We start from the raw sequence: 67534 nt of genomic DNA on the forward strand, positions 1-67534 counted from the left end.
CAATATCTAGTATAGCGAAGATTAAAAAACTATAACTATTTGTGAATACAAGTGAAAACCAATTACATTTTTTTATCGATTCACCTTGAAAATTGTTATTCTGTGCTATTAATATCGAGCTCATCGATTGAGGGAAGCTATCGAGCAAAGTGTTCATATATGCTTATTGGATTTATCGATAGTGTCATCGAAATAAAAGACACCTATTTACGTTTAGAAAAGTGCATTCCTTTGGTAAAGAAAATCTAGGTATTCAATAATAATGATTTAAAACATAAATAATTTGAAAAATCAAAACAATTTGGGTGTAGTGCAAATATAATTGCAAAATCAAAGTGTATGAGTGCTTGTTGGCGTCGTTCATGTTAACGTTTTCAATGTAATCATTTCTACGCGTGCGCCAAAGTTATCATACATACCCATATATGTATATGTATGCATGTAAGCTTGTATATGCCAGTTTCTGTAAACACATGTGTATGTATGTGTATGTATACAGTTTATACAATCAAATGAAAGTGAGCAAAAATCGTAATTAATTCTACAGAGTGTATGGAGAATATATTATCTCCTTATTGTCGACTGTCCTATGTTGCTGTCAATGTGCATTGATATTATGGTATTTTCATACACGTCGTCGTCGTCATCGCGTTCGACGTTGTAAAATCCAAGATACGTTAAATGTAATTGTATTTTTTTTTGTGGCCATCTCTTGTGCAAAATCGTATTTACAGGTCAAGTACAAGGCCCAAAAAAAAAACTGAATCAGAAACTTAAAACAGACAGATATGCGCAGTGAAATGTCTTAACAAAATTAACGTGTCCTCCAAAAGAAAAAAAACACAAAAATAATGAATATAACTAAATCAATGAAAATCAATAAAGTTTAATTACGACTGTGCAAGGATTTCAATCGAGTTGCCAACTTTACGTCATGCTCTCCACGTCTTCGACATCGTTGCCAACTGGAAGAAAGCCCGTTATTATTGACTCGCGAGAGTCGCGAGAGGACATTATTCATAATGAAAATATGATCGTTTCGTCGACAACAACAACAGCAATAGTTCCCATTCCGAGCAAGCAGCAAAATCAAATACTTTGTCACAAGCAACAACAACAGCAGCAACAGCAACGCAGCAACAAATTATCCAGCACTTTGTCAGATTCGTTAATTATTGATGCATCATCATCATCGTCATCCGATATGAGCAACGCATCAACAGCCGCAGCAGCAACAACAACAACAACACGCTCGTTGCTTACTCACCACAGCCACAATCATCATCATCATCATCACCACCCTTCATCCTTGACAACTTGCATTAAAAGTCCACCCATTATAGCGACCGTCCATCACCAACAACAACAGCAACAGCAGCAGCAGCAACAACAGCGACAACAACAACAACAATATGGACTGCAAATTGCATCTGAGAACAGTTCGAAGAACAACAAAGAGTGGAGAGAGCGACAACAAAATACGTCACTTGCATTAGAGACTCCAACATCATCGCTTTGCTGCAGCACTGCCATGAAAGCCAGTGGAAATCCATTGATTTTACAAAAGATGACACGAACTATACCATCAGATAAAGTAAGTGTTATATGGTTATATTTGACACTTCCATTTAAAAAAAAAAGATGCAGAAACATTTAATTGCAACTGCAAGAATATGGAAATTGCGAATTTAATTCTCTCTCAATTTTTGTAACTTAAAGTGCGTGGGATATCCTTTGGGATTATTGCATCATTTTTGGGCATAAAATAGTTTCAGTTAAACGCACAACAGCTGTTTAATGGCAATGCCAATTGGGAATTTTCTTTGTATACATACATGAGTAGTTTCAGTTGCACGGACAACAGCTGTTGACGTTGCATCATTTATCGAGTCAGCAGAAACAAAGTACGATCATTGTGATTGTGAAATGTTTGTGCGCATACGTTCGAAGTATAAATAAACACAAATATATTTTTATTTGTAATTGCAAATTGCGGATAATTGCATCATTTGTAATGTTAAGCTTTTATAACTATCGACGATAAACTGGATAATGACATTAACAAAATAAGGCAATGATCTTTAATTGAATTCAAGGGATTCTTGAATAACTTTAGGATCACTTTTTCAACCTCGACTGACCACTTCAACAATGCGTCAAGTCTTAAGGTTTGACTGTTGCTAAACTTCAAGTTAAATAATCTGCTGTCTGAATAACGCAAAAAATTAATATGTACTTTAATCCATTCCTAGACACTGCATGTAATTTCAAGCTTATGTATGCTACACAACCAAGTGATCTGGATCATTGGATATTACACAAATGCAGCGTATAATATAAAAAATATAATATTTTGCACAATCCTCCAATTGTAAACAAGGCATAAACAGCTGAGGATGCTTAAAATTGATTTTAAAAAAATGTATGATATCATTAATGATCAATTGAGTGTCACGAGCATTAAGAATTTCTAATTGTTTTATCTGAGCAGAAAGTATATTCGTGTGGCGCCTATCGCCGTAACTATAACCCGAGAAATCGGTCCTTAATAACAAGTTGCAAAGAGATAAGCAAGTTTTTTAAGAGTCAATTTACATAAGCTGATGTGACCTTCAAGGGGTAGCTATGTTAATTGAAAAACAATTTAATGATTGTCCGAAGTACATAAATTGCTCGATTAATTTATATAATAAGGCACATTAAAGTTAAAGTAGAGTACATTAAAAGTATCAGTATCAGTATTTCAGAATTTATCAAAGACACAAACCTCGTAGCTGAGTCTAGGTTTCAACCCTTGCTCTATCAATAGAGTGTGATCTATCCTTAAATCTGATTATTGTTTCTTTCGTGGGAACTACTCGCTTTTAAGAATTTTTAAATACTTACTTCACCAAAAATTTGACAATAAATAAAATGTCACATTTTATGCATTGTAATTCGCAGGATAACTGCGAGTCTGTCTAATAGATTATTCACTACTTGCTTATTAGTTCAGTGGAGACAGGAACACATTGCCTTTGAAAGAATATTTATTCAGAAGAAATCAACTATTTTTGCAATGAAATGATCCTTATCGTAATGTGAAAATCGGGTAAAGTTTACAAAATATTTTGAAATTATATAAAGAAAAATGATCCGGATATCATAAGATGAGAACAAACAATACGTATACAATTTTATGAAATACATGAATCTCAAACTATTTAAAACGTAAGGAAATATTTAAATTTCCCATGTAGGTTTTTGGATTCAATATATATAAGGTATATTTCTAATTACACCCATAAGCCATAAAAAAAACTATTATGTATTTATATAAGAATCGCGCATAGAATATAAGAATCTCCCAGTGAACTAAGTATTATTTTCTGTTCTGTTTTTGCAGATTAACTTACGTTTAATCCTTGTCAGCGGAAAAACAAAAGAATTCTTATTTAATCCATCTGATTCCGCTGGTGATATTGCACAAACTGTTTTTGAGAATTGGCCCACAGGTAAGAAAATGATTCCTCATTTTATTGAATACTTTACATATATAGCTTTGAAGCTTTTTTATAGAGATTTTTACAATTATTATTTCGGTTGTAAGGAATTTTATATATCAACGAACAAATTTTCGGATTTAGTAGAAAGTTACAAATGAAACAACCAATATTATAACGATGGATTTATGTATATATTAATATGATGTTATCTATTACAATAATTAGATTTTATATGATTTTGTTTTGATTTATTGGTCAATTCACAAAAATATATATTTAAGGTCAAGTGTGACATACTTTCTAGACTACTTCAATTGCTTTTAAAATGCATTCCAATGAATTTAGACCAATTTTATAAAAGACAAACAAGTGAGAATATAAATGAAAAATTTTTTTTACGGATTTTACATTTGTATCTTATTTAATTTCAGATTGGTCACAAGAAGCCGTAACTAAAGCCGAAATCTTGCGTCTAATATATCAAGGTCGCTTTTTACATTGCAATGTCACATTGGGAGCATTAGGACTTCCGTTGGGAAAAACTACTGTTATGCATTTAGTGCCCCGTGATAATTTACCGGAACCTAATTCGCAAGGTAAGTGAAATATAATTCAATTAAAAAAGATTTTAATAATATGGTATAATTTCTCGTTCGGAAGCTAAATTTGCATGAATGCATGATTGCAAATGGAATCGTGTACTTATTTTTCTTTAGGACTGTCTTTTCAATTCATCATCATTGCAGGGATAGTTTTCTCTGTCGTCTTGCAGGGGCGTATCGATTTTGCCGTTGGCTATTATGAAGACACTTTTCCTAACCTCTCGTGTCGCAATCGACTCGATCATTATACTATTTGCATTAATAATAAAGCACAATAATGAATGGATGGGAAATAAATTGCTTTAATATTGGTTATTATTTGCAGACAATATAACAAATAGAGAAAGACTCATTAAATGGCAACTGCAACTCTGAATAGAGACAGTCTGCAAATTTGTATATACGCTACCAATAGAGTAAAAGTATATTACAACTTTGTGCTAACAAGAAATGTACATATGTATGTAACAGACAGTATATATAACCATAAAGTATATACGTTCATATATGAAAACCTACATATATCTGGTTGCAATAAAAATTGTAGAAGTTATTTTAGAAATAGTTTGGTATGGGAAAAACACCTACTTCCTACGGATATCAGTTGCTTTAGCTGACAATTTGGTATATTTTGTACTCTATTGCATATTTTAAATGTAGTACTATATCAATATACCAAATGATTTCTGTACTTCAGTATTTTTGCGGTATGTTAATATGGCACAGTCGACTGTAGCATTCACACTTATTTTATTTCGATTATTTTTGCCACGCCCGATTTACACAGATTCTTGAAAATTTAGTTGCGACTATATACAAATGTTTGCAGTTATTTAAGAAAAAATTGTATATGGCAAAACAAAAAACAGCTGCTGCAGTCGGGTTTTAGTTTCTTTGGTGAGTATATTGGTATATTTTTAACGAAAGTATATCAATATACTAAAAAAAAAGACTTCAGTACATTTTAGTATTTGTTTGAGTTTATTTTTATTTTTTATTAATTTTTATGCGCTCTGTACAAATTGCATCAATATTGACCAGATTTCGCAGTCACTAATTAGCATTAATTAATTTATTTTTTTTGTATTTTTCAGATCAAAGACAGAAGAGTAAAGGTGGATCTGGACGTTGCTGTTCTACTTCTTGCTGTATTTTGTAACTAAATTGTCTCATAGTTATATGTGTATATCTTAAGTTTTAAAGAAAATATATACAACATAATAATTTTTTGCAGGTAGCATCATTTGTTTTAAATTTAAATATACCAAATTTTTTTAATATTACATAAGTATGCTTGACTGCATTAAATATTGTACCATATACTCTTAATTGTATGTTATTAGAGGTCTAAAATAGAAATGTATAATTATTTGAAATTGTTTAGATTTTAGATTAAAAAATATAGAAAAATACAAAGTAAATATAATAAAAGTGTAAATTGTACATTCTGTTTATGATTAACACTTATGTAATACATCGAAAAGTTATTGATCAGCGTCCTCTTTTTTTTGCGATCCTATTCTCTATCGATCAACGGTCGTTAAACACAAAATTTCAGCATGATAGCATCAATATTAATTCAATATTGTTAGAACACTCGTGAATAGTCGCTGGATGAACTATAATTTCACTTGCTGGACATGAATTTCACTTGCCCGATAGTATGAAACTTCTTCAAAGTTGCCAATCTCTTAGGAAATTAACCCACACTGGACTCGTTAACCATATTTAGTCAATTTTTTGTTCACTGCTGCGAATTGCCTTAACTTTGGATCCCGAATTTTTTTTTTCATATTTAATTCTGAATTTTATTTCAGGAAAAGAGCGATTTATTGCTACTGTATATCATATTGATAGTAAACGATAATTTGTGGCGAAAAGCTAATAATAATATGAGAATATAGAAAAAATATACGCGACTTGTAGGCTTTCATGGATTCATGTTACACGATCAAGTTATAAAAACTATCTTATTAAATTCAGTCTCCTAGCTCTTACTGTTTGGACTGGAAGTTGTTTGTTAGTCTGAACAGAGAGCTATATACATATATGGAAAAGTGTTGCCATCGGGTAATTAAAAAGAGACAGATAGGGGTGAAAAAAAAAACCGAAAAAAAAAAGTTTTTTTTTTTTAAAAGGACTGGTAAACATGTTTTAGAACAATATCACGCTTCTTTTTATACCCGCTACCCATAGGGTAGAAGGGTATTATAACTTTGTGCCGACAGGAAATATATGTAACAGGTAGTAGGAGGCATCTCCGACCCTATAAAGTATATATATTCTTGATCAGCGTCAACAGTCGAGACGATCTAGCCATGTCCGTCTGTGTGTCTGTCCGTCTATTCGTAGGAAACACTGGATCTCAGAGACTATATGAGATAGAGCTATAATTTTTTTTCGACAGCATTTGTTATGTTTGCACGCAGATCAAGTTTGTTTCAAATTTTGGCCACGCCCACTTCCGCCCCCGCAAATCAAAAAAGTCGAATGACAAGCGTAATTTTAAAGCTATAGCTAGTGCGAATTTTGGTATATACAATAATAACAACAGTAGTTATGATTCCTAAAAATTTGGTTGCGATCAGATAAAAATTGTGGAAGTTATTAAAGAAATACTTTTGTATGGGCGAAAACGCCTACTTACTTGGGGTCTTAGTTGCTCTGGTTGACAATGTGTTATATTGTGCCGTCTATGGTATATTTTGAATGTGGTACTATATCGATATACCAAACATACCATTCGGTATATTTTTAGTATTTTGTATTTACGGTATATTTTGAAAATAATAATGCCATATTTTGCTTTTATTCCAGTCGAGTGTGCTCGACTGTAACTTTCTTACTTGTTTATTTATATGCTTACAACAATTTTAATGCGTCACTTATATATCTTTAATAAGTTGATTCATTTGAATATAATTCAATTCCGATATGCCGAATATGCTGTTGCACAATTCTCTTAAATGATCAATTGATGCAAGGCTGCGTACTGTACAACGAAATGTCAGCTTTTTCTTTTCTGCATCGATTTTTTTATATTGGTAGAGAGTTTAATTTGTTTGCTTGTGCAAACAGGACGCGTTGTATTGTCACGTGATAAATTTTAGTAGTCGCAGTACAATCGTTCTCCGTCTTTTTTGATCGCGATTGTGACAACTGTTGTCCGGAAATTTTAGATACGACTCGGATTTTGTTTGTGTTGCTTTCCGCATCTTAATTTTAATAAGTAACTGCGAAAATGAGTTATACTCCAAGTAGATTATATACAGCCAGTATTTTGATAAACTTTAAGAGATGGTATGATGATTTGGGAAGCTATTCATCGTTTTAGAATATGTAGGGTATAACAACACCAAAAAGATGGCAAAGTTCCGGGCAATAAAAGTTCAATATTTTGTTCGGCTAGAACAAAATAAAAAAAGCACAGATTTGTTTGGAAAATTTGTATACGGAATAGAATATATATATATATATATATATATACATACATATTTTATATTTATAATGATCGCATGCAGAATTTCTTGCATTGCGAAGGTTAAACCGTCAAAACCATAAAATCTTTGGTATCTCCGGAAATACTAAGATGTCATTTTAGCGTCTGGTTAAGAATGTTTTATTTTACTCACGGCTGAAAATGTTTTATTTTCAACTAATAGAGTAAGATACTGCCAACCACTTTAGAGATAGCGGTTTAGTTATATTATCTTAGCCGTGTAAATATTTGTATGGACTCTGCACTTTTGTGTTTTTTGATAGATATTCAACTGTGAAGTTACTGTCCGTAACTGCTTTTAAGACGATTTTTGCAAGCCTTCCTCTTTGAAGCAATTTTGATGTTTATTTTGTTTTGATCCTGCAAATCCTTGAGTGCTTATCGCTAGTGCTGGTATGCGTTTAGAAATTCGATTATATACTGAATCTATTTTCAGCATGATCTAGTTGAGAACTCCATAAGTATAGTTTACATCAGGCGCATGAAAAAAATGAAGTTGCTTGTGGCGCCATCTAGGTGTTGTTGTCGCAATTTTTTAATTTCTGTATCCTGAAAGTATGCTATAAATATTCTTTTTATTTCCATTCACTACTCCATTGTATTGACGTTTGTTTTAATTTCCATTTACCACTCCTGTGTTGTTAAGGTGCTTATTAAGTTATACAGGCTCTTAATAAATGATTAAATAAATAAACTCACTACTTCATTATGTTAACATGGAAATGTAATTTATCCACTTGACAGCTTACAAGCAATCGTCTCTAAATTTCTCGCAGCCGTACATATCAACAAATTTAATTTTTGTTGGTATAATTATTGTTGTGGATTTTTTTTGCTGACTTCTTCAGAACTTCCAAATAAGTAGGCGACCAGGCGCACATAAACAGTGTTGCCAAAGTTTGTTGAGAAAAAAAGCTGTTTTTGACGGGAAGAACGATGAAAAAAGCTGAACAATTAGGAAAAAAGCTATAAAAAAGCTGATTTTTCAATTCATTGGATTCTCTATATTTTTCTGATAGTCACAGGGTACGAAATCGGTTATATTGAAACATATGTATAGAATTTGTACAGCAGCTGCTCTAATATTCACAATATTTGGAGAATTTCATTAAAACTATCCTCATTCTCCTCATTTTTATTGTCATATGTTCATCCACTTCCTATCATTTTAAGGAATTTATTAGGAAGGTTATACTATATCTATAGCAGCATTTGTCAAGTCTGCGCAAGCCATAACTGTAAATGCATGATTTAGAATAAAATGTATTTCCATTTTAAATAGAAAACAACGAGTAGAAAAACGAATAGCGCTGTCGTCTTCAAAGTATTTAACTTTTGCTTTTTGGTCAAAACATGGTTGCGCAAATCAGAGAGTTATACATTTGCAGTAACTGTCTTCCGTGTCGTCCGATATTTTTGTTTAAAGTCTTTTGACTTTTTTTAATACAATCAAAACACACTGATCTTAAGATCAATTCACTTTCGCCTTAAGTGACGCTACGATAAGTATTGGCGCGTTCTTAACAACACTGTACAATCGATTTGACACTAAAAATGTTGGCAAGCATCGACAGAACAGCTACAGCAAATATTGTCCCATAATTTTGGGCAAATAGAAAAAAAATCTAAAAAAAAAGCATTTAATTAAAAAAAAAAGCCAGAATTCCCGCTGCCCGCTGTTTGCAATTTTTTTAAGTAAATGGTATTTGAAAAAAGCCAGTTTTGACGGGAAAAAAGCGACTCTGGCAACACTGCACATAAATGATGACATACAATAAGTCACCTTGTTTAGTGGCGCCATCTATAGTTTGCTATTCCGAGAAGTGTTTAAATTGATACATCCTAAAAAGTATAAAACTATACAACGAACTTGAACCTGCCAAAGACTAGGCAAGTTTTCTGTAACGATCCAGCATCACTACATAAATATCGATCAATTTGGAAAAGGCAAACCGACAATAAAATTGCGAATTTTAGATAATTTTTGTTTTGAGAAATTTGCAATCAATATTTTTGTTTTTTCCTGAGAATTCTTGACACATAAATGCACAAATGTTAAGGTCATATAGGGATCGAACTAAAAAATTGTTCATCAGAAGGAATATGTTATTCAAATAAATATAAAATTTAAACGATCTGTTAAATTTGGAATGATTAATGTTCAATTCCATCAGATTCTTATCTGGTCTGATGAATCCCAGATGTCTATAGGATAGTTTCTCACATTCTTGTTCAAGATTGTACTCAATTGCAAATAAATATATTCAGTATTCAAGCATACGGGAACGATATCTGTTTCTTATACTTTTTGTTTATTTTTATATTTCAAATTTGTTCACAATAATTAGTATAATAAGTCGATAAATAACATTTCATTTTACTTGCCTTTACTACTATATTTTCGTTTTTTTTTAATAGGTCTTTTAGACATAAACAAACCTTTCAACTAGCTATATATGTATCTGTTTAGTTTGAAATTGTGAAGCGTTTATGCATCTACCATATATATATGTATATATATACGTATGTATGTATAAATATATATAAATACATAAATACACTGAGTTAAAGACAAACAGATAAATATTCTTATATATGTACGTATTATTTTTTTGTATAAATACATGCAAAATGTGCTTTAGTACACAGTACAATAAATAAGTTACTCTTGTATGGATAAGTGTTATTATTTTGTTTGTTTGCTACTTCTTCAGAAACTTGTTGACCACTAATTTTAAAAATTTCGGCTTTGTTCATAAGTACCCAAGCGTAGCGTATGTCTTTACAAAGGTTCCGTCACTTGTGTCAACGTTTCTGTGGATGGATGAGACGAAAAGTTAGTACACGAATTCATCATAGATTTTCGCAGGGCTGCAAACCAATTCGAAACCGAATTAAACAAATCCTGAACCAGACTTTCCTTCAGAAAATATATGTATACAATAATTTTTCGATGGTGTAACCGATATTTTCTTTAAATTCGAATAACCTTCAATGTTCACTGATTGTCTATAAAGTGTAGTTCTTTGATTATTTTCTATAAATAAGTAGTTTTGTTTATGGATCTATGTCGCTTTACTGAAGTAAACTTTGAAACATTTGTATTTAAGTATATAAAGTAATTCCAAGAAGTAAAGCAGCATTCGGAATCTTTAGCTTAAGGATTGCAGCCCTGACTTTCAAAATATACGTACTCATCTTCCCAAGGACATATAGTATTGTGCTCGACCTCGACATCCGTGACTGTTTCTGCTGTGCCGCTAGCCTTCTCATTCTTCTTGTCCTTTTCATCCTTTTTACCAGCTTCCAAATTGCGCTTTTTGCGACGCCGTCGGACTTCTTCGCTACTCAAGACTCCCGACACTGGGACTGCGACTGGAACTGGCACCGGGACCGGGACCGTCACTGGGACTGCCACTGGCACTGGCACTGGTATTTGGACGACAAGATCGTCGTCAAAGTGCTCATCATCAACTGTGTCGATATCTAGGACAGCGAGTGGCGCCATTGAAGGCACTGGTGTAGATGCGGGTGGTATATAGCCAAGATGCCTGTCCGTATCACCGATGTCGTAAACAATATCCTTTCTGGCATCTCCAAAATGCATTCCTTCCTGATATTCTTCGGTGGTGGGCGATAGCTCTCCTTCAGCACTTTCCTGTACAAACACCTCCAAATCGGATGTTACATCCGATTCGGCGATTTCCATCTCAATCAGTTCCTTAAATTGTTTATCTTGTTGTGGATCGCATTGGATATCTTTACTGTTACTGCTGCTCAGACACGGATTATTGGCGTGTTGAGCCTGTTGTTCCTGCACTTTATTATCGGCAAGTTCAAGCTGTAGTTCATTATTGTTGTAAATTATCGGCTCAATTAGCTCAATTTGCACTTCTTTGATGACAGTCTGGGAGTCAAAGTCGAACTTCTGGTCCGCCGCCTCATTGCTGCTGATGCTGCTGAGGACACTTCCAGTTGGATCGTCTGTTTCAACTTTTGCATTTGCGGACGTTGAGTCCTGACTTTTAAGAGTCCTTTGTACATAAGGTGTGCATATTTTGGGCGATGGGGTTAACTTGGTGTTAGACGGCGGTGTTGGTGTTGTTGTTGCTGTTGCTATTGGTGTTGCGGTTGCAGTTGCGGTTGGTGTTGGTGTTGGCACTGGTGTGGTCAATGCTGGCAACTCGGAAACAGCTAAATCGCTGCTACGCTGTGACATTGACAATTTGTTGAGTTCCCCCATAAGCTCCACTTTTTCACCACTGCTAGTTGGCAGATCTTTTGTAGTTGTTGTGGTTGTAGCTGCAGTTGCAGTTGCAGTTGTAGTTGTAATGCTGCTCTGACTCTCACTGGAAACACATTGATTTCGGACCTCTACTGGTGGGAAGCTGTCATTAACATTGGGCGAGGTTGCAGACGACAAGCAACTGGTACGTGCGAATTCAGGTTCCCTGAAGCTATGGACAAAAGTACAAATATCTTCTATAGAATTTGTATGGCAAAATAGTGTTCAACAATAATAGGCGCCTATCGAATGTGATGTGGTACCAAAAGATGTTTTACAAGATAATTAATCGGACACTGCAAACTATAAAAAGAAGTTACAACAACCTCTCCGCAAGGAAGTAGAAAGTATACAATGTCAGTATCAATCGGACGATGCAGTTTGTAATGGAGATTCAATTAAAATGCTAAAGACTATACCTGGGCATTAAGGAAACGGAGGCACGTCGTTGCTCGACCAAATTGGGCAGCAAACGTTTGCTGTCCGCCTCGCCACTGTCTACGGTGTTTTGATGCCGTATGCCTATATTACGTTGTATGCGATCGCCTAACTCGCACAATTCCGGAAATGTGCTGAAAGAGTCGAAACCGTCATTAGTGTTAAGTATACTTGATAATTGAGATCAATTGCTTACCCAGTTAAAGGTTTCGGATCGCTTCTGTCATTGAGTTTATCTGGCTTCGAAGTTGACAGCCAAGCTGAAGTGGAAGCTGCATCAAATGGAGATGTAGTCACCATTGAACTGGATGTTTGAGTTTTCTGCTCGCATGGACTAACAGACAGCTTAACAGGTGCTGCTGGCGGAACTGGAACTGGCGACAAATTATCCCAAGGGCAGACACTACAAGTTGCAGCTGGCAAATTCTCCTCGGTGACCTCCAGCTGAATGACCTTCGTGTTAGGTGTTTCTCTGTGAAGTCCAAAAGTAGCAAATGTGTTAAAGTTCAATTGACGGTTGTTTAATCAGCTAAAATCTACAAAAGGAGTACTGATTAAGGAATACAGAGCTCAACCCTTTCTATCTTGTTAACCGATTTTATACGACACAAACGGTTGACAATCTGGTATATTTCATACTCTATAGTATATTTTGATTATAATAGTATATCGGTATACTAAATGTAGCCCTCAGTATATTTTAGTATTTTTGAGGTATATTAATTTGGTTTCTCTTCGACTGAAGCATTCTTACATGTTCTTATTGACTCTGAAACCCCGTACTCAAATCGTCCAAATTCTATTTTGCTTTCTTAACATGCTTATTAGTTAGTGCTAAGTTAACTTTTTTGTTGATAATGTGTATTATCACTATTACCAGATTTCCCATTGAGTATTTAAACTTGATGTAACTTTACCCCAACGAATTGTGATTTCAAAGATGAGCACTTTTATTACCTGTATGGAATCTCGCAAAGATTGTTTTGCGAATGGGAGTGTGGCACTTTCGAGCCGGAGTCCTTGTCAACCCCAATGACAGCGAGCTCGTGTGCCGATCCAGTGAGACTCCGATCACTGCCTCGACGTCGAGCCAAGTTTCCTGGAGGTGGTGTGGGTATAATTGAGACTTTGGACGCATCCCCCAAATGCGGCTGACTGGAAAGGGCAGCAGTCATCTTTTTCTTGGCGCCACCAACGCCGCCAAAGTTAAAGAAGCGCTTTTTGTGCGACGGCTGAATGCCACTGTCTACAAGACGTTTGTAGTGCTCCGAGCGTACAAATCGCGGGTAGCAATCTTTTTTCAACAGCAGCATGTAGATGTGCTCGGAAGCGGAATCGAATGTGAAGCGAGATGGATTTTTGAGACCGCGTAAAACGCTCTCCATTGTCTTGCCATCGATATTAATTTCACAGGGAGCTCCAGGCTTGAGAAACTCTCTGCAAATGTGAAATTTCAATTTGATATTTGCATTAGAAATTGATGTTTCCATTAACAACAAAAAAGCGGAGCAACTTACTCGAATATCTCGTTAACCTTATGCGCTACTTGCGACTGCGCAGATCGGCGGAGACAATTCACAGCAATCCAGAATCGGATGTTCTCATGCGAATACTCCTTCTCGAGAAACACGGTGAATTCATGCAAGCCCGTTGGATCGGAGACAAGCTCATCTATGGAAATGGCCCAGCGTTTGACACGCTTCTCTGTGGGTATATCAACAAAAGTGCTGTTCAATTGCCAAAATGCAATATCCTCGGTGACCCAAGGATTCGAGGGCAGAGCTGGCTGCAGAAAGAAATCGTATTCGCTAAACGTTTCCGAATACGCGACTAGAGATTCGCATGCTTGCGACATTTTCATGCGCGTGCGATTCAACGATTTCTCCAGATAGTCGACTTCGCGTTGTAGATCATCAACAACAGTCTTCTTTTTGTTTGACTTAAGACCCTGGCGATCCCGCGATGGAACCGGACACGGCTCAAGCGGCGTAAATTGACCAGGTGGTGGACGGTGAACGCGCCAATAAGCACGCTCTTGCGAATCACCAACGATTTTGTCACCCTTCTTGCGATCCTTGGCCAAGCGCACCTGCTCCTCGGCCTGCATGGAAATGAAGTCCCACTTGCCCTTTAGATTCTTGTGCAGCGATGCCAAGGCTTCCGCCTCGTAATCCTCAAGGGCGTGCCTCTGCTTGTTGCGTAGTGACCTTTTTGCCAAATAAATCGCGTATTCAACATTGTCGGGTGCCTTGTGCTGCCAGGGCCAATAGTAAGGTGTTTGGAAGCGGTAAAGCGATGAGTCGTCTTTGACGGTCAGCATCTTGGAGTCGTTGACAGGAAAAAAGTAGCCATGAAGGCATAATTGATTAGCAATGTTTAACGCCTCCGACTCCTCAATCTGAAGGCGATCCATGAGCCACTCAATTAGATCGTAACCTGTAATACCAAAAAAAAAAAATATTTTCTCTTTTCATTTTGGTTATATACAAAAAGGGAAATTTAGGAAAAAGTTTCATGGTACATCATTTTGTGGTTCTGGGAAAGGTTCCTTTGAAATATATATAAATTTGAACTATTATAGTCTAATATTCAAATATATATTGATGCTACATAAATTTAAAATTTTAATTTGCATATTTCCACCCATAGCCTTTTAAGTCTGTTAATCTCGGATTCTGACTGCTTAAAACCAAATAGAATATTTTTAAATCACAATCAATCCAATATTGAGTCTGATCTCAGAGACTCAGCGCCAAACTGCTGCTACAGAGATCAAAACCATTTTGTACTATTCTCCAAACATCATATGAATCTTTTATATATGTACTACGTATTACATACCCATAAATGCATATGGTATGGATGTGAGGAATATCTTCTGTTGTCGAACTGGAACTCCATGTTCTTGATCCTGCATCTCACGCACCAGCATTTCCATCTGAAAAGATCAAAATCGTGTGCAATGTAAAATATTTGCTTAAATTTACCTTTAAAATATATTTATTTGAGTGTGGGATCTAAGTGAGTAGTTCTGATCAATATTGCTGATAATGTAATATAAGTTGCACGCAAATGTATTCAAGGAACTTGTTTTGTTAATCATCACAAATCGAAAAACAAACTTGCGATCAATTATTCGGATTTGAACAAATAAAATAACGCATCGATCGATTCCAAATTTTAAAGTTTTTTTTATACCCGCTACCCATAGGGTAGAAGGGTATTATAACTTTGTGCCGGCAGGAAATGTATGTAACAGGTAGAAGGAGGCATCTCCGACCCTATAAAGTATATATATTCTTGATCAGCGTCAACAGCCGAGACGATATAGCCATGTCCGTCTGTCCGATATCGATAGCTTTAAAATTACGCTTGTTATTAAATTTTTTTTGATTTTCGGGGGCGGAAGAGGGCGTGGCAAAAATTTTAAACAAACTTGATCTGCGTGCAAACATAACAAATGCTGTCAAAAATTATAGCTCTATCTCTTATAGTCTCTGAGATCTAGGTGTTCATACGGACAGACGGACAGACAGACAGACGGACAGACGGACAGACGGACATGGCTATATCGTCTCGGCTGTTGACGCTGATCAAGAATATATATACTTTATAGGGTCGGAGATGCCTCCTTCTACCTGTTACATACATTTCCTGCCGGCACAAAGTTATAATACCCTTCTACCCTATGGGTAGCGGGTATAAATATACGTTAGAGTACAAAATATACCAAGTTGTCAGTCAAAGCAACTAAGTCCCGTAGCTAGCAGGAGTTTTTTCCCATACAAACTATTTCTTAAATAACATATATAATTTTTATCTGATTTGATCCAAATTATTTAAGAATCATAAATACTGTAGTTGTTATTATAAGTACCAAAAATCGACTTTAGCTTTAAAATTACGCATGTATTTCTTGATCTGCATGTAAACATCACAAGTGGTGCCTAAAAAAAGATATCTCTGTCTCTTATAGTCTCTGAGATCTAACATAGTTGCTCATACGGACGGCGAAAGGACAGTCAGACGAATGGACATGGCTACATCGTCTTGGCTGTTGACGCTGATCAAGAACATATATGTATTTTATAGGATCGGAGATAACTTATTTTGCCTGTTACATACATTGCCTGCAGTCACAAAATTATAATACACTTCTATCCTATAAAAATCGGTACCTTGCCAGAGTATATGTAAAATTGAAGGTTTCAGTGAAGTTGAATAGATAAATATTACTTGTATTGTTACATAAGCTCACTCATTGAATGTTCACTTGTGACGCCAACTTGATTAAACTTCACGATCACCAACAGGGTTGATATTTTAATGTTTTCTATATAAGGTATAAAGGTACACTCACCTTGTCGAATGACATCGGACGGGAGAGCTTCTCAATTGTTTGGGGCTGCGGTAGTTGGGTTGCACAAAACGGCGAATTGCTGCCGATTGAGCCAGAGCCACAGGTCGAGCCATGGTGTTGATGAGAAGCCGCTGTTGTTGAGCCCGCTGGCTGATGTTGCTGATGATGCGGATGCTGATGTGGATGCTGATGTGGATGCTGATGTGGATGCTGATGCGGATGCTGATGTGGGTGCTGATGTGGATGGTGATGACCTACTGCACTGCCACTGAATGCAGTTGCCGCCTGAGTCGTGGCAGATATGGCAGTTGCCGTGGATGCCAAATCGGGAATGCTGCTGGCACAATGAATATTACTACTACTGCTGTTGCCGCTGCCAATTGCTGTTGCTGCTGCTGTTGTTGTAGTTGTTGTTGTTGTTGTGGACGTTATTCGATTGTTGTTGGCTTGTGTGTGCGCGGGCAACTCTTGCGTCTGTCCTTGTCCCTGTGGCAACGCAACCAGCGGCTGCAAACTCAATGAAGTTGGCTTCACATGTTGCTGCGGATTTTGAATCTGTGGCTCTTTCGATATAGTTGAGGAAGTTGTGACGACAATGTGTGGCGATGTTGACTCATTGCACAGAACTAACTGTCGATCTCTAGATGGCGGCAAGCCGGGCAAGCCAGGCGGTTCCATGGCCCTCTTTTCGAATAATGGATAAACCGCCGTTATTCAGACGGTTAAGCACCTCCGTTGTTGTTGTTGTTATTATTAATGCTGTTGCTTCTTTTTTCGCAGGGTGTTTTTGATTTTCTCTTGGGATCTTGAATTTTACGTATTCGAATTGCTTAAGTGACTGCAACGTATCTTTGGGCTATTTTCTTGTCGGTTTCAGCAATATGTTTAAATTGGTTTTGAATACTTAATATGTTTACAATATTTGAAGACTTCCTGTTGCCGTTACCCGAATTCCAAGGTGTTGTAGTATGTAAAAATGTTTGCTGTAAATTGCAGAAGAAATCAGCTTTATTAGAAAAGTTTTCTATTGTTTTTTTGTGTAATTATTATAAATCGAATCTGTCTGCTACAAAAATCTTTCATTTCAGCCTATTTGCACTGATTACCATTGCATTGAATCATGATTTCAATCAACTTGAACCAATCCATTAGGCTACCAAATTGAAGATCATACATGGGTTATCAAAAAATGTACCGTTCCTGGGAATGTACCATTTGCAATGTACCATAAAGCTTTCTAGCTTGACACAAATGTATTAAACGGTACATTACACATTGTACTGTATTTTTCAATAATACTGAAAAACTGTTCTAATAACTGAAGATATAGCTTATAGATTTTAATTTTCTTACTATAAAAAGTATCTCGTAAATCATTTTTAACTTTATCAACGGATCACATTAAAGGTTTTTGGAAACATTTTTGTAATAATTGTGTTTTTTTTTTCTTATAATTTGTTTGAAAATTTTTACTGCTTTATCACTATTAACTTATAAACGATATTCCGGAACTGTTACTGATTTGTTAATGATATATTATTATTATACTTACATAGTTTCATTGTTGATGATTTTCTAGAATTGTTCTACGACAAGCGTAGAATCCTTATAATTAACAAAATATTGCGTTATCCATATAGGGAATTGAGAGGACCTTGAGTGATCATAAATGTGATTGGAGTTCGGAATGTTTCGGGTATACCACTGCAAATAAACACAAATAAGTAAAATAACTATTGAATCACAATAATCACAATAAGGGCTATGACTATTCTTAGATTTTGTACCCCATAAACAGACTTACATAGGAAGATCTACTGATTTTTATTAATGATATTCAAATCTATCACAAAGGTTGATGAATTGTGGAAATTTGAATAATAATTGCGGATTGGACTATTGTTTTTTAATGCCTAAGAAACACTATATAGTGTTAATTATGGAGGTCTTATAATCAAGAAGAGAATCTTTGGTTATCCGAATAAAAAATTTGCTCGAAGTAATTTGATCATCCTTCAATTTCATTAATTCGGTTGATTGTGCTCCATTCATTAAATTCAAATGATTAAAATTTAGCTAATCAAAAAATGATTTTAAAAGCCTATCTGTGGTCAAAATAATCACAAGGAACGAACATAAATATCTAAACATCATAATATTCATATATTATGAAACTGATCTCAGCAGATCTGAATAGAAGTTAGCAGCAGTCGATTGATAAGAGTATGAAAACAATAACTCTTGCGTTTATAAGATCCTAATAAATGTTCTTTCGTTTAATATCCGATCCGAAACTATATTTAAATATTATTTATAATATAGTTTTGAATGTGTTCACCGGAAATAAACACTACCTAGAAAAAAGCAGTATCTTTTTTTAATCTTCGGATAAATTCTACTCCAAACTTGACTTGACTAAAATGTATAATCTCTCAAAATAAATCCGAAGCAACTCTTTAATAAAAATAAAAATAAAAATAAAGTGCAAACATAAAAACCAAATAATGTTTCACTTTCATATCCATGGAATCATAATAATGCATCTCTTACATAATAAACAAACCGAGTTAAATTACATAATTTAGAAACACAAATTGTACCGCTTGGAATAGAAGGTGATCTACAAATGTACGAAGAAGAACACACAAGCTTTGGTACAAAATGCTATAGGTACCGATGTGTGGAGCAGTATCGCCGACAGCTGCGTAGCTTGGAACGACCTTGTACCCTCGTCGTATCTATTCGCTTATAGATGTATGCACACACACAAACATAGGCATGGAGGTATGTATACATACGTATACGTATTAATGCACACACACACACACACACACATACTAATGAGGGATAATACGTGCGTGTTTAGGGCATCTCGAAGCTGGTAAATCGTTGTCGAGTACTCTCGACAGACCGTTTTTGTATTTCTCATCCTATTCATTATTTTTCTATGTATGTACATACAAACATGCATACGTATGTATGCACAACAACTGCACAAATGTTTACGATAGTGTAAACATACATTTTTACGTATGCATCACAAAAAAAAAAATTACAGCTGAACTTATGTAAATGCACATATCTTGGGATCCAGGCTCACATATTGTTTTGCACATATAATTCACATAATATGTATATAGATATGTATATTTGAAATACATACAGACATCCTTAAGAGCATAGAGAAGTCAATATACAAATGTACGTAGGCTTGAAGTATTGAATGACGACCTTGTCGTTACAAATGAACAACAATTAATTACAATAACAATATGAACTTGAAAAAGCAAAGAATGCTTTGTGCGCTTAATGTAAATAAACATGCACATACATTTGCCTGTGTGTGTGTGACCATATGCATGTAAATATATATGTGTATACACATACATTTGCATGAGTATGTGTGTGCAGAATGAACCACATAATACAGATACATACATATATGTATGTACATATGCACATTCATAGATACGTTTAGTTAAGATAAATAACTTGAACAATGTTCGTTCATAAAAACATATGCGCATTTATGTACATACATCGACATACACTATTTGCGTATACATACATACATATGTATGTCAAAATATATGACAGAAAGGCGGCGCAACAAAGCTACATACATACACAACACCCATAGATATCGTGTTATTTATGAAAGACGATTGAAATTGCAAAAACGGTATAGAAGCATAAAATATGTACTTTTATTTTTGTTTGTGTGTGTGTGTGTATATTAGCACCTAACAATAATACAGCACTGTCACATGCATCACACACTCACATAGGCACTCACACTTGCACGCACACAGACACATTCGCAGACATTTTTCATTACCTTGCAACCTGCTTCGATTCCATAATACTGCCCTCTGTATTGGGCTACAAACTTTTTCTATTTTTTCGTTTTTCCGATTTTCGTTTCAATTTTTTCTTTGATTTTTTTCGCACACAATATTGTTGTAAGTAACAAATAAATCACATACAAAAAACAGACAAATATTCGCTCTTATTATTATTGTTAAGCAATATGTATTACATTTACATGTATGTATGTTTTATAGACGATCCAATTGGATATATAACTAAAATATATTTTTCCTATTGGAATTCTTGGAGCGCTTCTTTTGCAGTCGAGAGAAATTGTGATATAATTTTTGTGTAATTGTACGATTTGGTTTTTGCTTCTCCTGTCGACTTTCGACGACGACGACGACGACGACGCACGTCAAGAGACACAAAGGACACTCGCACGATTAGAGGACATCCGACGCACTCGGCACTCTGAGCCTGTGTCCGCCCGCCTGTGGCTAACAAAAATGTGGAAAATGAATTTTTTCGGTGCTCTGTGGCGCGCGCTGCTTTTGCTGCGCAGCGCAATTACAAGGAGTGCAAGATTAAAAAGAGAGAGATATACATTCATGCCTACATACGTATGTATGTACAGACATACTTACATACACGTATACAACGTGTACAGTATAAAATGAAAGTAAGAGAATAATTGAGAGGAAAATCAAGTGTACGCCGAACATTTTTGGTACATTTCGGTACATTTTTTGTGGTACACACAATGATACACCAGACTGTCTAATAAGAATACAGCGTTGAGTGCGACCAGCTGTTTTTATGCTCGTTAGATGAATGAATTCTCATATTGTTATTGTTGGTTGTTTGGTCGGTTGGTATTTTGCAGGGGATCTTGCGTCACACACACAAAAGGACTTTTGGGTTCCTTTAGAAATATCATATGTGCCCATTCAATATTACAAAAAAATTTGATAAAGGACTATTGTCCGTTTTCATAGCTTCCAGAATTTAAATATATATTCAACAAAATTCATGGAATTTTATTTAAAGATTATTCCTTTAAATTTATTTGTTCATTTGTTTGTTACAAAACCATAATTTGAAATTTTATTTAGCAGTTAAATTTCTTGTAAAGAAAAAACATTTAGATATGAAAATATATTTTTTGCAGCAACATAAATAAATTATACAATATTTTCTTATCGAAGAAAAATAAATTTATGGTCAATTGAGACAATTTGTTTCATAAAAAAATAACTTCCCGAAGCTGTTTTACTTGCCACAGTGTAACCATAATCAATATTTAAAAAATGTACATTTCAACACAATTGGAATATACCAAAAAAGCCGAAAAGTCCGATTAAGAATCGATAGCAATCACACGCTCTCACAGCTGGTAGAATTAGCTACTCAGAGATATGAGAGTTTATTGTGATTACAAAAAAAGATTTGCAATATGTTCAAACAAGCGTTTCAGCAATATAAAAAGAAAAATCCCCCGCCCGACCTACAAGATGTGATTGACGTTGACTTGTACGAAGAAAATACAATTACATCTCACAGTTGGCATAATGTAAGTACATAAATACAATACAGAGTATGTTCTAAACATGTGGGAAGCAAACTGATGAGTTGCATATGCACATGTATGTGTGTGTGTGTGTTCGCACACATATGTACATACATATGTAGTTGGTGAAACCTGTGCATATCTCTGAATCTGCATTCATTCAAAGTGAGGCAAGACTGCGGCAGGCTGTTGGACTGCAGCCGGAGCATTTGTGGCGATGTTACCAACTGTCAAATCATCCTGGACTACTGCTCATTCGGAATCCGTTTACATTGAGCGGTCAACGCTATTGGATTGCACGCGGTCTTCGAGACTATTCACAACCGCCATACGTCTCTAACTTGGATGCCATAAAGTTTTCACCTGCTGCTCTATCCAACTGGTGGCAAGAGCTGCAAAACTGCAGCAACAATGGTGATGTTAAGCTGGCCAGCCGCCTTAAGGTTGCAATGCGATGGACAACGTTAGGATATCATCACAATTGGGACACCAAAGTCTACGATGAAGCAATGCACTCAACGTTTCCTTCAGATTTGGAAAGTTTATGCGAAGCATTTTGTGTGACACTTGGATACACCAACTTTGTGCCACAAGCTGCCATCGTCAATTATTATCCCATCGGCACTTGTTTATCAGGACACACAGATCATTCGGAGCTCAATCATTCGGCACCATTGTTCTCATATAGGTACATAAATAATAATGAATTAGTTTGCAAAATATTCTATTTCTTTCCGTTATATATTTACAGTTTCGGACAATCTGCGATATTCCTTATAGGTGGCACGACATTAAATGAGAAACCTTCGGCGATATATCTTCGTAGCGGCGATGTACTAGTGATGTCGGAAGCATCCCGCCTTTGTTATCATGCTGTTCCACGTGTTATGACAACTGATCAGGAGCCATGGAATATTGTCGAATCAAAAGCTAATACCTCTAAAGAAAACGATGACGTTGGGAACATGGATACAAATCTTAATAATGCATTGGACTCAAAATTATTCGAAAAAGTGAAGGATGAATTATTTTGGCAACCGTTTAATGAGTTCATTCGCGAATCGCGCATTAACATGAATGTACGTCAAGTGTTGCCAATGGGAATGCATCAAATCCCGACCTGATTTTATTGACTGTCATTGGTAATTGACTTGTATGTACATATATTTAAAACTTTATGTGTGTGTTTTACGTTGTAAGAACAAAGACGTTGTAATTTATTGTACATTTAAATTAACTGAATATTATCATAATATGTTGATAATTTCTATTCATGAGGATACATTTAACAACCCATACAATTTTTGTGATAAAAGTAATTTCCTACAATAAATGAAAAGAATGTACCTCAAATGTGAATGACTGATAATCTGGAACTAACTTTTTTTTTTAACTATGATCATCATGAGTTTTTTATCTTTATAGGTGGAAACAGAGTAATATTTCTACATTTCACTTTAAAACCTATAGTAAAATTTAAAATTCAACGAAATACGTGTAAATTAGTTAAAAATATAAAATTGTAGAGGAAAATAACGAGCTATATACCTTAATACGACAATAATTAAATTGGGAGGTCTGTAAGATCAACACTTTGGTACCTTTTCTGAGTCTTTAGTTCCTGAATATTTTTTCAACTGAGAAGCCTGAATTCTTTTAATTGGATAACGAATTTTCCTCAAAAATTTGCAAAATATATTTATGTCCAGTGAATAATCTATTTTTGTTCTAACTGACTGAACTATTTAAGCACAACCTATGTAAGTGGTAATAGCTAAAAGGCTCAATTTTAAGACTTATCTTTCCTTAGGTAGTATTTTTACGTATAATATTGGCAAAGGCCTAAAGGGTAGAATGATAGATTATCAGAGTGTGGGGTTTAAGTCTGACAAGCAAAACCCCTATCGAAGCTTAAATTGCAAATAAAGTATAATGTTCGCTGGTAATCGCGTTATCGACTTGGGTTCGAGTATGGTCGACAGACGTCGTGACACATTTAAGAGAAATAATTTACAATAAAGGTGTAGTTTGGCAATGCATTTTTACTTATACAGGCATGCTCCGGTTTTCACTTTTGGTTTTCGTTTTCGTTTTGGGACCAAAACCGAGATTTTCGTTTTTAGGTGCTCCGGTTTTCACACGTTTTTGGTCATCGTTTTGCTATCGGAACGTTTCATTTTTTACTGCTAAAACAGCTGACTTGTGTTTTGATTAAAAGTAAACAACGCGAAAAAATGTCCAATTTCGTGCGTGGATTGAACTCGTTTTCAAAATGAAAACGAAAACCGAAAATGTTATAAAACACTAATTATAAAAAAATTAAATAAATAGAATAAAAACAAGTGCTTAACAACGAATATATCGGCATTATATTCTCCAAATTTTAACACAGAACAATACAAATAAAAAATAAGTATAATAAAATATCGATATTCGTAATTTTAAATATTGTGTACGATATTTATTTTAAACGTTTCGCGTTGTTATTCTTGCTATTATGCTTGTTTGATATCATTTTCCTAAGTCACCTAAATATAACGAACATGAAACATCATTTAAGTCTTTTCAATTGTCAATCGATAACTGAATAAACAATTCCCAATTTTTTGTTCCATTTCCACGTTTCGGATTGATTAGATGCTATCTTGCTCTATGATATCGTTTTGGTTCCGTTTCATGAAACTCGTGGTTCGATAACAAACTGTAATCGACGCCGTCGAGTAAATTCAATGCTTTTGTGACAGAATTAATTAAATTGTTTATTACTTGCAAGTGGACTATTAAAAGGCGTAATCGAATAAATAACTGTCAAATGTTAACAAAACTACGAGTTCGGTTCTAGTATGAAAATAACTAAAGTTACGTCGTAGCCGGATAAATTGAAATCACGGATGTGGATAAACGCAATATTTACAATAAACTACAAGCTATTTAAAAAATCTACAGTTGGCGGAGACGTCAGTTAAGGCGTATCGATATTGTGATTGAAATTATACATATATGCAGATATTAATATTGATGTGTTGGATTGTGATTATTTAGGATTGCAAGAAAACACAATAGTACACAAGTCGTTTATTTTCTATTTTTTTTTTTTAATGCTTAATGTTATCTTCGGTTGCAAGTACAACTGACCTCAGCCGATCTGAAAGTGATGCAACGCATCCATTATTGTCTGGAGATCAGCGACATCCGGTCAATGTGATACAGTGCCTCAGCTGTAAAGAACGAATACCCAGTAGCACATTCAGTGATATCTGCGAACATTATTTACACCATCCGCATCCGCCTCCGCATGCCAGTGCTATAAAGTGTTTGTACTGTCGCGGACACGTTCATTTTTACACTAGAAACTGCGGCGACAGCACGTTGCGCACTGAAATCTTTCATTTCTGCTCACCACGAAAGTCGTAAGCAGACACTCCCACAGCATGGCAGACAGTGTGTGTAACGCCAATCTTGGCGATGAGAATTTGGAATTTCTTTCGGAGGACTCCGAAGCATCTGAATATAGCGATCATGAAAATGATGGCCACGAAGTAGCTGCTGCTACAGCCGATCATTTAAAAAATAAAGAAGCAAAATTGGAGGCAGATTTTGCTGCCGATGATGACGATACTCACGGTGATGGAGATGGGGATGGCGATGGCGATGATGATGATGATGATGACGATAATGATGGACAATTGGCGAGGGGTAAAACAATTCACCTTCAGCTGCAGACACAGACATCAAAGATTGCGACGACTGGACATCCAAACTATGGTTTTGGCAAGCGTTGGTCGAAGTCCGAAGATGTTTTGCTCAAATCGTTGGTGGAGAAACACGGTGAAAGCTGGGACATTATTGGCACACACTTTAAGGATCGGCTTGAGCAACAAGTCCAGCAGCGTTGGGCCAAAGTCCTTAATCCGGAGCTCATCAAAGGCCCGTGGACCCGCGATGAGGATGAGAAAGTTATTGAATTGGTGCGACGTTTTGGGCCCAAGAAGTGGACACTAATTGCGCGATATTTGAATGGTCGCATTGGCAAACAGTGCCGGGAACGTTGGCACAATCACCTTAATCCCAATATCAAGAAGACCGCTTGGACCGAGGAGGAGGATAAGATCATTTACAATGCTCACATCAAGCTGGGAAATCAGTGGGCAAAGATTGCAAAACTTTTGCCAGGACGCACAGATAATGCGATTAAAAATCATTGGAACTCAACAATGCGTCGCAAATATGATGCTGAGCGACGATCGGTGAATACGCTAACAACGGGCGATTTGAAAAGCTCTCGCACGCATCTCATCACTTTGATCAAATCCGGTGGCATAGGCGGCATTGGTGCCAAGCCACCACAACAGCAGCAGCAACAACAACAGGCTGGCCATGGCAAGATAAACGAATTGAATGGTGATTCGAATATGGCCACAAGTGACTCTTGCAATGAGGAGAATATTGCCAAGAAGGATGTCAAAGCAAACAATGCAACAGCAGCTGGCGGGGCCGGGGCCGGAGCCGATGGACTTGGCAAACTAGTATCGATATCAGCTTCGGCGCAATCGCTTTTGCAATACACGGATCTAAAGCTGGGCCACAGACCAACACCCAATATCTTGAAGCGATCCCGCAAGCAAAATGCTGCTGTCGACAATGGACAGGCAACGACACAACATCCGTATGTTGAACTCAAGAGCGAATATAAAAACAAGCTGCCCGAATCGCCAGTTATAACGCCAATCAAATCATTACCCTTTTCGCCGAGTCAATTCCTTAGGTCACCCTGTCTGACCACATTCGAGGATATGAACTTGCGAGCTAGCACGCCCGTGACTAAAGTCTATAATCGCGTTGGCATGGAAATTAAGAAGGAATTGGAATCATCATCAATTGAAACACCACATAAAAGTGAGTACAGTCATAATGATAATCTATAAAACGATTAAATATCCAATTGAATTAATGCTTTTAAAGGCAGACAGATTGTAGAATAGCTTAAGAATCATATTCTTTAAAATTCTATATATCTTATTCACTGTACACTCTTAAAAATGTATCCCTCTTGCTTTCCCTCTGCAGGTATTGTTGGGCTGCGGACGCCAACTCCGTTTAAGAATGCTCTCGCTGCCATTGGTAAACGCGAGAAGCGTGATGGACGCTCCTATATTCCCTCAAGCCCGTCGAGTCTGGTTGAGGATTTGGCCGAAATTATCAACGAGGAGCAGATGAATGATTCAGACCTTAACAACAGTAGCAAAGGTGTCGGCGAAAACACTGAACGCGACGATCGCTCGGATCTTGAGTGTTCCAATTCACTTGCATACAGAAGCGTACATTCCCCAGCGCCAAAGCGTACGAGAAAATCATTGCTTCCTAGTTGGGGCTATAACATACAATATGGAAAGAAAACGTTACCATTCGAAACCGAAACACCAAGTAAATTTTTATCATCGGAGCAATCGCCTGCACATTTTTCGCCAAGCAACATTATGAAAGATTCACTATGCGGCGGTCAGGATCTGCTTTTCGATGAGGGCAAAAAAGAGAATCGGCCATATTATCATCGGCTTCGTGGCTCAACGAGCGATCATCTGTTAGATCCAAAATGGGCTCGTGTTGCTTGCGGAAAAACCAAAGATCAAATTTTCATGGAACAGCAGGCGCATGCATGTCTCGCCTTAATGCCGCGATCGTTAAATTTTGAGAAGCAAAAATGAGTTCTTAATCAATGTAGATCATGTAAAAAGAAACTATTAAATCGATCTTTCCCAACTACATCGAAAATTCATTTAATTGCTATTACACTTTACTTAAATTTTCGCTCTTTAACAGGGATGGGCACAAGATTGTTAATATTTTTTTTTCAAATGTAGTTAACTTTTGAATGAGAATTAATAAAAGCGGTAGAATGACAACAAATAAACGTATAAACACCACGAGAGCAAGATGCATTTTCATAAAGGTTTTTTTTTATCATATTTATGATAGTAATTAATATACATATTTTTGGTAGAATATGCATTAGGTCATCCATATATTTCTAAGCGATTACTCTTAGGATTTCGTTTGAAATGGCAAATATAAGAAAGTCAATTTACTTATTTTTTATACTCTCTCTCTTTTACCCAGTGATAACTTGTATCCATTAGACCAAAGTCATTCGTAAACAACAATCTCTATAAATTTGTTAAGGCTACCATTTGTTCACATTTTACCATAACTGTTTGCAATAAATTGTATAAAAGCCAAAAAACCAAAATTATTCCCAGATTTGATATAATAATGCGAATATTGGGGAAACTAATTGAAAACTCTGAACCATTAATGTATAAATGCGCAAAACAACAAATAAAAATTGTGTGACCTGAAACAAGTTTTTAAATGTTTTTTAATTTCGCCATTAAAATTTGAAAATTCAAGTAAGGAACCGGACTACAAATTGTAGTCCCAAACTGGTAAATTACAAGAACAAGCTGGATTTGTTATACCATAAAATAAATATGTAAAGAATATTCCGATAGGAATAAGATTGTGGTTTTGTGGGAATGCTGGCTCAATATTTTATCGTTTTATGTTATATTAATAAAACTAAGCATTTATTTTGATTGACATTATCAATTGTATAATTTTATCAAGAATTATTTCTTAATTTAAATTAGTTTGTTTTATAAATGAGTTACTTATATACAAATACAAGATAATGTTAATAAAATTGTGTTATGACAGCTTGTTGACAGGTAACACCAGTAGATGTAAGCAAACAAAATCCAAATCCAACAGTTATACCGATATTGAGTAGTTTGTTTCAGTATACACCTGGTATGAATTCTCTGCAAAAATAAATTAATAGAATTAGGTTTTTATAAACTCTGATGCTTACTCATATACTTATTCTATTGTGAATAGGGAAGATGTATATAAAGTAATCAATACCTGTAGAGTACGTGGTCGATTTTGGTAGATTAACGACATCTCGCCGAAACGTTGATAAATTCTGCGTAAACCTAAAGCAAAATAGAAGGAAACATTCACATAAATTACTTGTAACTTTATAAACTAAAACTCTTTAAAATATTAATGATTTGCTACTTTCAAATTTGTATGCCTTTGTGTTTACCAAAAGTGTTTTTTAAAGTTTTGCAATCTCTTGATCTATCTCACATTTTCAACAATTTAATTTACTTAATTATTGTAATACAAACAATGTGGTTTTATCCTTACTTTTCCTTATTTTTACTTGACACATTACGCTCTATGCCAAGCATTAGGTCCTCAAACCACTGAGCCATTGTTTGCTGTTTCTCTACTGGCTGTGTTCGTATTATTGTTTCTTTTAATGATCTAGATAAAAAAAAAGTTACTTTTCATTTGTATTTTTGTTGTTGCTCCATTTTAAAGGATAATTACCGGTAATAGTCTTCATAAAGCAGAATAAGTACTAAAAGTGGACGAGACATGGACCATTGGTTTCTACCATCTTCAGCGAGTACATTGTTTAACAAAGATGACATCATACTTTGTAACAACTCCGAGTTCAATTCAACCACCTAAAAATATTGAAGTAGAAAGTTTAGTTAGTGAGAATATTCATATTAACAAAATGTCTAACATATAATAAGATAATTCTTGGATAATTCACATTATTTAAATGAAGAAATTTCCGACTTGAAATTTCAGAAAGCGAGAACTCACTTTCCTTACATTCAAACCAGTTTGTTCTATGTTGGGTACACTGTACTTTGTTTATAATTGTAGTGTGATTTGTCTGATTGGTTTCCAATCCAAGTACAGGCACCAAATAGAAAGAGAAGGACAACACACAACAAAGTAAAATGCTCATAAAGGGAATCGTTTGAAGATTGAAAGTTGACTTTTTTAAAGTCAAAAAAGTACCTTATGAGAGATATTTTATAAATAATTGTGTAGTGTCACATACTTACCTTAAGAAACTGTGAATTCTCACGTGTCAATCTACGTAGCTTCTTATTGGGGAATGTTGAAACTAGAAAAATAAAGGTTATAATATGTTTTAAAAACAAAATATCGGAATAAATTACTTTTCAATTGCAGTTGCTTGAAGATATACGAAACGATGCTATCCAAAATGGTGCAGCAGCTGATGTAAATTGCTGAATCTAAAATTTAATAAAAATTGGAACATTAGTTTCAAGCATTGAAAGGGGGGCAAACAAATAAATGAAAATACCCACCTAAGGCAGCAAGTCCCTTCGTCAAACTTTCAAGAATGTAAACAAACGCACGAGGTTCAAAAGCAGCAAGATATGTGACATGATCTTGAGATAGGCAGTTCAATAAATTGTAATATGCTGACGCCAGTTTTGGGTATTCCTGTTGATTGTAAATGTGTATTTAAGATATTTGAGGATGTGGTTACTTTGTGGTTACCAGTTTAACTTACCAACAAATCGCTTTGGCGAATAGATAGAATTAGCTGAGCGATGATGTCAAGAACATTGTGTAATGTGTCGTCTCCATATAATTTAAATACCCCACAGTTAACATAATTACCCCCAAGTGCATTTTTTAATATTAGAAAGCATATGGATATCCCTTTCAGTTTCATCGGATATAGTTGATCGTTTGACACTTCAAGGTGCAGAATACGATTGCCGTAAATACAGATCAGTTTTGATGCCTCTCGAAACAATAAAATGCCCATCGGGCTAGACACATTGCCAGCCAAACGTTGAGTGCGACAATGCACCAATTCGGCAAACAGCTTTAACACAGGTGTTGTGATGGCAGGTTCATGCGCCCAAAGCTCAACAGCACGAAGAAGTATTGGTAAATAATCAGTGTAGTAACTGCAATTAGTGTACCATAAATAAGAAATCAAGTAGGATTGAGTATCGCGGACGAATCGACGAGTACTTACAGCCACTCAAATAGCATGGTGTATTGAATGCGAGCATTAAGAGGTAATGCCAGACCACGTAAATCTCGCGATAGACCAATAATCGCCTTCTTCACTTCATCATTGGGAAAGCATTTGGTGTCCATCAACACATTACCAAGTGATTCAAATTGATCTGAGAGCAAACTGTATAAAATATATATGTATAATTTAAACTTAGCTCATGCGACTTACTTGTGAGTGGTGTTAAGAAGTTGTAGAAACGCTCTTCGTCTTCGCCCAAGTCAAACATTAATAAGCGACTGAGCGAAGTGTAAAACATTGTGCGACAACGCATTTCGTTCAATGACGAACTCGTACCAAGGAAGGGAAAATGTTCGCTTGTGTGATGTGTTAACATGAATTGGACTTCTTCTAAACGTGCCAATTTACGCACTGAATTAAAGTGCACCGAAAGGTCCGACAATAACATTAATGTTTTTGTTATTATTTGCTCAGAGCGACCCCAGAATTTTAGATTAGTTATACTGAAAAGATATAAATATAAAAAAGACGTGACTTACAGAAAGAAAAGTTATGGAGAAAAGGTCGACTTAAATTTCCTTAATGCCTTCGAACATTTAATGCTTGAAGTTCTGTACTGATTACAGATAACACTTACATTTTACGATTGATGAAACTGAGTAACATTTGTTCATCATTCAATCCAAATACTTCGCTTAGCCGCTTATACACAGTTGCTTTCTGGGCTTGGTCACTGCTGTGCATCTTCCGAACCTGATCTAAGAAACTTAGAATTGCCAACTCTAGTTTCTCACAGCCGGTCTGCGGTAGACGGGAGTCAGTTAAACTCATTAATTGCAATACACGAATCACAAGCTCGGCATCCATATTGTCATGTTCGTCGCTGGTTGTTACCGAAAGTCTGCCAACAATGGCCGAGCCAATTATATAGACCAACCACGTTAACTGCAGCTCATGTACAGTGATATCTGTGGGGTTGGCATTTGGCATCTGTATTAGATTTTCGTATTCTCGTGCTTTTTGATCAAAGTGCTGCACTAGAAAATTACACGTCTTATTGTACTCGCAACGTTCAATAACCGACAACTGCTCGAGTTGTTGCTGCACCATGCAAAGATCATCCAATGGATCCTCCATATTATCACGAACAATTAAAGGCACAGCATCCAGGCGAGACTCAATGTACGCCTTAACCACTTCCGGAGTGTATGTGCCAAGTAAATGCGGATCCGGCGATTTAACATATGGCACTGACGCAACCATACGCTGCCAAAGCGTAAGCAAATAGTGGACACTGTTTGGAGCAAAGAGCCACATCTGAGGAAGCAAATAAATCAGTACTTATTACAAATTCGATAAAAAATTAAAAAGAAGTACAAACTTACATGTAACGACTGTACTGTGAATTTTGCAATCAGCTCTATGGCTTCGGGATAACAAGGAACAGCAATAAGTTCACCCAATTGATAGTTGGACTTGAGACGGGCAAGCAGACGACAGAACTCATGATAATTATCAGGATCACTAAGTCCCTGTAAAAGATACATTTAAAATGTGATTAGATAACTAAGAAGTCAAGTGGTGTTTTATCTGGAAATGTTATTCATTCATTCTTTGAGCAGCATTCATAATAAACATTTTTTTTTTCATCTATTTTTTTCAATGGCAAAACAAATTGATACTTACATGTAAATTGGTGAGTATATTTTTGACACCCTCAACCAAATGGGTCAAAAATTTTGTTCGCTCCGAGTTACTAAATAGAGATCTTCGAACCGATGTCATTTGCACTAAGCACGATAGTGAGTAACTCGCTAAACCATTCGGTAATATTTGATATAAATCGAAGAACAATTTTAATGTGTTGGAATCAAGAAAAGCCGGACGCCATGCTGTCGGTATCTGTGGGTAAAAAGAATTAAATTAACCATTCATCGTTTTACCATTTATCATATTAATCACAAACCTGCACATTGTTCATATCATCAGCTGATTCATCTGTAGAGCTGCCAATAAAGTCAAAGCTCAAGCAATTCTTTGTAAGACGTAACACTTGTGATATTAAACTGAATAGATTAATAAAAAAAGAAAAATCAACCGTTAGACCGTTGTTTTACATAAACGAAATTAATTATTATTAAAACTTATTTTATTTAAAACATTAATTGTAATGTTCACAAAATGCAAACTTCAAGAGGCAGAAAGAGCCAAGTTAAGAAAAATTTGATTCTTTCATTCTGCAAACGAAAACATTGACATACGAACTTTACGTTGCAATTTTATATTCACATTCACTCTTTTACACTTATAGTTCGATCTTTGAGAAGTTTATAGAATCAATATAAAAAGCCAATATGCTGATTTCGTGGTTGTAGCTGTAATTATTAAGAAGTCAAGTAGAAATACCAAAATTCTAAAATAAGCTCGTGCAGAATAGTCCCGTGTCTCTTATGGCTTATTACTCTTGAAATATCATGGGTGATATGCAATGTCGCATTTTTTAATATAGACAAATCGAAAATATGGATGGATAAGTTAAATGTTAACTTACGCTTGTTGTGATTCGTCCATAAAATTCAAGTTCTTGCTATTGTCGCGTGCTGTATCCAACAGTGAGCAGGAGAGTAGGAAAGTGTCGAACAGCTGTTGATCTCGATAGGATGTGGCAATCTTTCGATTTTTGGAAAATGATAGATGTGCATCCAACTCGACAATTGAATTCATTTCGGACACCAGCTGTGAGAGAATCTGTACACCAATTGTACAATGCTCAACGGATCCCTTAACGAATCAGATAAATAACTATTAAATACGAAATACACATATCGTATATGCATTGCATACCTGTAAGAACCTTTTGACATCTTCAAGCAGGTTCTGAAAGATCAATTCCCCTTTGTATGAATCGAACCAACCATACTTTGTGATCTTCGCTAGCAGCGTGACGAGTGCTTGAACCACAAAGTGCTGCAAGTTTGGTCTGGTTGCCAAGTAGTTAAGAGCATAGCTGCGAATATCAATGCGCTGTGTCAAAGTGATACCCTGTATTAGTTTAGTTAGGGTTGATGCAGCAAGCAGTTGGGCGTAGCTTGAATCAGCTCGATCCAACAGCAGCTGGCACTTTGGTAAGGCATCCTGGCTATTCACAAAGGATACGAGACTTTTCTCAGCATCAGCTCGAATGGTGGCGTCTGTGGCTTCATACAGTTGCTTGCACAATATTTCCAATTGTTGGATATCCTATAAAAATGTATATATTAATAATTATTATGATATTTGCAGATATTCTATTCAATAAAATAAATAGATGTGCATGTTTACGACATTCAAATTTCATAACACACAATGGGGAAGACCTAGGACCTAGGACCTAGGCTGCAATTTGTAGTTATCTTGTAGCTTTACGCTTGTGTTTGCACTTAATTGTAATTTAGACAATAATTTAAGAATTGCGGCTACAGTTTTATGGTTTACTACATTGCAATGAAATCTTCCGATGCAAACATTTCTATTAGCCGGTCAGTTTGCTTCATGTACACTTTTCCTAACACATTTACTATAGTTTGAAAAACAATCACTAGAAGCCTTCTAGACTGTTCGACAGAGCGAGTCTTCACTGTATTGTCAAATACCTTTAACCTATACAAGAGCTAACCTTTAATTGCAATATAGTACGACAAAAATAATAAAGCACTTAACCAGCGGTACATTATGGAAATCAGCATTTAGTTAATGATAAGTTGGCTGAAGTAAATCACAATTTCGCAAGAACTACACGCAATTCTGCAAAATGAATAATGTTAGACCAATCACGAGTCGCAATGCAATTTACAATCATTTTCATTTCTATTTGCCTGCACTGACGTGTGCATTGAATTGCTTTTGTTGTATAAATATTTAATGCACTTATAACAGACCGCTTCAATATAAATGTTCCATTTATCTATATTAAAATTATTAATCAAATCTACTAAATAACAAATCGTACAAAAATACGAATATGTCGGAAAACATACCATAATGCTGTTTTGATGACAAAGTACAAGCAATGTCTTTATTGTATTTCGTTAGACCATTAACGATTGCGCTCAAAGAGCTGTGGTTTCTGTAAATTAGCACAGTTTTCCAGAAAAAAGAACTATTCCAATTTTTTTGTAAAGAAAACGATGTCAAATTTCTATAACTGCAATAACAAAGCAATTTATGCAGCGAATAGAGATGTAAGATGCATCGATATATTTAGGTGAGTCTACAATATTGTTATCGATTTCTAAATGTTTCTTTGATTGAGACGAACGTTTAAATCATCGAATGCTTAGATTAAACTTATTATTTTTAAAATAATTTATATATTTGGATGAAGTATGCCTTAGTAGAATTTTTATTTATTTTATATTATGTTAATCATCGTCTGCTTCATTAAATTTAAAACTATTGCAAACAATGCTTAAACATTTCATAAATAGTTTTCCCAATTTGGCAATCCTAATCCTTAAATTAGAAAATAAATCTATAAATTTAAATAAGATGTTTTAATATCAACTTAATTTTAACATGATATAAATCAACATTGAACCTTCAAAACAGTCCTTGATAATTTACATGTGTTTTTCCAATCATAGCCCAAAAGAGTTAATAATTGTTTATGGTGATTTTTATATTTTTTTTATTTTTGTATTTTTATGTATTTTGGAATTACTCAACCTGTTCAACCCACTTGCATATGTTTTGTAGTATTCCGTGTCAGCATTTGCTTGACGCGGATATGTTATCGAGTGAAAATACAACGCTATTTCCTCCCTTAACTTGTTTATAATATCGATAGTATCGATAGATCTATTTTACCTCAACTACTTTTGTTTCAGAATTGTAACGTGGTCAGATCTAAGTAAATAACAACTGCGGTATGTCTACTGGGCTAATAACAGAGTTAAACAAGCTGAATAGTTTGGTATGTTCATATTAAAAAAATTAGAATTTTCTTCACTATTTACAAACTAATCCGTTCAATAGGAACGTGTAGCGAAAGAATTGCACACGAAAGTCCAATACTCGACACGAAAAGAATTGTCGCCATATGTAGAGGGTGATGACACCGTGGTTAAGCTGTTGAATGAGAATGCGAAACTTAAGCATCGTCTTGCCATAATTAATCAAGTATGTAATTCGTCTTATCTATATATCTGACCAATGACTTTTATATCTGTTGATTAATATTATGTTACAACAGGCAATAGCCGATGAGAAGAAGAATATGTCGCCGGAAACTGATTCGGATAATACTCTCTTGATAATGGATCATTTGGAGAAGATCTTTTCGGCAGCAATTGCAGAAGCTTATCCTCTATACAGTAAAACCCAAGTTATTATTGCAGCTGTGAATAATGTGTCCGCCAAATTCGGTGATTACCAATGCAATAATGCCATGGGATTAGCGAAGAAAATGAAAGAAGCCGGCATTAGCATAACACCGCGTGATATTGCCACTGAGATCAAGAGATGTTGCCCGGCTTCACCATTAATTGATAAAATCGAAGTTGCTGGTGCTGGCTTCGTGAACGTTTTCCTCAGCAAGTAAGTTTACTTCTTGTTCCTCCACGTTTAATTAGTTGTGCATACAAATCAGTTGATATGTATATATTTCTTTTTTCTTTGTAGGCAACATGCTGTAAGTGCCTTGACCACTATGTTGCGTGATGGCATTAGTCCACCGAATGTGCCCAAGAAACGCATTCTCGTTGACTTTTCATCGCCAAACATTGCCAAGCAAATGCATGTTGGTCACTTGCGATCAACGATCATTGGCGAATCGATTTGCCGCCTTCTTGAGTTTTTGCAACATGATGTGCTTCGCATTAATCACCTGGGCGATTGGGGTACACAGTTCGGCATGCTCATTGCCCATTTGGAAGATCGGTTTCCCAACTTCATTAATGAGAGTCCACCAATTGGAGATTTACAAGCATTTTATAAAGAGTCCAAAAAGCGGTAAGTATTGAATGTTAGTAAAATTAATGTAATGACCCGAAGGTTTCATCATTAAGATTATATTATGTTGTCTTGGCTTATGTCTTCTTAAATTATTATTATGAAAAAATAGTGAAAGCCTCGTTCGCAGACTAATTTTAAATTGTGTAACAATTGTAGGAAAACTCTTATTTGTGTAAAGCTAAAATATTTGGTTTATTGTCTTTTTTACTTACAGATTTGATGATGATGAGCACTTCAAAAAGCGGGCTTACCAGCACGTTGTCACTCTCCAAGCAGGTGATCCAAAATCAATAAAGGCCTGGCAACTCATATGTGACGTTTCGCGACAGGAGTTCCAAAAGATTTACAATCGACTAGACGTCACGATTGAGGAACGTGGCGAATCATTTTATCAATCGCGCATGTTGTCTGTTGTCGAGTTTTTGCGAAGCAAGAATCTCTTGGAGCACGACGATGGCCGTGAAATTATGTGGCCAAATGTTAATAAAACTGGCATACCGCTAACAATAGTGAAATCGGATGGAGGATTCACATATGATACATCAGATATGGCTGCAATTAGACACCGCATAGAAGAAGAATGTGTTAACTGGATCATCTATGTTGTGGATTCTGGACAAAGCACGCACTTTAATTCCATATTTGAAGCTGCTCAGCGTTGCGGCATTGCTAATCCGAACGAACATCGTATCGATCATGTGCAATTTGGCGTCGTGTTGGGTGAAGATGGCAAAAAATTCAAGACTCGCTCTGGCGATACCGTTAAATTGTCTGATTTGCTCGACGAGGGAATGAAATGTTCTTTGAAACAGTTGCAGGACAGAGGTCGTGATCAAATACTAACACCACAGGAGTTGAGCGATGCTCAAGAATCAGTGGCATATGGTTGTATCAAATACGCTGATCTTTGTCACAATCGTATTAGTGATTATGTGTTTTCATTTGAGAAAATGCTGGATGATCGAGGAAATACTGCCGTATATTTACTGTACACATACTCTCGTATTTGTTCAATTGCTCGCAGCTCTGGCGAAGATTTCAGTAATCCTGCAAAGATATTGGACGCATTTAACATTGTATTGGATCATGAAAAGGAGTGGAAGCTTGCGAAAACATTGCTCAAATTCTTTGACATCATTATCAAATGTTCCAGTGGCTTGTATCTTCACTTCCTCTGCGAATTTTGTTATGAAGTCTGCACTGCTTTCACCGAATTCTATGACAGTTGCTACTGCATTGAAAAAGACAAGACAGGCAAAATTGTTAAAGTTAATCACAGCCGCATTTTACTATGCGAAGCAACCGCCGCTGTTCTGCGACAATGTTTTAAAATTTTAGGCTTGAAGCCAGTTGCTAAAATTTAATCACAACTTCAAAAGAATGAAATTGTCAAACCAGTAATTGAAAATAATAAATATATAAATTGCATATTATAAATTCAATTTTTATAATATAAAAAATAGTGTGTTCATTTATTTATATAACTATTGTGAAAAATATTTCAAAGGTCGAATTCGATTTTTCTTAAAATGTATTATTACTTATTTATTTACGTGTTTAATCACTATACAAAATAATATAATAACTAAAATAGGGGAGTGCTAGCTACTTAGGCCATCGACATGACAATTAACTTATATGATGTTGATGTCTAAGAATTTGATTAGTAGTTTTACATTATTGTGAGAAAGTAAGGTAAGAACAGAAGTAGGTTGCATCTGGACAAATAGCTTAACACATTAGATTCAAATTTTTGTTTCTATTTTCGACAAAAATTTAATCCTTAATGGGTTGTGCTGGTTTGAATTGATTGGTTTGAAATACAATTACATAACAGCTGACTGGACCGAATTTCAACAAATTACAAGTTTCTTGTAATTTTAAATTAAAACTAAAATAAAAACCGGTATTAAAAAAACATTTAACTAATGATATTTGAATTGGCGCTCAAATAAAACACGATAGCAATCGATGAAAGTTACAAAAAGTTGTCATACTTAAAAAAAATGGTTTAAAGCCCGCGAACGTTCCACCTGTAAGTTCAACTTCATATTCTTATATGATCAATCCATTATTAATAATAAAAATTACACGTTTTTATGTAAGTGCAAGTAATAAAGTATTTTAATTTCGGAAAACAACTATGCGATATAATAATGTTTGGCTTCGGCAAAACGATCTTTTGATATTGTATAGTAGACAATTATGTATATCTTTGATATAAATTCAATATCGAAAATTAAAAATTGTCTCCAAAACTAAAAATCAAACATATGAACATACGTGAGTTGCACAATAAAATATATCGATGCTTGTAATAATATCGATTCTGAAAAACATGTAAAGATATCGATATTAATGAGCGTATGTTAATCCACCTCTACTCCGTGTGTTTGCTGCATCGTAGAATAAATATTAAATACGAAGTTACACAAAATAAAGATTTTTATAGTATATAAAAAGCAATTGCTTCAATATTCCATTACAAGATCGTAAAGGTACTTGAATACATTTGACATTTAAGTGAAACACTGATTACTAAACTGATTTTTTTTTTTGTTTTTGTGTTTTGTATAAAAGCAACAACAGTGTGAGCAAAAACAAACAACTATTAATGGCAACAACGTGCATGAAAGTATGAAAATAAAGTATAAACGCCTGCGCTTCAGTTCTCTTATCTATTGAACGAGACTATACAGCGAGGAGTGACACATTGAACGAGGTACAATTCGTAAAGTCATCAAGCAAGCAACACCACAACAAAACAATCAAAAGCATTTTGGCTGCGGCGGTTGCAGCTGCAAAAACTGTTACGCAGAGCCACCGCAGCCCACCCAACCCCCACAACAAAAAACAACAACAAACACATCAGCATTTATTAGCTGGTGTAATCACATTGATATCAAATCACTCGATGCACCAGCAGCAGGTATGTAATCATAAATCGTACAAAGTAAATTCTCACAACGTGCTTATACACAAACACAAATACATGCACATGTGCATACATACTTACATATATACGTAAGTGTTCAGGGGCATGCATAAATACAATGCGCATCTCTTTAGTATGGTTGGTGTCGAACTATCTACTTTGTGTACAACTAAGGACTATAGTTTTGGTACTGCGTGTTTACCACACATGGTAAATGCGGTAAATGAGGGGCAATCTAAATCGTGGCTAGTGGATTGGCGTGGAACTAGGGCACATAGAACATATAGAAAAATGCACTAAATCCTTGCATTGAATTGACCATAATTGCGTATTTGTATGTAACAGATGTAACACGTTTTATTGTGTTTTCTGCAATAAATGACGATGAGAAAAGCGCCAACCACAATGCCAAGCGATAAGACTTTAGTTAGAGTAGTCATATTCCTTTGGATAGAAGGGTATTATGTACTTGTGCCAAATGCAACTGTTGCTTGATTTTATACCAATAATAATGGGTTACAAGTCACTTATTCGAAGCAATATTAATCGTCAGCTGCAACTTACATACATATGTACATATTTTCATCTTTCACTTTAAGATCGTTAGCATAAAATTTTCCAGATTTTTGGCTTTCCAAGAATTTAGTTATTTGTGTGTATCTCAGGAATATGGCGGTTGGGTTAAACCATCCGATTTATGAGTATTCAGGTACGTTATACTAGTTTGAACAAAACGTATATGGACATGTACATGTGACGTATGTACATATACATATATATACATACATACATATTCGTCATTAGCTTCAACAGTTTAGATGTTGTTCATGTGTAAGCACAGGTAGATCTTAAAGACTACATATGTACATATGTATGTGCATATAAAAGATTTGAGCTAACCCAGTGCTGTCAAAATTTCGTAAGCAAAAACATTGACAATAAAAGAAAAAATATCGTATTCTCTTTAAGAACGTTTAATATATCTTCAAAGACGACATCGGTAGTAGATTTTTCGTTTCCCGATTTTTTTATATGTTCATACAGTATACAATTTTTGATAAATTCTATATTAGGCAATTTTATGGCATTTATGCTTAATGCAAAACAAGTTTGTGATTCGGTCCTTTCTGTTCAATGTGATACTGAAGGATTCGACTGTTGGAAAACACGAGTTAGACAGAGATAGCGTTATTTTCAGACGAGTTAGAGTGTATGATATATTTTTACTTTGATTTTTTATTTTTGTTTAATTTCGAAAAATGGTCTTATATTGGTTAGAATGAAAAAGTTGTGTACTGTAGAAACCCGTGATTTGCATTTCTCAGTTTGATATATTTTCTGTAGATAATACCATTGATGTATAGTGTGTGATACATGAGAGCCTTATCGATAATGGTGATACTGATATTTGTAAACAGATATATCCTATTTATTCTTAATTCCGTTTTTCTCTTATCTTCAGAATTGCCGCATATCGCTGATCAGTTCACGCCAGGACGCCATCAGGAAAGTCGAAGCAGAGTTATATTTATGGAACAGTAAGATTCATTTGGGTACGATCTTAAGTTAATCATATAAATTGTAATTACGTAGCTATAGAAGTAAACAGCCACAAGGTAGCTTAAAAAGGGAAATTATAATCAAATTCAAAGTATTCACTTACGCTTAAACCACTTCGACCAATTTGAGACACTATAATATATAAAATAAGCACATAATACCGAAAAATCAAATTCAATCTAAGCCGTATTTATAAAGTCTAGTAAAAAACAGCGTGTAAAAATGAATGCAAGGTCTCAGGTATTCGACCTCACAATGGAGGGTCGGCAGGTTGACGAGGCGGTTGCAAGCATTTTTCATACAGTGCTTTTCCATCGCTGCTTAGGCAAATATATGTATACGGGTGATGCTCAATACTCAATTGGCACTGTGGGATATTCGGATGTGGACTGTGACTTTATCGACTTCACCTACGTATGTTGCACATCCGATAGCTTGACGCAGCGGGTGAAGCGTGCCATTAATTTGTTTAGCGAAAAGCTACGCTCAAACGAAAGCTGCGGGTCGGGCCAAATAAGTTTGGAGTTCTTTCAAAAAAAGAAAAATCGCTGGTTATTTCCACAAGAGTCGATTCCCTGGGAGGTTTGGACTGTTCATTTGGACTTAATTAAGCATGAGAACGAAGATGAGCGTCAGCTTTGTCGCGAAAATGTTTCCGACATGCTCACTGAGAAGGTTATCTACATAACGGAACTAATGAATCGACACGACTATGTGCCAAAGACACCCAGTCAAAGTGAGCTGGATCTGATCTTTGACACTTCGTTTCCCGACGTCCAGCCATATTTGTTTAAATTTGATTATTCCACGACGGGTTCGACAGTTCCGTCAATGGGAAATGCTATGAAGAAAATTATCAAAGAAACGCTTGCAATGTGACTGACTGGGCAGAGCGACTTGGGTGTTTACTCAACTGGGCCACCATAACATCTATGTACTCTTTATAAACATTTCTGTTCTCGTAAAAAATTTAACTTGCTTCTGATATAAGGGATTTGAAGGCTGGTCGATACGCTGTACCTTTTAAAAAATGGACGTAAAAGGGGGGCAAACTAAGAAACATATTTAGCCCAATTAAGTATATTCGTATAAATTCTTTTTTGATCGAAAGATTTGCGTCCATATAATAGAATAAGAGTGTGAACCACGATTCAGCTTAGTACAAAATCGTGTAATATGGTCGACAAACAATATACTATATATTACACATTTACACGTGAAAAGATTAATTCGGAAATACAAATCTTGTGAAATTTATACTTTTTTTTTGGTCAATGAAAAAACTATTTTATGTTAAAAATATAAGAACAAAAACTAAAAAAAACAACAAAAAAAAACAAGGCAAAAATTATTATATTACATTGATCTGTATCTATAATCGCGTTAATTTAACCCTGCCGGTCTGTCCGTATGCTGATCTCACCTGCAAGGGATACAAAAACACATTTTAATTATAACGATCACGAATTTCTGGCCACTATGAAATAATTGAAACCCGAACAATTGTATTGATCAGTGGCGAGCGTCGTCAAAAGCGCGTTCGCCAATGTGTGTATGTTTATATAAATGAGTAGACCTGGGAACAGAATATCTTCTAGTCGGGAATTCATAGCTTAAGCCTTGGAGTCTTGCATGAGAGAAAATTGAAGGTAGGAAGGGAATGGAAGGAAGGAGGAGATAAGCATAAATATTCAAATTATTGTGATTGTTCTTGCAGTGGTATGAAGATTTGGTTAATTACAGCTGATCTAAATATGTAGTGCATCAAGTATAATACAATTATTTATTTGTATGTCTACACTGTAACTGTATATTATGTAATTAAATGTAAATTTGAATTTAAATATTGTTGTAATGCTTGAAATAAGCGAAGAAATAAATTTTAACAATTGAAAACTATGAGCATTAATTTTTTCTTTAATTAGGCTAAAAAAAAACATGGAGTTGGTAAGATAAAATCAAATGTTATATTAATTCTGAAGACCATGAAGCTTCAGGGAGAGAATTAAGGAACACTTTTTCCTAAACGATGACTGTCTTCTCATCTCAACAACGCAGTTTTAGCCGCGTAAAGTAAATTAGAGTGGCTGGCTTGAATATTATCTATTAAGAGAATACATAGGTGTGGAGGCGAGTCGATAGGCGAGCTACATGCCAGTAGTTAGTGGAGGCAAGTCGATAGGTTTAGATCTATTGGCATCGACCGTTGACGTCGTCAGTAGTTCAATTTTTGTTTTGTTAGTTTCAACTTTAGAAGATGATGCCAATTAAGACACAATAGATTGTAAAGTATATTATAAATTACTTTATTGTATTATTAAAAAAATAGCTGAGGTTATTCATTATAACCTGTTTAACATCAATAAGAAAAAAAAATGTATTTAGTAATCTAAAAACTGTGTTTGTTGCGGGACGCTAAAAGCTGATATAATCCTTAAAAATAGTATAACGTTTAATGTTAATGCCTAATGGTTGGATCGTTACCCTATTATCTAACGTTTTTAAATTAAAAAGATTATTTGGTTTTATGCAAACCGTTGTCTTAAGCAGCTGATTTGTCCAGCGTCAGTTTCGGCTCTATTGAAGATACGTTTGTAGGTGGAGTAGTTAACTCTTGAATCCTTTCTAAATCGGCGATGGGGTTGTTCTCGGACAACTTATTGTCATGGATCTTGTCGATGATAGATTGAATATCCATTGTGGGCGAAAGCGTAGTATATTCTGATTCTGATTCAGCTTGAACTGTCACTGGAGTGTTGCTTTCGGTTTCGCTTTTGACAACGTCAATTTCAGATGTCTGTTTTTCTTGGTTAATAATAGGTAGTTCCTTATGAGTGGCCACTGGTAATGTGGTTTGTTTCTCAATGTCGGGAATTGAATGCATTTGAGGGTGTATTGCTTTTGACGGAACTTCATTTCGCGAAATTGAAACAAAGATGTCGTTCTTGTCGGTCGTCTTGCCTTTGGTTTCCACTAATTTGCCTGCAGGTTGCTCAATCGAAATAAAATTACCAGCTTTGTCAATCAATACCGTTTGATTATCCGACGAAAAACTTCGTGCTACTTCTTCGTCGGGAACAGGTAGCGGAAGCGATGCGATGTTCGCCAAACATCCTGTCAATATTAGAAATAACAGAAACTTCATCCTGTAAGTAATAATAATAATAATAATAACAATAATAATTTATTATTTGAATAACATTTGGTATACGGGACAATTAAGTCAATAAATCAGGTAAAAAATAACTTACATAATAATATTATTTTCAATCCAAAAAATTTGTATTCAAATGAAGGTACTTGTTCTGTTTCAATCTACGTTTTGAGTGGTTGCTTCCGCATGCGATGCTTTTATACACAGGATGGAATGATTTGCGCAATTCAATCTGTTTTGCGAGAGATGTATTTATGCACAGTGATGTATTTTTTTCAGTGATTTAATAAACACTAAAAAACAATCTAGTGTAGATCCATCTTTATTGCAATTAAAGTTCAACATAAATATGAATTAGTACCAAATATTTAATTTTTTTTTAATTTGATCATATTTAATTCCACACATGATTATATGATCAACAACGTATGTTATAAAAATCATGCACCATATCTATACAATTTTTTTAAATTCAAGATTCAACTCAGTGAATAGGTAACAATGGCTATATCTTTATTCATAGGCATAGTATACATAATACTAATTTAAATCTTAAAATTTCATAATTCGTATAAATTCAATTTATGTCAAAATGATAGTAATCATCATCAAAATTCGTTAAATCGCGATCTCTTACTATGTACATATATCAAATCCGAATTGCTATAATAACCTGGCAAATGCGATATAATTCAATAGCAATTAAATATACACCATTATGAAGCAGATTTTAATTTTGCTCTACACAGTCGCTATAATCTAATAAGCGCAAATTGTTACCTCCAAAAATATTTGTGATGTGGAAAAATGCCATCTCCGAACTATTAAATACGAATGTTATACACATGCAAGAAGAGCTCGAGCTTCTATAGTAACAAATTTTAAGTTAGACGCAATTCAAGTTTTTTTTGAATGAGAAAAAGAGGATGATATTTTTAAATGATCAGTCGCAGAATTTAGGTTTTCTGAACCCTCATCGAATGTTTGCGCTCGTTGACTCACAGTTGCCCAAGCCGTGAGACTTAGGAGGTTTTAATTTTCAAATTATAATTGTCGTACTTAAATCTTATCCAATGCACAAACAAGTTTTCACCTTTGAATACCTTTCTAGGATATCAGGTATAAAAATCAGATATTAAATCATATGCAAATATTTCATATAATACATTTTGTGGCCTAATGTAAGATACTTACCAATTGTCAATACCTTTCGCTTTCATATAAATTATTAATAAAAAAATGTATTAACTTTAAGATATTAAAATTATATTTATATTATTGAACATTGAACATTTATTCATATTAATAATGTTTGCGAAAATTAATCAAATTGTTTATATCTTTAAACAAAAAAGTACCAACTCTGTTTCTGTTCGTAGACATAATTAAATGTATTTATTGTGTATAATAACACGCACAACGCAGGGTTTACCCAGCGATAAAAGTATTTATATTTAATTGGTAACGTAAATGCTATATATTAAACAACTATCGAATATATATTACTCATTTTTAATATAGTTCGTAAATTATACATACATAAGTGATTTCTTTTGTTTCACAATCAGTCTGTTTTCTTTTTTTTTCCTCCGTTTTTTTCATTATTAAATTTGTAGCTTCAATATACATAATTCATAAAATTATAGTTTCAGATATATTCATAAATCTGTACAAGTTCAAAATATATAAAAGTAAAGCGTTATGTGTAAGCCCATGGAGAAACAAAAAAAAAAATTAAAATTATCTTGTGGAAGTGTGTTAAATAAAAAATAACTAGTGAATACAGTGTTTGTCTTATTTATTTATAGTATAGAATGGCAGCTAGCTGGCGTGCCTGTATACGATCCTGTTTAAAATATAACTTGTACACATTTACAAATGTATGAGTCATATATGTTAAATTATGTTAATATTAAGGCGGTTCAGTCAGCAAAAATTTGTTTAACAGCTTCTAGCATATGCGATGTGACTGCATATTAATTTCCAAATTATCAAATTTAACCAAATTTTCAAAACTCAATTTCGTGTAGCTCCTTTGCTCCTTGAGCCTGCATTTTGCACGTCTGCAAGACTGGCATCATGGACTTTTGATACTGATGATACTGCTGATGTGAATATTGATTATAATATCCTTTTAACGCTGGAGGATTCTCAACGGTCACAAAATATGGTTGCAAATTATGACTGTGCTCCTTAAATATGTCCTCCATTTGCATCATGCATTGTTGAAGTTGATCCTGTCGATATAGAATGTAAATTAATGAATCTAAGAATTTAAGTGCCTTCATTAATGATCTTACCTGTCCCACACTAGTTAGATCAGTAAGCAGGCTTAATAGAAAATGAATATTGTGACCAGTGCTCAGATCCCATTTGAGACCACAAATCGATGCAGCAATGCTGGATGCCGCAATTGTGCTAGCCGTATATGTAGCAAACTTGTGTTCTATAATATTATACGCAAGAAATAATTGGAATTAGTTAAGATTCTTAATTCTCAGTGATTTAAACTTGTATTTGTATTGTTTCCTTCAATTTTATGACATGAAATATTAAAATGTTTCTTACCTTTGGCAGCTAATGATATGAATGTCTGAGCGTGCTGGCGTACTTGCTCAATGTTCAAGCCCGAAAAGTTTTTATTCTTGACGGGCAGGCGTATGATCAAGAGCTCTAGGAAATCTAAGGGCGTCACCGATGAAAGATCCCAGCCCAGACGGCTTAACACGAATAATTCCCATTTCTATTAAAAAAAAAAAAACACAAAATTATTATAATTTATGGTTTTTGAATTCAATTACTCTTTAATGTTAAAAAACTGACAACACGATCGTTTGATATTTAACGAAAGATAATAAGACTTATTAAAACACACTTGATACACTTGATAAAAGGTTACAAGAAACTCTTTCTTAAATTCATTTAATTAAGTTGCTTGTAATGACCATCGAGACATGGACAAATAATAATACTTTATAAAGCACTTAAAATACAAGAAATTGTTTGTTAAACTTACTATTAAATCATCTTTGTTTATGCTATTATCCGTGTAGAAAACTAAGAGCTCTGCGGATAGTGCATAACAATGAGGTTCGCGTAGTTTAGAAGCGAGCAGTAAGCAGGCGGCGGCTAAAATTTGTAGATGTGTTTTTCGAACCGATTTAGAAAATAGAAAACGATCCATATAGCCTAGCGCCAATAAAACAACCTCCTCTTGACATTTCTCCTCGATGCACACCTGAAATACATACAAAAAGTAAAAAATGTTATGAAAATGTTTCTGTAGGAAATATTAAAGTAGTAGTAGTGATGCCGAAGTAATATTTTAAAAATTTTATATATATTTTTTTTTTTGCTGTCCGTTATATTTTAGTATGTTTAATTTATCATTTGAAAAACAAAAATTGTTTGGTAAAAATATAAAATAAAACATGAACTGCGCAGAAGATCACCAATATTCGTATCGTTATTATTCATATGTAGTTTTATTAAATCTTTAAACTAAAAAATAAAAATAAAATCATTTTATCCAACCATTTCAACTCATGATAAATCAAGCTAGATATGGTATATACATAGATGTAGTAGTTAAAATAGTATGTTGTGATTGCCCTACTTTCATAATCTTAAATGGATGAGAGATTTTAACATGTTGCTATTAAAATAAAAGTTAATTTATGTATATAAAATGTACTTACTTCCATCATCCATTCAGCAACAATTTTGCGCATAGGAGGCGTTATATCTTTTTGAATCGTTTGGAAATATGTTTTGGTAATTTGCTGTTGATGTTTCTCTTCAGTTTTGAGCGCATTTTCTAAGCAGCGATCAGTTTTGAATGTGGGATCATTAACAACCAAATGTGCATTCGCATGTTTATTATGAATGTCTGGATCGGGATCAGCGGCATTCGTATTTATTGTTGTTAATGATCGATTTATTGTTTTTGTGTTTGGAGAATTATGCGTAGGTGGCGGCGGCGGCTGCTGATTAGTGGCTTGATAACCGATTGACTGCGTATTTTGTTGTGGACTGTTTGATGTAGCTGTTGTTGTTGTTGATTCACCAGTGGAAGGAGAGGACGCGACAGAAGTGAATACATAAACGAGCTTACTCATATTGCAAGCAACAAGGGGCGAATCTTTAATTAAATCACTCTTGTCGGCGGCGGCGGAAGTCTTCTTCTTAACGTTGCTCGATCGATAATCGCAGCCTAAAGAGCAATGCGGAGAGTTGCCATTAATATTAATATGTTGTTGTTTTGAAGTTCTTTCAGCAACTGCGGTGGACTTCGATTGGTTTTGAATCACAACGTTTAAGGCCTGCTCGGAATCAGTTTGTAAACTCTCCGAACATAGTAGATCCATGTCGTTTGTGCTCTATGTTCGTTTTTTTTTTTTTTTTTTACGATTCACGTTTTATCAATAACTATATTTTAAAACATACCAACTAAAAAAAAATTAAATATATATTATATATACATAAGTATTATCAATATACACATAATATACAATTTATAAAAAAATGGACCGATGCAATGTTGAGTTTCCTTTGTTATTTTTTTTTATTACTTAACTCATCACAAATATTTTCATATAAAAAAACTTTGCACTTTTAGGGATAACACAAAACACACGATCTGCGGCAACTCGGAAGCATTTCTTTTGTACAAATCAGACAATATTTTGAATCTTACACTACAAATACACGTGTTCTCATCATTTTCTTCTCGCACAAATATTTTCATATACTCTCACATTGGGTATTTCCTCAATACTTATTTATATTTGGTATACAAACATACGTATGTACAATTGCTATCTGAGCACACAAGCTTATTCAACTTAGTCGCAGTATACCGCTAGTGTCTTAATTAGGTAAAACGACTTGGTTTTATTTAACTTGTATCCGTTCCACACTTATTTTTTGTTTGTAATTAACAAATAAATTATAAAAACATTTTTCTTATGCCGACGAAAAATAGAGTTGTAACAAATTATCGATTATCAAATCATCGATTTGCATATTGTTTTAAGCTGTGGATTCCACGATCAAATATCGAATATATTCCATGCATTCTTACGCGTTAACGCCGACGCGAAAAAATTAAATGAGTTTCTACTATTCCGCGTCCGATAATTAATCGAAAGAAAATTTATTTTTGGATGCTTAATTCCAGATTGAATTCAACAATAAATTGTTATATTAATGAGTTCAGCCACTCGTAATTCATTCAATTATTTATTATTATTATATTATTATTTGGTTGCTTTTTATTGGTCTGAAAACATATCGATACTTAAAAATTAATGTGGACCTCATATCTACTGATCTTAAAAACAAAATAAATTCAAAAACCAAAAATTCATGTTTTTAAAGATATAAACGAAATTAAATAAATCACTTTAGTAGGGAAAAATAAACTCGGGGACTACAAAAATAAAAATTAAATATAATACAAAACTAAAAAAATATAATAATTATAAAAATGAGCTAGGTAAATTTTATTTGTTTTTAATAAACAAAAAAATATATAGAAGCAATAATAATATAAACATAAAACAGTTTTGGTTTTTTTTCGATCAGTTTTAATTCACGTGTTAATATTGCAAATGCTTCATAGGATTCGTGTTTTCAACACGCGAATTCGTGTACCTAAATGCTTACTGCTATGAAATAATTCGAGAAAATCAGTCAGCTTTTTACAGACGACTCTGCTATAGTTGACAACTGTTAATCAGTGTTCAGTGTAATTTATAAAATATAATAATAATAATTAATTAAAATAATAATTAACATTTTCCAATAGTTATGTATGTCAGTTAATTTTATTTTATATTTTGCTTAATTTTTTTTATACAGTCAGTGCTGAAAACAATTGGATTCTTTCCTTTTCATCCTCCTGCTCTTACGCTAACTATTTCTACCCGTTACTCATAGCGTAAAAGGGTATTACAGCTTTGTGTCCGCAGGAAAAGTATGTAACATGTAAAAGGATGCTTCTCCGGTCCCATAAAGTATATATATTCTTGATCAGCGTCAACATCCTAGACGATATAAACATGTCTGTCCGTATTTACACCTATGTAGATTTCTCAGACTATAAGAAATATAATTTTTCGCCTATTTGTTATTTTTGCACGCAGACTATTTAAGAAATAAATTGTATCGCTAAAAGCACATACTGCAATTGGCTCTTAGCGGCTTTCGCTGACATCCTGGAATATTTTGAACGCAGTACTATATTAATATACCAAATATAGCCTTCTGTATATTTTAGTATGTTTGAGGTGTATAAATTTGGTATATATTTAGAATAATACCGCAATGTTATGCTTTTCACTGTAGGTATCTTACATGTTTTTGATTGGCGACCTCCGAGTTGGAGGCTCCAACTCCTCGCCAATAATCACTCCATTGTCATCATTGAGGTCTTGAGGGGTGGCTCTTTTAAAATTTAAAATGTTTTCTCAAAGACGTGTTGTATGTACAATAAATAAATTTGTTTATTTAATATAGTTTTAAACAATTAGCTTAAATAAGACATTTTGTTTTATATTCGTTTTTTTTATCTGGATCCCCATCGATCGACTCAGTGGTTCTTTCCACAAGGATTGATTTCTAAAATCAGTTTCCGTCCCATGTCTGTGACACTTATTAATGGCTTGTTGTCCAACAAGGGAGTTCAGGAAAATTAAATGATAAATACAAAACGCAAAATATAAGAGTACTATATGGGTGTGATAAAGATAATGATGCAATAAATAAAGAATTAAAGCGAATCGATAATGTGGGACATGAACTCTATCGTTATGGATTGACACGTACTAGTAAGTAATTAATGACTCGATTTAATTCTTGGCTTCTTCCTGAACATCAGCAGCTACAATAGGTTCAATCTCCTTAACTTTGGCATGGAGTTCCTCATCATTCTCGTCGTGCAATTCATCGTGCTTGGAATCGTGATGATGCAGGTCTTTATCCTCATCAGCATCATCTAATGGCTCATCGGAACGACTTTGGGCCCTATGGTTCTGTGGACCTGCTGACGACGATTGAGGTTGTTCAATTGCCGTAAGTATGGACTGCAGAAGACCCTGGGACAAAATCTCCTCATGATTAACACCATGTTCGTCGAGGTTTGTGGGGTTAGCAATGTTAGCATTACCGTTACCGCTACCAGCTGCATTGTTCAATGAAGTGCCAAATTGAATTTCAAAATTCTGCGCCGATTTCTCAGCACCAGCATTAAGTTGGATACTTTGCGATTTCTGCGCTGAAATCACATCTAAGCCATTCAGACCAGGCAGTTGATTAGGATCTGTGCCATCGGGCAAAGCGGCAACAGCGGACTTTTGAGAAGCATAACCGGAATGATCAAAATCAATATCGTTGCCCGACGGTGGAGGACCATAACTATCAGAAGGGCCTCCACTTAGGAACTCAGTGTGCTGCTCAACTAGGGGAATGCTTTGTGCAATGGCATTATAGCCAACATTTGAAGCCGTCGAAATGCTGCCAAATTGTTGTTGCTGTTGGTGCTGCTGCTGCTGTTGTTGTTGCTGAACCGCGTAGCCAGTGCTGCTGACAAGATTGGGTCCGTGGCCGCAGTTGTGCACGGTCACTGGGGGCTGAAGGTGAAGGGTGTTTTGTCGTGGATCCAAGTCAAAACGTTGTGATTGTTGGGCCAAAGGAAGTCCCTGCGAATTGATGTATTGCTGCGTGTACTGCGATGCACTGTAGCTATTCTCAGCGTGATGTTGCTGCTGCTGTTGATGCTGCTGCTGTTGATGCTGCTGCTGTTGCACGAAGATTGGTGGCGGAGGCAAGTACTGTTGCTGAATCGCTGGTGGTTGCAGTAGTCCTTGTGCGAAATGGCCATTTGGAGGTGGTGGTGGTCGGGCAGCTGGGTTGTAGGGTTGCACAGCGATAAGTTTTGGTGGTCCAAAGACTTGTCCGGGTTGCGCTTGTGGCAACTGTTGCTGTGAAATGATCTGTTGTGGTGGTGGAGGCAGCTGGTTGATTGGTGCTCCGTATAGAGCTTGTGGGGCAGGTGGTGGACCTGATGGACCACTCAAGGCAATTTCATTGGTCGCGGGTGGAATGTAGTTGGGTGACTGTTGAGGCGGCTTAACACCGAATTGATCCAAGTGTTGCACTGTAGCGCCAATGGACTCTAACAGTCCAGCGGGAACTGGTGGCCTATAAGCAACTGGCTTATTGGGTGGACCAACGTTGTACTGTGGTAGAGGCAGTAGATTGTCTGAGGGAGGTCCATACTGGATGTTGACGTTTGATTGTGAGTGCGAATGCGAATGCGCATGGGATTGGCTTGAGGACTGCGCATGGCTGCTGGTTTGAGCTGCGAACTGTGGTGGAGGAGCTGGCGGCGGAGGTCCATACTGAGGGCCGGGAATTGGGCCATTACCTGTGGGCTGATAGTTGGGACCACCTGCAGCAAATATTTCGGTTGGCTTCGAGTTTTCAACGGTGATCTAGATAGATAAATGAAGATCGGTTAACAATTAAGGGTTCTTGACTCTTGACTCTGAAATGAAGCTCAAGGTGGAGAACTATTTCAGCCTTATTCTGCTAACAAAAGTCATTAAGGCCGTAAATTTGAAAGTCATCATTGGTTTGGCGAAAACGATCGATGACTATTGATGTCAACGACCCGATCGATAGCTATCCACCTCTTAACTGAATGCTGTGATCTACGTACCTGCAAAGCATCAGAGTCAATGCTATTGAGATGAGCATCGCCACCTGACGGACCTGTAATGACGTTGTTGACATCGCCTTGAAGAGCGACAGCCACCAACTGTTCGTCGGTAAGGCCGTCAACAATGCTGCTTGACCCTCCGGTGGCACCAGCACCACCCAAATTGTATTGAGTGACAATCTGTTGGCCCTGGGTGTTGACCTGGCTGTGACCCTGGTTGATGTTTGCACCACTGTAGCCCTGGCTCTCAATGTGATGCTGCTCAATGTTGGCGCCGACAGGTGCTGGAATTGGTTTCCAGCCATCACAGGCAGTATGGAATGGCACTTGGGAGCCGCTCACACTGTGTGTGTGTCCAGAGGCATCAATTTGGATGCGCACTTGCTGCAATGGGCCTCCAGAAGGCTGGGGCACACTGTGGAAGTTGGGTGATTGTGGTCCAGGCAAGCTAATGGGAAGTGGTGGAGGTCCATAGTTTGGTGGAGGTTCGTACACTGGCTTAGGTGGCAAATTCAATGGGCCAGAGGCGGGTGGTCCGTAAGATGTCGCTGGCTGATGGGCTGGCTTAAACAATGGCGCCGGATGTGGTGCAGGCAATGGCTGAGGGCCGCCGAACTGAATCTTCGATGGTGGTGGTGGAGGAGGACCATACCTGTTGTGGGATCGAGATAAATGCAGATTAGCAATCGACTCCACGCTATTGTGGTTATCAGATTCGTGGTTACGCAACTCTCCGCCACAAACGGTTAATCTCTGTGAGTTTGTACCTTTGCTTTGGTGGACCATATTGGGGTGATGGAGGGGGACCGTATTGTGGCGACGGCTGTGGTGGAGGTGGGCCATACTGTGCTTGCGGTGGTCCATACACTGGGCTTGGTGGTGGAGGTGGTCCATATTGGGGTCCAGGCTTCTTCTGAATATGTGGCGGACCATAGAAGGGCACCGGGACGCCAAAGTGCGTCTTGACCTGCTCATGCAAGGAACCTGATGATGAAGAGGATGATGATGAGGAGCCACCGCCCAAGAAGTTCAGCTTTGGAGGTCCATATTTCAACGCTGGTGGACCGTATTCCCTGAAGGGTATTTGCTGGGGCACGCCGTATTCGCGATGTGGTATATGTTGCTGTTGTTGTGGCGGTGGTGGTCCGTACTGTGGTGCCGGCCTTGGTGGTGGTCCATATCTATCAAAACCTGCTTGACGCTTTGCTTCCTTGCCGCTTAGAACTGCGTGAGCGGCACAAAAGCAGCACGCCGTCACAATTGTCAGCCATAACAGCCTCTGTAGGAGATTAGGATTGGATGAGCAAGAGAGAGAGAAGAAGTCAGATTAGAGGTGAAGAAACTTTGGAAAACAATTAAATTGTAGAGTTATAAAAATAACAAATAAATATTTATGCCTGATGCATATTTGCAATAATATTTTATGCTTTATATGCGCCAATAATAATACAAAAATACAATAAATATAAGTTATAAATTAAATCAAAGTAGTCTCCACATTCAAAATGTTTTAGAATTTTACAAATATGCGAAAAAGTCTTCCTTTAATTCCCCTTTGGTTTTAGTACTTCGAAAGTGGTAATATTATGCAATACACTTACAACTCTAAGCAAACTAATTAAAAAGTATAACAAAAATATTCTGTAAAATGTTTTCGCTATGCGACAAATGGAAAATGTAGATTTTTTTTAAATAATTTATCACGACCATAATTTTAAGCGAATATTTTGAGATTTATCGCGTGCGAAGTGCACCTAAAGAAATGAATGAATTAAAGTGTGAACTTGAATTAATTCCAGTGCATTTATTAAGCTAATAGATTCAATGTGGGAATATGGAATTTTCTCAACTTAAGTCTTTCATTCAGAAACAACCAACACCATTGGAATGATCTTATTTAATCAGAGACTCAGTCAGTGAAGTATTAGAAGGGTCTAGAAATCTGTCAATATCTGTCGATATCTTATGTCTACAATAATATACAAATAATGTTTCAGCTAGGATCTTTCGACTGTATAACATAACTACTGTTTGGCTAAATATAGTATGTTATATATCAAGTTTTCAAGTGTTGCTTGGGTCGTTCGTATTTGCACACAATTGTGAATCTCAGTATCTCAGCGTCCCAGCTTTTACAGTTTATGCTGTGCAATAATAGTTGAGTCAGTGAGTCAGTCGGTCAAGTAGGGTATTTGATTGTCGGTACGTCGAGGAAACCTGTTTCGGTTTTCGGTGCCATCATCCTGTTATTGAGAGGGGCAACTGGTCAAGTGGCTGGCTGGTTGGCTGGCTGGCTTGTGAAGTAATAACTAGATGCCCTTTCACCAATTATAATCATGAAAATTGCGTAAGCGGCCGGCGCACACTGTTTAATCAACAACTCAACATAGTTCGATGATCATTGTGGTGCGTTGCGTTGTGCAGCAATAATGAGCTCGTTGTACGCACAGCGAGCAGCAAAAGCAGCAACGATTTTGGGGGATTTTGGACAAAATGTCATAAGCTCCCAGTGGCCTCAAGCGAAGAAGAAACGATCGAGCGAACGAGCGAACGAATGAAAAATGCCAAAAAACCAAAAAGAAATGCCGCGTCCGAGGTGAAAACTTTCACTTCCCGTTAGTCGAAAAAAAAACAACAAAACAAAACAAAACAAAAGGCAAGGTAGCAAGCAACATCAGCGATCAGCGGGCTGCCAAGTGCTGTCTCTGTCTCAGTCTCTGTCTCCGTCTGTCTATCTCTGTCGCGCTCTTGAGTGAAGATGAGTACTCGTAGGTGTTACAAATGCAGGCGGTGAAATTACGCGGTCCATAATGAAAATATGTTATACAAGAAATGGCAAACAATTAAAAATGTGCCAAGCCATCGAAAAACAGAGAGAATGATTAACATAAAATGCGAAGGGGAAAAGAAAAGGGGGGGGGGAATGTGGTTGGTGATAGTGCAGCAGATGATGTTTATGTATGTACATTTGTGAAAAGTTGAAATGACCCGCACAATGCCACCAACAACAACAACAACATTTAATATGCAGTTAAGCTTTGGCACTCCGTATTTACAGTGCACACCCGTTACAGTTGACAGGAATGTGCTCGCTAACGAGTTAAATGAATTAAGGTATGCATTATTCAAGTGTTATGATCTCTTTGAATGATTTTTATAGTAATAGTCTGAGTCTTTTGTAATAATACTTTGCTTTGGGGGAAGACTACACTCACTTTTTAGCGGAACCAAATTTGATGTTTACTCTTAAGAAAGTTCACATAATCGAATGTTCACACTTAAGAGCGTGCACTGTATGTTGATTGAATAACAGAAAATGCAAAATGAATGAGTGCCTGAACAGCTAACGGCCTGAAGACTCTTCAGCTTCGGCTTCGACTTCGACTTCGACTTCAGCTTCAGCTGCGTCGCAGTCGCAGTCGCAGTCGCTGCTGGCGCACAGTTTTAGCTTTCGTTTGGTTTCTGCTCATTAGCATAGCCTACAAATATTTGTTATTGATGCTAAGCAATTGACAAAAAAAAACAACAACTTCTACGGCGGCGACGGTAAAAATAACAACAACGACAACAATAGCAGATCAAATAAATGAGACGCGAGCCGCAAAAACAAAAAGCAAAAAAACAAAATAACAAAAAATAAGCGCCAAGCTTTCACTCTCGTTGAGAAAACGATAATTTAGTTGGCAGATGAACGAATGAGCCAAGCAAACAACAACAACCTTAGTACACATACATACATATATATATATATATATGTAAATGATGACCAATAAATATGAATGGGAATGGAGACAGCGACTGAGATTGAGATTTTGAGATCACCAGAAATAACAACATTATTAATGGAATGATAATGTGATTACAACTCTTTAGGTCAGCTATCTGAAGGTTCATTCAAGTTCTTTCTCTTGCACCAAATGAGAACGACTTCAAGCTACCCTGCAACAACAACACAGTTTCACATTGCATATATTTACACACACACACATACATACGTATGTCACATACGATGCACACGCTATGCATGTTGTGACGTTTATGCTCTTTCTTTCTTTCTCTTACTTTTTATCTGACAATGGAATGTGGGTCACGTCAACACCAGGGAATACCCATACTATTGCAGTGTTCAACTACTTAATATGCATGTACATATGTACGTGTGCGTGTTCGCTTAAGATTACTCTTGAAATATGGAAGACAAAGCTACAGGGCCAATGCATCGTTGTGCATCATATAAAGGGGTTTTCAATAATTAAAAAACTGATTGCATTGTAATCCGCAAAAATATTTGGGAGTGTTGTTCTCATTTAGTTAATTTTAAAACAAGTTACACCAATGAAAAGTTAATTTTTAATTTTTTAGAAAATAAACATGATTGGCATACTTATGTATAAAAAAAAACTTTTTTCGAATGGAATGTTTAGATGCTATGTAGAATGATAGCGGATATAAATCATCATACTATTTGATATTATTACTTCTATTATTATATTATTAAAATATCAAATACAAACTTCAATGCTATAACTTGATATTGTTGTATAAAGTTATACAAATCATCGCTGTTCTTGATTTTTAATAGACACAATAATATATCCCTCTATAACGTTACTTTACACTTCCTTAGCAATTACTACAAACCAATAAAATAAAATAAATCCTTTGACCTGTTAAAACTCTTCATTCACGACTTTTAATGATGCGTTTCGCATAAAAAAGCGTGAATTCCTGTTTGGTACTTTTTTGTGAAAGGGATTTCCTGTTTAATATTTAAAGGGGAGTGAGAGACTTGAAACATGAATTTCTTACAGAAGAAACTCTTGCTCAGAAAAATAATTACTTTGAACTAAGACTACATCCTTATTTCCCAATTATTATAAATAATATTTAGATCCGTTCGTTGTTTCATTGAATAAGCTAGGAATCAATGTAGAGTATTTCCTAATCGGGTTCGCGTAAAGGAATATTATACGGAAGGTGGATGTTGAGTGGATGGAGGAGCGATAATCACCACACAAAATGTTCATATTTTCTTAAACAAATTCAATGTCCTCCCGTTATAGGGACATAAACAATTCACAAATTTACCATGGCTATGATAACGCAGCAACTCGATGGATTTTATTGGTAACTTGTTGTTTCGAGCCAAACTTTTGACTTGGCAAAAATAATCACTCAAAAAAAAAAATTTAGAAAAGTAACCAAAATGATGATACGATGGCACTGTGTTTCACGAAGGAACCGAACAATAAAAAAAATTCCAACTTTGCACCGTTGTATTGCGATACTGCGAATCCGCGAATTGACAACTGCGAGATAACACAATGTATTCGGTGATCGGTGGTCGGTGGTCGGTACGGTTCCGGTCCGGCGTCCGCTACTTATCACACTCGAATTGAAAATGCTGCGGCATGGATGATAACGCCAGTTCATATAGAGGTAATACTCAACGCTGTCGTCGGCGGCTGCGCAGCCGCCGATGTAAAGACGAATGCTGGAAATCGAAAGTGAATTCATTTTTGTGAAGGTAAAAAAAAAAAAAACCAAAAACAAATACAAAATAAACAGACAAGTTAAGCCAAGCCAAGCCAAGCCAAGTCGACTGCGCGTCTGACTCAACACAATATGCTCGCCAAAGGGACCGCCTTCATAGAATTAACTTGTCTCCGCAGAGTGAGAGACAATTTCAGAGACACACACAGAGAGACAGAGAGAGAGAGAGAGAGGGCGAAAGAAAGAGAGAGTCTTTCGGACGCGACCAGTTTTGCAACATTTTCACATGGCACAGCGCTTGCCACATGCTGAATGCTGTATGCTGAATGCCAATTGGCTGCAACCAAGAGACTTTTTCGAGGGTACCAAATTCATTGTTGACTCCAATTTGTATGAGTACTTGAAGACAGACACTCACAGCATCTGATGTAATCCGGCATTACCCGGAGTGCGGAGTGCGGAGTGCCGAGTGCGTAAAGCTTTAAAGTACTCGGGTCAACTTAGTCTGAACTAAGCTCAGCTTCGACCTGTTTAGCAGGTGAATCTGAAACTAAAACATAACAAATAATAACGTAACATAATGATTCCAATTTACATGTTGTTTGTGATTCTCAGCTTACTATTAATGTTAATTAATGCGATCAATACGAAATTTATGCTATGCATAGAAAGTCTCTCAACTTATGTAACTAACAAAAATTCAATCATTATGAATGTGTATTTTTTTTTTTTTTGCCTTTTAATTTGTCGTCTGAATCAGAAGGTGTGTCAAATCGCTATGAAAATTTTGATCTGTGGGCCCTATAATGGGTTTATTTTTTAGTTTAGTTTAACTTTTAAATACTCTAACTTATAGATATAGTAATTTGATATACATACATATATCATGTTATATAGTATAATAGAAGATAAGTTGGTGTTTCTTCTTCTAAAATTTAATATTCATATCATAACAACCAATTACGCATTTATAGGGTCGAAGATACATTCTTGGGCCTAATGCAACAATTTTTTGGATAACGAGGTGACAATACTTAAAAACTAATAAAAATATGCTTATTTTAAAACGATTTTAGTAGGGTCGAGGTAAAGTTTCAGAAATAAATAACTTTATAAACATGTCGGGCGAGGCCGTCGAGGGCGTCGTTGTCAAGAGTGGAAGATACAATTTCAAGTCGCGTTTACTTTGGCTTTCACACTTATGTACAACCAACAAATATTTGTGTGAGTGTGTGGCAAAATAAGAACAAATATTGATTTAAACGAGCAGCTTACTTGCAAATTATCAAATATGTTTTTTAATCTTGCAATCGTTGCAAAAAGTTTTCAATCGAGTTAATCGGTTACCCATGTAACTAGTTGCTCGACCATTCAACTTCTTCCCCCAGCTAGTCGTAAATAAAGATTATGCCAACATCCAACATCCAACATCCAACATCGTTGGCAAGCAAGTTTTGCATCAGATGACTTCATGGATGCTGTTTTAGATAACACTCTGTTGCTTTGACCAAGTGAAAAGACTTCCTGGTGCATTGCATTCAGTAGGCCACTCGGCCATCATGTGATCGACCGCCTCGCTCAAGGAAAGTTACTTTTCTTTCATTCTCAAGATACTTTTTATATCCGGATTCCCATAGGTTAGAAGGGTATTATAATTTTGTGCCTGTTAGGAATATATGTAACAGTCAGAAGGAGGCATTTCCGATAGTATAAAGAATATATATTCTTGATCTGTTCGACTGTCTGTCTGTCTGTCTGTCTGTTACCAATTTGAAAGAGTCTATGAGAGATAGAGCTATAATTTTTGGTTATACTCGTATTGATATGCAAGTTACGTCTAAGTTATTTATTTAAGTTATTTAAGAAATCATTTTATTGAACAAAAACGGCTTTTGCAGTCGAAGTTTGGTTGCTTTTATTGACAAGGTGGCATATTTTGTACTCTGGTACATTTTGACTTTATAGTATATTTAAATATAACCATTGGTAAATCTTAGTTTTTTTGCGGTGTATTAATTTGGTATATTTGAAGAATAAATACTGCTGTTTTGGTATTATTCTAAATGGATAGCGAGTAGTCAAACAGTTTCGACTTTAGCTTCCTTACTTATTATTTACTTGTGTCAACCTGCGAGAAATATGAAAAATTGGAAAGGTTTCAATTATATTTAGGCCACCTTATCATTTGCATAATTGTTTTTATATTTCACATTACTTGGCAAATGATGCTGCTGATGATGTGTCTGCTGGTAATAGTTTCTAATGGGAATATGCATAAATAATATGGGATTTTTGCTTCGCAAAAAAAGTAATTGTTGAAATCGAATCGTTTCCAGCTGTTTTCCAGATGCACCCTTCCCCTTAGATATGGTAGAAACAAAGTTTGTAAACTCGTAAATAACTTCGATGGCTATAAATATTTTATAGAGCTAAAGTTAATTGGTGTTGTGTGTGCAACATTGACTCGCACAATGCTATAGACTATACTGAGTGTGTGAGTGTGTGTATGTGTGTGTGTGTGTGTATATGTGTGTATTTGTAATCGTCGTCACTTGCATGACTTCCAAAAGATCTGTATATTAAAGGTATTTGCCTTTTTTTTCTTGGTGAAACTTGGGCAATCCAAGGTGATATAAGTGAAAGTTTAATTCATTTCCAGCTATGTATTTGGCCCATATAAAACTTAGTCAATATTTTAGACAGACGCGAGACGCGTGGACAAAGCCGCATAATACCTGCTAGTAACTAACGTACATTCAAGTATGTACACAAGTACGTACATTCGTACATACGTATGTATGTATGTATGTATGTATGTATATATGACGACGGCTTTGCATCTCCCTGCCAAAAAGTTGATTAATACTACTCTAAAGCATTGGCAACGTGAAGGCGAAACGCACAACAATTGAAAAAATATTTAAAGAAGAGAAATTGCATTCCAACGCTGTGAGACTGAAACGTAACGCAGTCGTTGTCGTTGTCGTTGTCGCTGTCGCCGTCTTCATCTTCGCTTCAAATCTGGCTGCTGCGCGTAGGCCTCACCCACATTTCGGTTTACGAGTATTTCGGTTCCAGGTTTCGGCTGTATCTGTATCCGCAATTATGCCGGTCGAACTGAAGCTACACCGAGCGAAAAGCTGCCTACTAAATGTGGAATTCAAATGAAATTCTTGATGTGCATTTTTCGTAATATCTTAATTCGCCAAAAAAAAATATTAATATACACCTGCGAAATTAACATTTTCATGTGTACTGTTGACTTGACTAGGCTTCAAAATTTTTGCATTTTATTATTATCATTGCACTGAGAACATGTCAAAGCACTTAGAGTATCGAAAATCTAATTGAACGTGGACCTCTTATTGATCACCTATGGCGTTCAATATTTTTTAGTGTGACCTTAGTTTAATTCATTATAATATACTTCCTCTTCTACTAAAGAACGTGTAATAACAAGTAATAATAAAACCCACTCGAAAGTGATCAGCTGTAAGATACTCGCTACGCAATTTGAATAAAAGCAAAACAGTCCTGTCTTAAAAAATACCAAACAATATACTGAAGGTCATATTTGGTAAATCGTTGAAGTGTTGCGTTACAAATATACCATAGAGGTCAAAATATACCATATTCCCAGCCAATGCAGCTAAAACAGCTAAGGTAGAAATACAAATGAATGATCTTTTAAATTTCGTTTATACTTAAAGAAGCTCTTAAAATGTAAAATATCATAAATTTGAATTTTAGTCAACACGTACATAAGATGATGCTATGCATTTGCTATAGTTGTATAACATCATCAATTCCCAAGCAATGCTCTTATCATTAACATCTGATTTTTTTCTCTCTGTGTACGTGTTTGGGGCACTTGTGGTGACTGCATTTTTTTTCCTTTTCCTTTTCCTTCTGGTTTCTGGCCCCTAGTCTGTATTCCATTGCTCAGCTCAGCTCTGCGCAGCTCTTCGCTGTGCTGTGCTGCTCTGCTCTGCGACGGTCTGCGTCGTCTCGCTTAATGCGATGACGCAAATATTGCGCAATCCGCTTTCTTTTTGTCGTCTCTCTCATTCTCTGGTCATCGTTTCTATGACACTTGACGTTGCCGCTGCTTCAGCTTCAGCTTCGGCTGCTGCGGCTGCGGCTCGTGGTGTTGATGGTGATGGTGGCGGTGACGGTGACGGTGGCGGTAGCGGTGGCTCTGCATCCGCATCTGGGACTGTCTCTTGGCGAGGGCAAAACACAACAATTTGAGAATTGTCATGCTGAGAGTACTACGAATATGCTACGATGTATAATAACCACTTGCTAATCAATGAAAGATACGACTACGAATACGAATACGAATACGAATATCTTCTGCATTTTTCAAGGTAGCTTTCTCTGGTTGTAATTGGATAAACAACACACACTATTTTGTATTTGCATGTCATGGGCATTGCTAATAAATCGTTAATTATAATTAGTGAGTCCATGAAATTTAACATAATCAGTTTCCAGCATCAGCTTAATTAACTACATATTAACCATGGTTTCCATTTTCGGTACTTTCGGGCTAATTAAGTTATTTTATATAGTCGATAAATTCTGTTCCCTAAATTTGACATCATTGTAATGTTTAGTAATGTTCATTACCTTCGATGTTCGCAAGTTTTTATTTGTATTTACATTGACAGACATCGCTTGCAATTTGTTTTGATTACTCATTGACACAGTAAGCGAAAATAAACAAATAATAATATATGTATAATTTGCTGAATAATACAAATTGCCAATGATTGCGACAATTTGTATTTGCAAATTAAATACAATATAAATAGTTGTATTATTATATTCCAAAATGTGGGTCAATTGCATTTAATTATTTAGTTGTATCTGTAATAAACTTTAAATAACTAAATAAAACCAATTTGCGATCCAAAAATAAATTCCGCAATTCCAAATTTAAATGCATTTCCTACATTTATTATCGATGTCGCCTATATTATTCATTATATAATAATATGTTAATGAAATGCATATTCCTTCATGCGAACCTTCACACACAAATCTATTAAGAAATGTAAATGAATACTATAGTAGACTATTCACTATTGGCTACCTGTTGTATGCCAACATCAACAAGCTGTGCCAATGCTTAATGGAATTCAATAAAAACTTTCTTTCCTTATTATGTCTGCTATTTATGGCCCAATCGTTACGAAACTAGCAGAATCATGAGATAACTCACCAAAGCGTATACGCTATAATAACTTTGGGTCTACGGAAAATTACAGCGATAGATTGAAGGATGTCTTTTCGACCCCATAAAGTGCAATTAGGAAATATAGCTGAAATATAAATACATTGACTGCAGAGACCATAAGGCAGTGGTATTACTTCGCTTTTTGAGTTTCCGCATCCACAAATATAAACAAATCATTAAAATTGAATTTTAAGGGTTAGGTCTTTGCGATAAACTGCAGAAAATAATAATGGAAATGAAAATCTGTAAGTTTAGAGAGAAGAAGAACTTCGATTGAAGTGAGGATTGCCAATTTTGAGTGAAGAACTTTTCAGTCTTTAAAATATCTTGAAACAACATTTTCAAATTGAAAATTTCTTTAAGCAAGATTTCGTTCTTCAATTATTGTTTTGAGATTAAAATTCTTTTGAAGAATTTATTACTGGATTGAAGAACTTTGATTGAAAAGTGGATTGCTAATTTTGAGTAAAGAACTCTTCAATCTTGAAAATATCTTGATACAAAAATTCCAGAATCTTTAAGAAAGATTTCGTTCTTCAATCATTTTTTTTTTCAGATTAAATCACTTTTCTCAAGATCGAAAATGTCTCAAACTAAAGAATTATGTAATGGTTTTTCTTGATTTCAGCTCATTTTTTCTGTGTATCTTGCTTCTTATATCTCAATAGACTAGTTATATCAAATTAAAACTTTTGCCTAATAATCTCCATCGATAATCGATACGATCGTGTAAAAAACTGAAAATTATTGATTAAATAATGTGAGGCGCTTTTTGCTGGTGTTTTCATTTATTATGTTAGGTTTACAATGACACTGTTTACTGTATAACTTACATATTATTGTGTCATTAAAATAAAATTGTATATTTTAATACTAATTATGGTTTATATCGTCGTTACATTTTATTTTAGCGCTCAAGTCACATCACTTTGTCAGCGAAAATGTATTTTGCATTCCGAATGGTTAACGGGTATTTCACAGTCGACAGTAGCTTTCGCACTTGTATTTAATACTGTTATAAGCTGATAATTAAAAAATAATATAAAAGTTTATTGACGATAAAGCTGTAAACAGCTGTTATTGTTTGAAAAATTGATCAGAAAGTCAAATTTAATGCGCATAGCATTATTGCAACTCAGTTTAGTCGAGTGTTTGCTCTTTAAGATTTGATTTTTAAATACTATAAAATTGCGTAAAATTATTGTATATGAAAGTTTTTTCTGTTGATTGCCAGTAAGCGAAAAAAAGAAAGAAACAACAATTTGTTGAGATGCGTAAATAGAACATACTTATTTATATGTAAATTTTAATGATAATCCATAAACTTAAAATATTTTGTTATTTATTTTAGATTTTAGCTATTTATATTAAATGGAGTCATGAGCGCATTAGCTTAATGTGTCGTGTTGAATAAATGAAATACGAATGAACAGTTCATTGAAAATAATTGAAATTAAATGAGATATTTCCGACTCCATAAATAATATAAATCCTTATCAATATTACCATATATCATACGTAAAAGAGCGGAAATGAGGAGACATGATTGTAGCTTGGATCATGGAAGGTTGCTAACGATTTCTGCACAGCTACTACTTCACTTAATTGCCATTTATTTTAAATATAACTAAACAATAGCTGCAACAAATAAGAATATTAACAATTTAATAAAAACCAGAAAAAAACCAAACTCCAAAACAAGCTGTTGTCGGAAATGCCATGTAATTCCGCTACAGAGGATTTGTGATACAGTTTCTGCAATTTGCACATTTTTCCTATGATGACGTCGTTGATAAGATGAATTTGCATTTTTTATGATCAGTTCCCTTAAAGAGGATTTGTGACACAGTTTCTCAAATGTGGACATATTTTCTATGGAAATGTCCCACTGGGACATTATTTTAGTACAGATTTTTCATATGCAGAGATATAAAATATGGTCTTCTGCTGTGCGGGCTAATCTCCTTGTCACTTTATTATTATCGCCTGATGTTTCACATTATTCACATGTTTTTTTCCAAATACCAAGATTGCAATTGTTATTGTAGAATTTATTGTAGTGGTTGTTCTTGTGGTAGTTTTTGGCCAATCGAACACTCCACGAACGGCTAAAAAGGGTTAGATCATTAGGTGAAATACCAGGTGGTCATAAGTAAGCAGCAAGCAAAAATAAGGAGTCACTCGCTTACTTAGTAGCGTTATCTATGGGTTGGTGTTTTAATGACGGTTTTAATTGGTACAGCTTAAAAGTATACTAAAATTAATATTTTTATGCGCATTATTGTCATTTACAAATTCAAATAAAACAAGTAAGAAAGTTACAGTCGAGTGTGCTCGACTGTGAGATACCCGCTATCCATTTTTAATAAAGGCAAAATATTGTGGTATCATTTTCAAAATATACCGAAAATACTAAAAATACTAAAAATATACTAAATGGTATGTTTGATATATCGATATAGTACATCATTCAAAATATACCATAAACGGCTCAATATACCAGATTGTCAGCCAAAGCAACCCAGACCCCTAGTAAGTAGGCGTTTTTGCCCATACAAAAGTATTTCTTTAATAACTTCCACAATTTATCTGATCGCAACCAAATTTTCAGGAATCATAACGACTACAGTAATTATTGTATACACCAAAATTCGTAGCTCTAGCTTTAAAATTACACTTGTTATTCGATTTTTTTGATTTGCGGAGGCGGAAGTGGGCGTGGCAAAAATTTGAAACAAACTTGATCTGCGTGCAAACATAACAAATGCTGTCGAAAAAAAAAATTATAGCTCTATCTCTTATAGTCTCTGAGATCTAGGTGTTCATACGGACAGACGGACAGACGGACGGACGGACAGACGGACATGGCTATATCGTCTCGGCTGTTGACGCTGATCAAGAATATATATACTTTATAAGGTCGGAGATGCCTCCTTCTACCTGTTACATACATTTCCTGCCGGCACAAAGTTATAATACCCTTCTACCCTATGGGTAGCGGGTATAATGATTTATTTTAAAGACGGTGCCAAGTAATCCATATGTCAAGGCTTTACATTTTTACTTTGTTAAATATCAGAAGCCAAAATGTCACTGTCTTATTTTATTATAGCTTACTGAATTAATACATTTCAAAATAATTTTCTGAATAACGTCGATTATGGTTAGTTTGGTCTCAAACAATTTTTTAAATAATATAAACTACACAATTGCTGCTGCAGAAATACTTTTTGTAGCATACTTTGAGGCTGCAACAATTTCAGTCACCTTGCGTCACTCACTAATCAAGTGACTTGCAGCATGTCTGCTTGCTACTAACATATGTTCGCCTGGTATTCCACCATCTAGTTTGTCTGCTTTTAACATTTCATGGCAGCTTGAACTTGACAACTACATCCGCTTACCGTAACTTAATACCAGGTACACGTGACAGTTTAAGCCTGATAGCTAGACCTTGTAAGCTGTTTTGTGGATGGTACTGGCGGGTGGTAAATGCAGAAA

At 35.5% G+C, this 67534-nt stretch overlaps 10 protein-coding genes across 13 annotated transcripts; 5 read left to right on the plus strand and 5 right to left on the minus strand.

The window, feature by feature from the left end:
• Positions 1–234: 234 nt before the first annotated feature.
• On the plus strand, positions 235–5458 carry LOC133849445 (ubiquitin-like protein 3). Of its 3 annotated transcripts, none has more exons than XM_062285542.1 (5): positions 235–249; positions 735–1594; positions 3386–3494; positions 3917–4081; positions 5182–5458. In XM_062285542.1, exons 2-5 carry the CDS (start codon positions 935–937, stop codon positions 5244–5246), a joined length of 999 nt encoding a protein of 332 aa, XP_062141526.1. In that variant the 5' UTR covers positions 235–249; positions 735–934; the 3' UTR covers positions 5247–5458. The 3 variants fall into 3 exon arrangements, with proteins under 3 accessions (XP_062141526.1, XP_062141527.1, XP_062141525.1); XM_062285543.1 differs by having other exon boundaries at positions 1344–1594; XM_062285541.1 differs by lacking the exon at positions 235–249 and having other exon boundaries at positions 529–1594.
• Positions 5459–9947: 4489 nt separating this feature from the next.
• Positions 9948–20976, minus strand: LOC133847983 (uncharacterized). The gene is made up of 10 exons (XM_062283341.1): positions 20508–20976; positions 18222–18373; positions 16670–17652; positions 15151–15247; positions 13827–14745; positions 13267–13746; positions 12506–12781; positions 12291–12443; positions 10781–12043; positions 9948–10400 (listed from the first exon to the last, which is right to left on the minus strand). The coding sequence occupies exons 3-10, from the start codon at positions 17345–17347 to the stop codon at positions 10340–10342; spliced, it is 3927 nt and encodes a 1308-aa protein (XP_062139325.1). The 5' UTR covers positions 17348–17652; positions 18222–18373; positions 20508–20976; the 3' UTR covers positions 9948–10339.
• An 889-nt stretch (positions 20977–21865) lies between these two features.
• On the plus strand, positions 21866–23417 carry LOC133848595 (nucleic acid dioxygenase ALKBH1). The gene is made up of 3 exons (XM_062284228.1): positions 21866–22052; positions 22172–22737; positions 22801–23417. The coding sequence occupies exons 1-3, from the start codon at positions 21936–21938 to the stop codon at positions 23171–23173; spliced, it is 1056 nt and encodes a 351-aa protein (XP_062140212.1). The 5' UTR covers positions 21866–21935; the 3' UTR covers positions 23174–23417.
• A 1330-nt stretch (positions 23418–24747) lies between these two features.
• Positions 24748–28410, plus strand: LOC133847418 (myb protein). The gene is made up of 2 exons (XM_062282444.1): positions 24748–26945; positions 27117–28410. Exons 1-2 carry the CDS (start codon positions 25481–25483, stop codon positions 27752–27754), a joined length of 2103 nt encoding a protein of 700 aa, XP_062138428.1. The 5' UTR covers positions 24748–25480; the 3' UTR covers positions 27755–28410.
• Positions 28411–28632: 222 nt separating this feature from the next.
• On the minus strand, positions 28633–35152 carry LOC133847416 (ran-binding protein 16). Its single transcript, XM_062282443.1, has 17 exons — positions 34953–35152; positions 33781–34176; positions 33488–33717; positions 32903–33002; positions 32623–32838; positions 32322–32468; positions 31574–32253; positions 31147–31439; positions 30934–31087; positions 30457–30862; positions 30248–30386; positions 30095–30172; positions 29978–30039; positions 29445–29584; positions 29259–29378; positions 28971–29041; positions 28633–28867 (listed from the first exon to the last, which is right to left on the minus strand). Exons 1-17 carry the CDS (start codon positions 34953–34955, stop codon positions 28818–28820), a joined length of 3285 nt encoding a protein of 1094 aa, XP_062138427.1. The 5' UTR covers positions 34956–35152; the 3' UTR covers positions 28633–28817.
• Positions 35153–35755: 603 nt separating this feature from the next.
• On the plus strand, positions 35756–38342 carry LOC133848139 (probable arginine--tRNA ligase, cytoplasmic). Its single transcript, XM_062283563.1, has 5 exons — positions 35756–35887; positions 35950–36093; positions 36167–36510; positions 36595–36924; positions 37142–38342. The coding sequence occupies exons 1-5, from the start codon at positions 35843–35845 to the stop codon at positions 38289–38291; spliced, it is 2013 nt and encodes a 670-aa protein (XP_062139547.1). The 5' UTR covers positions 35756–35842; the 3' UTR covers positions 38292–38342.
• Positions 38343–39285: 943 nt separating this feature from the next.
• On the plus strand, positions 39286–42762 carry LOC133848140 (autophagy-related protein 101). Its single transcript, XM_062283565.1, has 3 exons — positions 39286–39425; positions 39508–39856; positions 41325–42762. Exon 3 carries the CDS (start codon positions 41645–41647, stop codon positions 42299–42301), a length of 657 nt encoding a protein of 218 aa, XP_062139549.1. The 5' UTR covers positions 39286–39425; positions 39508–39856; positions 41325–41644; the 3' UTR covers positions 42302–42762.
• A 957-nt stretch (positions 42763–43719) lies between these two features.
• Positions 43720–44776, minus strand: LOC133848113 (uncharacterized). The gene is made up of 2 exons (XM_062283508.1): positions 44674–44776; positions 43720–44568 (listed from the first exon to the last, which is right to left on the minus strand). Coding segments are annotated over exons 1-2 (606 nt in total). The 5' UTR covers positions 44676–44776; the 3' UTR covers positions 43720–43964.
• A 1298-nt stretch (positions 44777–46074) lies between these two features.
• LOC133848112 (G1/S-specific cyclin-D2) lies at positions 46075–49564 on the minus strand. Of its 2 annotated transcripts, none has more exons than XM_062283506.1 (6): positions 49381–49564; positions 48275–49025; positions 47593–47814; positions 47145–47319; positions 46877–47022; positions 46075–46813 (listed from the first exon to the last, which is right to left on the minus strand). In XM_062283506.1, exons 2-6 carry the CDS (start codon positions 48941–48943, stop codon positions 46586–46588), a joined length of 1440 nt encoding a protein of 479 aa, XP_062139490.1. In that variant the 5' UTR covers positions 48944–49025; positions 49381–49564; the 3' UTR covers positions 46075–46585. The 2 variants fall into 2 exon arrangements, with proteins under 2 accessions (XP_062139490.1, XP_062139491.1); XM_062283507.1 differs by having other exon boundaries at positions 48275–48789; positions 49381–49562.
• A 1500-nt stretch (positions 49565–51064) lies between these two features.
• LOC133848859 (trithorax group protein osa) lies at positions 51065–58697 on the minus strand. The gene is made up of 4 exons (XM_062284571.1): positions 58387–58697; positions 54066–54577; positions 53299–53950; positions 51065–53071 (listed from the first exon to the last, which is right to left on the minus strand). The coding sequence occupies exons 1-4, from the start codon at positions 58387–58389 to the stop codon at positions 51428–51430; spliced, it is 2811 nt and encodes a 936-aa protein (XP_062140555.1). The 5' UTR covers positions 58390–58697; the 3' UTR covers positions 51065–51427.
• Positions 58698–67534: the final 8837 nt, after the last annotated feature.

Source organism: Drosophila sulfurigaster, chromosome X (genome assembly GCF_023558435.1).
Source record: "Drosophila sulfurigaster albostrigata strain 15112-1811.04 chromosome X, ASM2355843v2, whole genome shotgun sequence".
NCBI classification, from domain to species: Eukaryota; Metazoa; Arthropoda; class Insecta; order Diptera; family Drosophilidae; genus Drosophila; species Drosophila sulfurigaster.

What these genes read in the sequence shown, in the direction of transcription:
- LOC133849445 (XM_062285542.1), top strand. Translation starts at nt 935, where the DNA reads ATGCTCTCCACGTCTTCGACATCGTTGCCAACTGGAAGAAAGCCCGTT. An exon ending in TTTTGAGAATTGGCCCACAG is followed by an intron (nt 3,495 to 3,916) that starts GTAAGAAAATGA and finishes ATTTAATTTCAG; the next exon opens with ATTGGTCACAAGAAGCCGTA. An exon ending in ACCGGAACCTAATTCGCAAG is followed by an intron (nt 4,082 to 5,181) that starts GTAAGTGAAATA and finishes TGTATTTTTCAG; the next exon opens with ATCAAAGACAGAAGAGTAAA.
- LOC133847983 (XM_062283341.1), bottom strand. Translation starts at nt 17,347, where the DNA reads ATGGAACCGCCTGGCTTGCCCGGCTTGCCGCCATCTAGAGATCGACAG. An exon ending in GTCCGATGTCATTCGACAAG is followed by an intron (nt 15,248 to 16,669) that starts GTGAGTGTACCT and finishes TGATCTTTTCAG; the next exon opens with ATGGAAATGCTGGTGCGTGA. An exon ending in CATACCATATGCATTTATGG is followed by an intron (nt 14,746 to 15,150) that starts GTATGTAATACG and finishes TTGGTATTACAG; the next exon opens with GTTACGATCTAATTGAGTGG.
- LOC133848595 (XM_062284228.1), top strand. Translation starts at nt 21,936, where the DNA reads ATGTTCAAACAAGCGTTTCAGCAATATAAAAAGAAAAATCCCCCGCCC. An exon ending in CATCTCACAGTTGGCATAAT is followed by an intron (nt 22,053 to 22,171) that starts GTAAGTACATAA and finishes ATACATATGTAG; the next exon opens with TTGGTGAAACCTGTGCATAT. An exon ending in GCACCATTGTTCTCATATAG is followed by an intron (nt 22,738 to 22,800) that starts GTACATAAATAA and finishes ATATATTTACAG; the next exon opens with TTTCGGACAATCTGCGATAT.
- LOC133847418 (XM_062282444.1), top strand. Translation starts at nt 25,481, where the DNA reads ATGGCAGACAGTGTGTGTAACGCCAATCTTGGCGATGAGAATTTGGAA. An exon ending in AATTGAAACACCACATAAAA is followed by an intron (nt 26,946 to 27,116) that starts GTGAGTACAGTC and finishes TTCCCTCTGCAG; the next exon opens with GTATTGTTGGGCTGCGGACG.
- LOC133847416 (XM_062282443.1), bottom strand. An exon ending in CTTTATGAAGACTATTACCG is followed by an intron (nt 29,379 to 29,444) that starts GTAATTATCCTT and finishes TTTTTTATCTAG; the next exon opens with ATCATTAAAAGAAACAATAA. An exon ending in ATCGACCACGTACTCTACAG is followed by an intron (nt 28,868 to 28,970) that starts GTATTGATTACT and finishes TTATTTTTGCAG; the next exon opens with AGAATTCATACCAGGTGTAT.
- LOC133848139 (XM_062283563.1), top strand. Translation starts at nt 35,843, where the DNA reads ATGTCTACTGGGCTAATAACAGAGTTAAACAAGCTGAATAGTTTG. An exon ending in GTCTTGCCATAATTAATCAA is followed by an intron (nt 36,094 to 36,166) that starts GTATGTAATTCG and finishes ATGTTACAACAG; the next exon opens with GCAATAGCCGATGAGAAGAA. An exon ending in GTGAACGTTTTCCTCAGCAA is followed by an intron (nt 36,511 to 36,594) that starts GTAAGTTTACTT and finishes TTTTCTTTGTAG; the next exon opens with GCAACATGCTGTAAGTGCCT.
- LOC133848140 (XM_062283565.1), top strand. Translation starts at nt 41,645, where the DNA reads ATGAATGCAAGGTCTCAGGTATTCGACCTCACAATGGAGGGTCGGCAG.
- LOC133848112 (XM_062283506.1), bottom strand. Translation starts at nt 48,943, where the DNA reads ATGGATCTACTATGTTCGGAGAGTTTACAAACTGATTCCGAGCAGGCC. An exon ending in TTGCTGAATGGATGATGGAA is followed by an intron (nt 47,815 to 48,274) that starts GTAAGTACATTT and finishes TATGTATTTCAG; the next exon opens with GTGTGCATCGAGGAGAAATG. An exon ending in CATATCATTAGCTGCCAAAG is followed by an intron (nt 47,023 to 47,144) that starts GTAAGAAACATT and finishes ATAATATTATAG; the next exon opens with AACACAAGTTTGCTACATAT.
- LOC133848859 (XM_062284571.1), bottom strand. An exon ending in TATGGTCCACCAAAGCAAAG is followed by an intron (nt 53,951 to 54,065) that starts GTACAAACTCAC and finishes ATCCCACAACAG; the next exon opens with GTATGGTCCTCCTCCACCAC. An exon ending in TTGACTCTGATGCTTTGCAG is followed by an intron (nt 53,072 to 53,298) that starts GTACGTAGATCA and finishes TTATCTATCTAG; the next exon opens with ATCACCGTTGAAAACTCGAA.